Genomic DNA, 72,089 nt, shown 5'->3' with positions numbered 1-72,089 from the left:
TGGCGCGTCGGCGAGCGATGGCGCGTCGGCGAGCGATGGCGCGTCGGCGAGCGATGGCGCGTCGGCGAGCGATGGCGCGTCGGCGAGCGATGGCGCGTCGGCGAGCGATGGCGCGTCGGCGAGCGATGGCGCGTCGGCGAGCGATGGCGCGTCGGCGAGCGATGGCGCGTCGGCGAGCGATGGCGCGTCGGCGAGCGATGGCGCGTCGGCGAGCGATGGCGCGTTGGCGAACGATGGCGCGTAGTACGTGCAGGCGATCGACGCTCACACGCGCTAAATCGCCTGTGCGCGTCGGAGACCTGTGACGATCCGAGTCATGGGCGTGTTGGCGACTGCTTGCGCCCAGGCGAAGGATCGCGCGGGCGCTCAGGAGATCGCGGGCACTCAGGAGATAGTTGGCGCGCAGGAGGGTGTCGACGCGCAGTCAGCTGGGGCGCGGGATAAGGTGGCGAGGAAACGCGCAAGGCCGAACGCTCGCGGTCGGGCTCAGGAGATGAAGACTCGTGGGCGTGCGGGAATGCAGGAACTCTTGAAGTGCGCACCGGGGAGCGTGCGCGCTGTTGCGCAGGCAAAGATGGACGCACAGGAGCGCGAGGGCGAGGCGAAGGAGTAAAGTCCTTGCCTGCGTCCAGATCCGAAGATCTAGATTGCGTGGGCGAGCGTTGGCGCGCATCAGGAACAAGGTGCGCAGGTGCGCGCTGACGAGCAGGAGATCGTGTGCGCTCAGAAGACCGATGGCGCGCAGCAGGAACAGAAGGGCGCTGACGACTAACAGGGGAGCGCTGGCGAGCAGGAGAGAGCTGGCGAGCAGGCGAGCGTTGACGAGCAGGAGAGCGCTGGCGAGGCGAGTCTGATGGGTGCAACTCAGAAGAGCGCTTGTGCGCTACTGCGCGCAAACACGCAGCTGAGCACGCAGGGGAACCCTGACGCGCAAGGGAATTACCCACACCATGGGAGACATCCCTTTGCCCCGAAGGGACCGGTGCCCGTCGGGTGACGGGGTGAGGCGCCTGCTGCGCATCTGCAACCAGAGGTGAAGGTAGGCCAGAAGGACTGGAAGGTTTGGCAGGTGTAGGAGATCGCGAGCGATCTGCAGAGAGATCCAAGGACGTGGGTGCTATGGTCTGCTCCCGACGAGGAGAATCCTCTGCAGGGGAAGGCGGCCGAGACGACTCGAAGAGGCGCCTCTTAACTCCCTTATAGGGAGAAGGGAGGCCCCTACGGCAAAGAGGAGGACGAGCCTTACGGCGAAGGCGGCCTCGGGGAAGGTCATCCACACCGTCGGTCCTCCGAAGAGGAGTCTCTGTCAGTGCGCTCCCCCGGGGAGGAGACGCACCCGCAGAAGAGACCATGGGACTCCACTTCCCCTTCGAAGGATGTTCGGAAGGGGAGGCAGAGCCTTCAGCAACGTCCACAACAGCAGCAGCAGCAGAGGTTTGACAAGACCCGTCGGAAGCCTCTGCCACAACCACGTCGACAATAGACAGAGGGTCTACCTCTGCTATTACCGGCGACTGTTTGACAGCAGCCCCCAACTGGATAAGGTCAAACAGGGCTTCCTTGGAGGGCAAGCCCTTAAGCCCCAAGGAAGCCCAAAGCTGAAAGAGATCATTATTAGAAACAGCATGGTCATCATCATAATGAGAATCGAAATCCTCCCCCGGAGAAGGAGGGGGAGCCGCCCCACTATGGGAGGCAACGCCCTCTCCCGCACCCCGAGATCGGGAAACAGAACAATGGCCTACGCTACCACTCGCCGGTCTCTCACGAGAGACCGACCGAGTGGGAGCTTCGGAGGAGGTTTGGGTGGCGGAAGAAGAGTCCTTGGAGCCTTCCTTCTTCAAGGCAACCTTTGAAGGAGACAGGTCTCTCTTGGACTTCTTCTTACGCCGCCGGGCAAACCTCTCCCACTGAGAGGTAGACCACTCCCTGCACTCACTACACGTTAAGTCTCTAGCACACCGTTGACCTCGGCACTGCGGGCAAAGGGTGTGAGGATCCGTCTCGACCGCCGACATGAAGGCACCACAGGGGCGGCCAGAGAGTCCAGGGCATTTGCGCATAATTGCGATGAAGGTAGAGGCCAACTTCCAAACACACAAAGTCTGAGAAAAAGAAAAAACAGATTAAGGCTGTCAAAAGAGAGGACGAAAGACAGACACGTCTGCTCATCGTCCGAGCCAAAAGTGAAGTGACATTTCACCGGTGTATGGGGGGGGGAGTGGTAGCAAGCTACCCCTTCCCCTATCCCCTTGCTAACTAGCGGGGGGGTAGTTAACCCTCGTTAAAATTCTAATGGCTCGTCATTTTCAGGTACGCCTAAAGTAAACCCTATGTAAATAGCGTGGTTTGCATTTCAGTTACGGAACAAATGTAAGCTTAGGAAAATTCAAATTACTTTTAAAAATTTGTAATTTGTGCCTACATGAATACAAACCCTCGTCCTTTACTTAGGACTCATCCTTAGGCGGAAGGAAGTCCCATTGTAACTGACTGGAAACTTAAAATGGGAACTCAAAATTGGAGCATCTGGGATGCTGTAAGAGTAAGAGTTACTCACATCTTGGGAACCAAGAATTAAATACCAATGGGTTTCATGACCATGGCTTTAAAGGGCTGTTCTCGAGAAGGAATACTGTGTTGTAGACCTGGCAATAGAAATGGGTTTGCTGATGCTGTAACTTGTAGGACATTTTAAGATTAGGGATTTTCCTAGCTTCATAACACTCCCTCTCACAAGGAGTGCGGGGAAAAGACTCTTCCGTGCTTGAAGCACGGAACAGCTACACTCTAAGTGGGCTTACCTAACATTCAGAGTGAGCAAAAAAACTGTTTTCAGGGTAAGATCCCTGTCTCAGGCTTGCCTTCAAGGAATGGAAAACCTTAACAACGTTCCACAATGGTGGACTTGCCTAAACTGGAGGACAGGTCTACTCAAAATTTCGTATGAGCATTGAAATTTCACTCAAAGAAGAAGTGTCTACTTCCTTTAGTCTAAAATCTTGGCACAAGACAGCGACAGCCTTTTACCGCTGAAATAAAGCAGTCCCTCCTTATGGAAGGAGACCAAAAACTCTGCAATTAATGGAACAGAGGCTTTAAGAGGACAGACAACCCTCCCACAGCCCCAACCACAGAAGACAGCCCACTTGGTCTAGTAAACTTCTGCCGAGGACCTGGGGAGCCTTTTTCTGAGAAAAGATGCTGGATAACTTTCATGTATGAAGTTGAAGGGATCCCACTGAACTGTGAAAGATCCTGGCATATGGATGGCATAGCAGGACAGGAAGTGTAGGCAATTCTCTCGGAGTTTTTTTTTTTTCTGTTAGGAGGAGCAGAAGGTTCAAGTACCACTATATCTGCGGAAACTTTAGTGCAAAAGTCATCAGTGGGATTGGCATTGGTCTAACTTAATTTATGACTTTTCTTAATAGGCAAAATGGCGGAAAAGGATATGCGTTGAGGCTGTTCCATGGATGCTGGAATGCATCCTCGAACATTGCTTTTGGGTCTGGAACTGGAGAGCAATAAATCAGTACAGTAGCTTGTGATTCAAGAGGTCGTGAATAGATCCACTGTCAGAGAACCCAACAGAGTCAGGATCTCCATCGCTACCCAAGGACATAAAGACAGTTCTGACCCAACTATCCGAGTCCTCCTGCTCAACAAATCCGCTACTAAGTTCCTTTTGCCCAGGAGGATACAAGCCACCATAGTAACTGAGTTGAGCTCTGCCCACTCAGTCAATAGTCCTCACTGCTAGCTGACCAAGTTCAAGAGACATAGTACCTCCTTGCTTAAGTAGGACACTGCAGTGGTGTTGTTGCTTATCAACACAACAGTGTCCTGTCAGAAGAGGGCAAAATTGCTGGAGGGATAAAGCAGCAGCACTCATCTCTAGGATGTTAATGAACAGTACTTCTGGCAATGTTGATCAGTCCAGGTACTTGATGCCATGTGCTGACCGTGGTAAACTCCCCACCCTTCTCTGGATGCGTCCGTAAAGAGGAAGAATTCCAATATAGATATCAGAATTGGGCACCCTTTCAGGAGGTTTATTTCTTCCAGCCATCATTGATGATCTTTTCTGGACTTCTTCCCTATGCATACTGGATAGAGCAGAATATCCCAATGCTGTGACCAGGATCTTTTTAGTTCCCATTGCCAAGATCAATGACAAGATCTACCTCCAGGAACTAACCATTCTAACGATTTTAAGTGCTCAAGGAGTTTCTGCGACTGGCCTTCCGCAAGGGTCATTCCTGGCATTGACGCTATTTAACATTTATAAAATTGACCAGCCTCAGTACCAGACCATCCACAGGTACATCCGTATATACAGACGACCTGTGCATTTTAACATAATCAGACTCCTAAACCACAATCGAAGCAAAACTGTCAAGTGCCCTGAATACCCTCTCCACCTACTACAGAAAGTGACAACTTAATGCCAATCCAAACAAAACACAGGTGTGTGCCTTCCACTTGAATACTCATCAGGCAAACAGAAGGCCAAAGATCAAATAGGGCAATGAAGAAGTACAAAATCACCCTTACCCAGTCTACTTAGGTTGTCACCCTTAACAAAATGCTCTCCTTTAAAGAGCATACAAATAAATCCAAACATAAAGTAACAAACAGGAACAACCTCATCAGCAAACTTGCTAAGACCATAAGGGGAACAGACCCCAAGACTCTGAGACAAACAGCCCTGGCACTTTATTGCTCAACCATGGAGTGCTGTAAACCAAATTGGGCAAGATCATGACATGCACGTAAGGTAGACACCAAGCTAAATAAGTCATGTCTGATTATTATCTGGCACCATAGAATCAAAACCTCTTCCATCTTTATATAAAATAGCCAGTATCCCAATACCCTATATCTAATAAGAAACAATAGCAAAAATTGAAAATAATAAACAAATTAATACTCCCAGGCATCCACTCCCCAATCATCAGGAAGCAAGGTGAAGAGTGAAATCCTACAACAGCTTCGCAACACTCGATGGGCTATAACCAATCAGGTCACTTGCTCACAGACTAGAGAAGTAGTGAGAAAGTGACTAATGACCATCCAATGAGGAACTGCCCAGCCCAAATGAAGGCCTGGCAAAAGAAACAACCCTCATCAGGAAGGGCTGGGTAATCTCAAAAAGAGCAAGGATGAAAGTGGGGAAAACTGGAGCAAATTGCCACAAATTGGGATTAGCCACCAATTTTCTTATAATTTCAGCACTGGAGGTACTGTGACAAGTTCAATAGAGTCTCAACTTGTGGGTCTCCCTTAAACACACAGAGTCCAAGCCTTGCAAATTAAAACTGGGGAAAAACTATTTCTTTGGTAATCTATATCATACTGGATTCCTGGTTCTAGTCTATTACAGGAAAGTCCTTTCAGGCCACAGACACCTCCCAAAAAATAAGTTTTTCTTTATCAAAACCAAGTATTTACTGATACTGTATTCATGTTTTCTCTTCTGATATCATATTTTTTAGGATACGCTGTGGGATATTTTATAAATTAAATATATTATATATTTCATGAAATCGTTAAGTTTATATAATTCAAAATATAATTGTAAAAGATTAGTAATACTGATGTTTAAAATACAGTAGTGCTTTGACATTTAATCAATGAAAATTCTTTAATTATCTGTTGTCTTTATTCTTTTTACACATACTTCACGGTAACCTTAACAATATTAAAAATACAAATACAGGGTATCTCAATTTTAATCATACCATTGTAAGATAAAATAATCATTAAAGTACTAATTGATACATGACTGTGGAGGTCCTGTAGATAGTAGGGTTCCCCTGCTGTATAGGACCAGAAAAACAGCCCTTAAAATAAATAAAACTAAATAAAGTAACTCTATTTCAAAAATATTCCAGTAAAGTTGTGTATTCAACTGGTAAAAGACTAAATTAAAACTATATTATACATTTTTACTCTATCATAGGTCTAGAAATAACACTTGAAAGCTAAGCTACCTTTTAACCTTTTGCCGATTCCAATGACGCACTTTGCCGCCATCCGTTAATTTAACTGTAAGTGCTATATCAAATATTCATTCAGATTTATAATCCCACTTTTTATATCAAATTGTCAACATAAGTAAGTCTGACCCTTGCCAAAAGTCATGAATCTTACATTAATTTTGTCAAGGACTGGATCACCAGAGGGTTAAAGTACATTGAATAGTAAAAATAAAACTTGACTAAATTGATATATACAGTACTAACCTTGCATGCCATTATTTTTAGGGATAGTAAAATTCTGGTAAATATATGATAATTTAATTACAAGCAAAACTGGAATTCGCTATAAGAAATGGACGAGTGCTGGCTAGTTCGGTATTTTTCTCTATACATTTAATAGGGGCTAGGGCATAAATAACTCGCATATCAGTCGATTAAAATGTGAAGTATCTTTTTCGCTCCAAGTCCATTGTTTACATCTGAGAGACTGAAGGGGATCAGTTTGGGGAGCTTTCTGTGCATTTACAATGACATATCTGTCAGGTGATTTTTTTTAAACCAATTAACAGCCTACGAGTACTTCATCATAAGTTCCCGGATGTTGCTCTACAACTGCCATTTTCTCCACCTTCCCCTTCAGTTCTAACTTCACTGCCATCACATAAAGACATCAAAAAGGGGGGATCTCAAGGGAAGTACATCTATCTATTTTTAAATTGTGTAATTTCATTTACGTCCGCAATTGATTATGATGGAAATGCTCTCTGTTCAATCCAATCATGACCTGGGAAGGGGAATCCCCCCCTGCTAAGCGTTGTGACCTGGGAACTACTAGGTTAGGTTAGGTGAGTTTGTCAGATTCTGTACGCTTTTACAAATCTCAAATGTGTTAAATAATAATGTTTTGGCCTGTTTTCAGCCACTTACATGAACCATATATCCTTCCAACTGGTTATCTTGTGCTTATTTTGCATTTCTGACCATTATTATTGCTGCAAATCACTAGTTAATAACGTTTCCTGCCCCACCAAAAAAAGCAGTTTCCACTGGGGCCCCCAAAACTGTCTCTATATAAAGGGGTCCAAAAACTCATGAAAGGGTGGTTTGTCCCAATAATCAAGGTCAGAAATACATAAAACACAAGATAGCACGTTGGAAAAATATATGGTTCATGTAATTGGCTTGAAATTAAAGAATCATATATTTACCATTTATAAGATAGTAAAATTCCTTTGAACAAAACACGAATAAACCAACATACATTAGGTTAGGGTAAGAAAATTTCTAAATATTTACCTATGCGCCATTATCATTATACATCAAAATATTAAATTTTTCCCTAATCTAACATGGATACCGTATCTTTAATCTTGAAGGGGGGATGAGACTTTCCCTGACACCACAAATCTACTTTCTGTAATATGCCTTAAAATACCACGATCTTAAAAAAGCATACTAGTTTTTCTGATTGGGGCAAGGGTAAAGCTATACTAATAAAATAATGGCTTAAATTAAACCTAGTTTACCTTGTCTAGACAACAAGTACAGGAGACAGCATAGGGCCCTAGGTCTGGAATAGCTCAGGCTAAACGAGGCTTAGCACACATACAGAACAATGGAAAGTAGGACACAACTATCTCTGGTATGTGCCTTTAATATAAATACTAGAGTAATCACCATATAGTATAGGACGAGAATACTTTTAAAACCATTGATAGAAACTTAAAGTGGGAGGCTAAAGCACCTTTGGACAGGCCTAAGGTACACATGATTGAACTTACTATCCATTCCTGGAAAAGGAAGCATCTGAGCTCCTATCTGTTCTTCGAGCTGATTTTCAATATCAAAAGTAATATTATCCACATTAGCCACAAGTATCTCCATGATTAATTTGCTGGCTACCAAATGTTGTACAATGAAACAAAATAGTGCGTAACAACGATTACTATATGAAAATTGTATGAGTAAATGTTGAGAAGGTCTTGTTTATTTACTAACATTACTCACCTATGTTCAGGGAAGTCTACTAAGAACTACATCATGTGAGTATTATAGTTTTACAGCTTCCAAAACAACATAAAATTGTAACAAACACTAATAGAAAAATAAATAATACCCTTTCCAGTGCTTAATAAGTAATATTATATTATTTTATTATTTACTGTCAGATTCCAAAATATTATTGGAATTAGTTACTCTTCTTTGATTTCTTAAAAGTGAATCAAGGCAAGTAGGAAGGGAGAAGCGGTCGAAATGAACTGCACTGAAATGTTTTTTGTGTTGGGCTGTGGTAAATGATATGCCAATATTAATTATTGCGACGCTATGCAGTTAAAAAGTCATATTTTTATAAACAACTTAGAATTATATAATAACAGATATCGATAAAATCTTAAAAGCCGTCCCTTACTTTTCATGTTTGGCAATGCAGAGCTGGAAGTAGTGGATGATTATGTATATTTAGGTACAACTTTTAATTTTAATGGTTTATATTACAAGGGCACAAAGAAACAGGTTACACAGGCCCAGATAGCAATGTATAGTCTGCTGACAAAGGCCAGAAAACTGTCTATACCAGTGGATATACAATGTGAACTCTTTGACCATTTGGTCACCCCACTTTTTTTTATATGGAAATGAAATTTGGGGGTTCCAGCAGCTAGACCAGGTTGAGTTTTTCATAGAAAGTATCTAAAAAGTATACTTCAAATAAAGAAACAGTCGGCAAATTGTATGGCTTACGGAGAACTTGGTCAATTTGGGTTAACAAGCAACATTAAAAAGAGAATGGTAAACTTTTGTTTGGATAAGGATCCGTCAAGATAAACAACATAAATTATCCCACACCATGTATTTACTGCTAAGAAAATTATACGATAGCAATAAATTCAAGTCGAAATGGAGTGTAAAAATTGAAAATATTCTAGACAAGCGTTGTCTATCTAATATCTGGAACATCCCATGTCAATTTGATAATAATTGGTTTACGAAAGGTGTTGATCTCAGAATTTGTGATATAGATAAACAGAATTTATTATGTGAAATTAAGGAAAATGTGTTATGCTCTAACTATAAAGTATTTAAGACTGAATTAGGCTTAAGCAAATATTTAACCAAACTAGATTATAATGATTAAAAGTATCTTGGTAGATTTAGATGTGGTAACCATAGGCTTCCTGTTGCTGATAAGCGATACTCGGCTTCCCAAGAGCCAAAAACATGCCCAATGTGTAATACCCAAGAACAGGCTGATGGGTACTACTATACTCGGGTGTGTCCTTATTTTAGTTGCCGCAGAGAATTGTATATAAAAAGATATTATTACACTAGACCAAATAGTATAAAGTTTAGTCAGTTATTTAAAGTAGAAAATAAGAGGGATTTGGGCAATCTAGCAAAATTTGTAAAAATCATAATGGAACGGTTTTAGTTATATATCATTAGTTTTCATCTAGTCCATATGGGCTCATGATCCCATTATACATGGCATATATGGGTATACGGATATATGTACAGTATTGTATAGATATGTGAATAGAAGTAGTTTTGCTTCTTTTTACTGCCATCTTGCACTATTATCGTAAGTCAAATTATAATTTTGTATATTTTGTAATGTACTCTCATTCCCTGAAAGGGGTCGCTAGAGTTAAAGAACCCCTTAAATCGTCCTTAAATCCTTAAATATACACATATGAGGTTTGGTGTAGAAAACAAGCTCGTAGCATATGCAGATGATGCTGCACTCTTTGTATCAATTTCATCTCCTGAATGTAGGTCGGTGGGTTGCTGAATCATTTGATATAGATACAGCTAAATTGGTGCATGGTGCAAATTATAGAACATGAAGTTGAACCCTAACAAAACTTAAAGTATAATTGTAAGTAGATCAAGGACAGTGGTTCCCCAGCATCCAGATCGCTGCATTGAGGTTTTTTTTTTTTTTTTTTTTTTTTTTTTTTTTTTTGACTATACGATTTCTTTAAAAATTTTGGTATTATTTTTTATTACAAATCTATGGTCTATCTATGCAAGTCCACATTCACAAACTTTCTTTGCTCGTCGATTCATGGTCTTCTCTTCCTTCCCCTGCTTCTTTTGCAATTGCTAGGAGCCCATTTTGTTATTCTTAATGTCCATCTGTTGACTGTCATTCTCATTATATGTACTGACCATATCCATTTCTTTTTCTTATATGTTGTTAGAATATCTTCTACTTTAGTTTGTTCTCGTATCCATGTTGCTATTTTTCTATTTCTTTTTGTTATTCCCGTCATCATTCTTTCCATAGCTCTTTGAGTTGTAACTAGCTTATGTTTTAACACTTTAGTAAGGCTCCAAGTTTCTGATCTATAAGTTAAAACTGGTAGAATCATCTGATTAGATACTTTTTTTTCTAGAGAAAGTGGCATTTTAATTTTCATAATCCCATTTTGTTTATCGAAAGCACTCCATCCCATGCTTATCCTTCTTCTAAGTTTGGTCTCATGTCCTGGGGAAACACTGTCTGTCCTAAGTACGCATATTCATTAACAATCTCTGGAGGCTGGTCCATAACCCTTATTTGTTGTTTCTTTACATTTTAATTGAACATTATCTCTTTTTACTCATATTCATTTTCAGGCCTACATTTCTTCTTTATCTATTCAAATCTTCTATCATGTTTTGCAATTCCTCTGATGGTTCATTAAACAGAACTATGTCATCTGTGAATCTTAAGTTGTCAATTCCTACATTTTCCCAATATAAATTCTTAAAAACTTTTATGCACGCTGTGAATAATTTAGGAGAGATATGGGGTCTCTCTGACTTTCAGTTTGGTCGCTTCTGCTTACGCTGTTATTAATCGTTCTGTCCTTAATCTTGGATGGTGCCTAGAATTGAACAAGTGACAGTGGGGTCTATCTGGTGCATATTGTAAGTGTAGTGTTGTCTTCCTTTTGATACTGGGAAATTGACATTCATTGTAACCTTGTATCTCCTGATCTCTCTTTTCAAATTGAATACATTACTTATCAGACTGTAAGTACTAGTGATAATCTTTCATGACTCTTCTCTATTTCCTTGGCAAGTTAGTAGAGGGAGAACGTACAGACCAAATAAGAAAACACGTAGAGAAAAGAAGGAAAACAGAGGTTTATATAAAAGGGCTAAAGATGAGAGAACTAAAGAGAAAGTTGTTAATGTATATTATGAAATTATGAAAGCAACAAAATTCAAAATGGAGGTTGAATAAAGGCTCTCTTGGGGAGGAATTAAAGTGTATGAAATAAAGAAAATGGATGTAGGAAAAGAAAGAAGTGATAAATATATGAAAAAATTAAGGATTAACGACTGGGAAAATCCTATATTCGGTAATAGATTTCTCTGATATTAGAGGCAGGTCTGAAGAAGAGTATATGTATATCTTGGGTAGGGAGCCTCATTTCTACGGACCGACCAAGGGAAAGGCCCGTGCCAACATATAAGTGTTGGCTTTAATACACAACCAACCGGAGTCTCATTTCCACACTGGTGGTGGAAGGGACCAGATTAAAAAAAAAAAAAAAAAAAAAAAAAAAAAAAAAAAACCCGGGAAAAATGGGCAAGGATACGACAGAACCAAAGGCTATATAAAGAAATAAAAAGAAGTTAGGCAATAGAATTAAAGAACTTAGAAAGATCTTCGAGACACTCTTGATTAATAATCAGAAATATGAGCTAGATAATGGCGTTGAAAAACAAAATTATTTTCGAAAGTAAATAGATATTGATTTTTTTTTTTGACTGATATGCCCTTCTGGCATTCGAACTACTGGGGAAGGGACACTAAAAGAATAGACTGGCAGTACTAGGCCTTATCTTACAAAATACTTGTCAAGTGAAAAAAAAAAACGAAAAAGAACAGTTGAAAAATGGGATTCCAAACAATTGTGAAGATAATACATGACTATTACAATATTGTAAATGAATATTTAAAGGCCGTAAAAGAGGTTATCAATAACCGCAGTAAAGGTTACAAGTACGTCTCTCAGTGATAATATGGAAATTATAAATATGAATAAAGACGGAAACAAGATACAAGTGGAATTATAGATTCAGTCGCAAAAGTTTAAATGCAAAAAGGACAAAACTTGATTTTCAAAAGAAAAAAACTGGTAGTCACCAGAAAAACACAACAGAGATGTAAAGTATCTAAAAATAAATTATTTTATACAAATGTTTGGTTCCAACCAAAGTTATAACAAGAGCAGTGATAAATATAGGAATGAGTAATATACAATATTGATCGCAATATGCAAAAGAAAAAAGGCATATAGGAGAAAAATAAGAAATGGCTTTGAACGATTACTAAAGACAGTAAAAAAACTATTCATAACAAAAATAAAGAAACTAGACCTACAGAGAATATGGGGAAATAACGTATGACGTGTCAATATTACAGTACAAATTGCTGGAACACACTATCAATTGTAATAACAAAGTGGTAAGGAGTAGCGCCACAAACATTCATATCTATCAAAAGAAATGTTAGTTGACAATTACTGGGTTATTGAAATGGCTCTTAACGCCAATAAACTGAAGTGCCAGAGGCATAGATTTCAACATCCATAAATTTCTCTAAGAAAAGTCATCATAACAATAGCAGTCCATCTTGAAATGAGGAAAAATAAGAAGTATTTTAATAAGTTTCTCTATTGTATATTTTCTATATTTTACTTATTTTTGATATAAGTATTTTGACAAGTTTCCCTTCTGTATTTTTTTCTATATTTTATTTAGTTTTGACATAAGTATTTCAATTTGTTTCCCTTCTGTATTGTTTCTACATTTTACCTAGTTTTAATGTCAGTATTTTAACCAGTTTACATTTTGTATATTCCATATTTTACTTAGTTTTATGTTAGAGAACACAGTTGATCTTGAATTATAATTGCTTGAATCTCTTTTCCTGTTGAAAATTAATTGGTGAGATTGAATTTCTATTATATAATCCACGAGGCTGCGGTAGACAAAGCCAGCCAAGTGTGTAATTTGAGTTTTTCAATTCAAAAGCGCACAGAGAATAAACAAAATCACATTGATTATATTTAATTTAAAACGCGATTCATAGGGAAAACAGTCATTACTATATGGTATCTGCACGAATGATTTTCACAAGAAATAAAACTGAAACATTTGCTACCTTGCATGAATGATAATGTTTACTGTAGCCTACTCGTGGTTTTGGGTTGCGTATTGTTATAATTTTGCTTTATAGTTTCTTCATAAAATATGGCAAAAGAAGATTATGGACATTATAGTTTATGAAATATTGTAATAGTATTTTGTAGAAGCAATTCATTACTAAGTGAAAAATTTTTTTTGTAAAGTATATCATCCTAAAGGAATTTTGTATTTCTTTCTTATAAAGTTCATAATTACATGTTTTTTTTTTATAATGTACATTAACGTGAAAATAACATGAAGTCTCTCTTCACGATAATCAATTTCATTCACGAAACAAATTCTACTACTCACCAATCGCTTATTAAATTCACAAGGGATTTCATAGTTGACATGTGCTTTCGCTGTCATGTATATTGATGCCAAGGCCGAATATTTAACCCACACTGCTATATTGCCATTAGATCAAACCTTTAGGGTTTCTAGATCTTTCTCTATCTACAAATATGTTGTTTCTCGTTAATTATCATTTCATATCGTAGCCCGAATGTTTATTTTTAAAATACCAATTGTAAGGAAATTTTGTATTGAAATTCATCATGAAAATATTATCAGAAACACGTATTTGTTTACATTCTTACTGAAAATGCATTGAAGAAAATTCTTAGATCATCAGTTGATGCGGCTTTTCATGCAATTTACAAAAAGCTATATAGGATATTTTAATAAAATAAAGTAAATAGGTTGATTTAAGAAGACGTAATAAAATTGTACTAACGTCATCTAGTGTTTTATTTTATTAATGTAAACTGGGAACTTGAAGTAGGCGGAGTTTGGGCGTACGGCAAACAACGGCAAATGAAAATGTGCGTCCCCTGATGCGTGCAGTGTTGCCATAAATGGGAATTTATTCCTAGATTTGGGGATTTTTGGTGTCGGATGGGGATATTCTGTACAAATTTCTATGAAGAAGAAACAAAGGTGAGTAAACCTTTAGGCTTTAAAATAGTTGATTTAACTATAATAAAGAGAATTTAGAGTAAATTTTAATGGGAAAATAGTAAAAAAAAATTAAAATCATAATATAAAATCAACAATATAAATGTAAGGTTTTTTGCGTGTTGTTGCAATTAGTTTGCTTGCACTTACATGAATTATAGTGAGTAATTTCTTTGTCAGTAAAGACTACAGGATCAGAAGAAAGTATATTTGTGGAAATGGGTATTTTTGGGTTGTTTTGCGAATTTTGGGGATTTTTAGACTAACCCATCTGGCAACACTGGATGCGTGTTTCGTTGACGAGGTCGCCATGTTGGTGTCTGGCTGAAACGCCCTGTGACACAATATCCCGTTCATATTCGCTTTGGAATTTTAAGAGTGCGTTAGTGGTAATAAATACAAGTAAAAATGGGCGAGGACCGTGATAAGGAGAAGCCCGAAAAAGGTATGTGATCCAGAGTATAGTATAACAGTGTTAATTCTTAAATGATATTTTTGATTACCGGGTAGACGTAAGCATTCTGCCTCTACCGTTGCCGAATATTATAACATATTGGCATATTTTTTTTGTGTAGGTTTCCCTTGAATAAAAAGTCGTGCATCGTAGTTATCATGTTACTACCATAATCCAAGACAGAGGTAACGCTTATATTTTCATAAAGTTTACATGCGGTTATTTTCCCTATGAGATGAAATTAACTTGACGTGTTACCGCCATCTGCAGACAATGGTTATCCTGTCGTTACGGTACCTAGCGGTACTTACCCATAAGCATATCGCCATTATCTTGTACAAGTTCCATGGGAAAAATGTACATATAAGTAGAACATGAGTAACTTCCCAGCTGGACAATAGAATCACAAAGTTTAAGACCCTGCATAGGTTACCGGCGGACGTCATAAAAAGACATATCACTTATCATTTGCTAAGCTACAACACAGCTGGGAGAAGCAGGATGCTAGGAGCATTTGCTCCAATAGAGAAAGTAGCCCAGTGAGGAAATAAGTGACAACAGTAAGATAGAACTTGTAAACAATTAAAAGTGACTTCGGTTCTATTGTAGTTTATTACAGGGAGATGTAACCTAGCGGGAAAGTCCGTTCTCTTCGAAAATTACTCGTTTCTATCGCAAGTGAATAGTTTGATATTTATATATATCCATATCCACCGATAATGGGGGACCCCAGTGGGAACTCTGGGTTTTGGGTGGAGAAACGGGTAATTGTTTACAACACCACGCTCTCCATATACTCCAAAATAATCCAATCCTGCAGTTCTCATCTTCCTGCACAGTAATTAGGTGGTTATATAAATTCTGGGAAAGCAATAATTAGCAAGATATGTTGACGAAGGGGGAAGGGCTTATAAAAAGATAGCTCGGTTTCCTCACTAAACGACTTGGAACTGACATGTCAACCGAGTCAACCAAACAGAATTCTTGATGCCAGCGTACATAAACAGAAGTTCGTGATGCAAGCATACATGAACAGAAGTTCGTGATGCCAGCGTACATTTAATATACTTGATAAAAAATTGAGTGATTACTCAAAAGTGTCACTATTTGTAAATTGCATATTTTATGGACACTTTTGAATAATCACAATTTTTTATCAAGTATATTTTGAATATACAGTATATCAAATGTACGCTGACATCACGAATTCTGTATGGTTGAATATGTTGACATGTCAGTTCCAAGTCGTTTAGTGAGGAAACCGAGCAATTTTCTTTTTATAACCCCTTCCCCCTCCCTCAACATATCTCGCTAATTATTGCTTTCCCAGAGTTTAAATAACCACATAATTACTGTGAAGGAAGATGAGAACAGAGGATTGCATTATTTTGGAGTAAATGGAGAGCGTGGTGGTGTAAACAATTACAAGGAAATGGTATATAATGGTAAAACAAGCCTTTTCTTCTCTATACATTACCACCTTGGATGTATAATAAACCAATGAAAAAATACGCTAATTATCAATATCCTATACTAACGGTATATTTTTCATTTATTTGTGACATTCTACGGGTCGGCTATAGTCGGTCTCATTCTTTCGTTTGTACATAGCAGTTTTCGTTAGAACATAGTACCTTACCAGCTGGATAATAGAATCACAGTTTGTATAAGACCCTACATAGGTTATCGGTAGACAGCATAAAAAGACATATTATTATCATTTGCTAAGCTACAACCCAGCTTGGAGAAGCAGGATGCTAGGAGGCTTAGTGCTCCAATAGGGAAAGTAGCCCAGTGAGGAAATAACAGTAACAACATTTAAGATAGAACTCGTAAGCAATTAAAAGTGACTTCTGTTGGCTCTATCATAGTTCTGGACAGGACAACATTTTGTAATAAAAATCCTTTTGTCAGCTTGTTAAACATGAAAGCATTTGCAGTAAGTTTTATTGGTATTACACTGTATTATGGGGTAATGTAACTTTTCTCTAGAAAAAGATGCATTCTCTTAAAAAAATGACACTTGTTCCTGTTGCAAATGAATAGTTTCAGAAATACATATATTATATCCGCCAATAATGGGGGACCCCCAGTGGGAACTCGAGGTTTTGGTGGGGAAAACATCTATATAAATGTATATATATCTATATCTGCCAATAATGGGGGACCCCCAGTGGGAACTCGGGGTTTGGGGTAGCGAAACGGTATAGTGGTAAATCAAGCCTTTTGTTCTCTATACATTTATAATGATAAAACAAGCCTTTTCTTTATACATTTATAATCTTAAAACAAGCCTTTTCTTTATACATTTATAATGGTAAAGCAAGACTTTTCTTCTCTATACATTTATAATTGTAAAACGATGTTTCTTCTCTATACAGTTTTATCTACTAGTGAAAATTATTTAAGGTCATTTTACTAAGACAATCTTGATCTCGGCGAGGGTTTCTGGAGGGTGACTGAACAGTAAAAGGGGTGTATGTACGATACTGGCCACCTGTGTGTATGCTTACGGCTACCTTAGGATATGGCAGTGTAAGGGTGGTTGTAGGGGTGTTACCCCCCATTTTGTAAGTAGATAAGGATATGGCTTGTAGGCAAGGTTAGGGGGTAGAGTTCAGGTTAGTTGGTGTCCATTTTTAATCCACATGGGAGGAACTGGCCGCTGATATACAAAGCCTCCCAGTAAAATTTTAGTTATTGACGGAATATTTTGAACAGCAATAGTTTTTCCTGTAGTAAATAATGTGCTTTCACCGAATTTTACCATTATTTCAACAGCACCTCAACTGAAAATCCGATAGACCGTCTAAGAATGGAGGTATTTTATAGAAATCTATTTGTTTTTACTCCGCAACCATGTGTTGGCTTCACTCTCTCAGAAAAATTAAAACCAAGCTCCTATGTACTGGCAATTGGTACATGCTGATCTGCGCATGCTAACCCCATTGATTATTATTTCTTAGATAATTAGGTCAATTACGAAGAGAACGGACGTTTTTCTGTAGGAAACGCCTGTCTCGGTTGAAAAAATTTTCCGTCCATTACTACAGTATAATGAAAGTGTATTGGTAGTTGGGTCACCAAATTTTCATCCACCAAAGTACTCGCTTGTCTAATGTGCTTAGCATTACTTGTACTGCTAGCCAGAACAGAGAAGCAATGATGTAAGTGTTAAATTATGGGGGAAGCCAGCTACTGTAGTCCAGAGACTAGTACAGTAGATGAATAATTGTTAGTTTGTTGACCAACATACTTGTAGATGCACTTTATTAATGCAGGTAAAACGGACACATATAGAAAGGAATCAAATTTTCTGTGTGAGTGGCAGGCCTGGTGTTGCAATGAACTACTGCACACATGTACCCTAACTTTGGAACAAAATGCACAGGGAAACTGGCATGATGTGGGCTTTTGCAGAAATAGTTATGATGAAGTGATGATGATGACGATGACATCTAGACTTTGCCTTATATTTCCGTTGAAGTTAATACTGTATCGCCAGTGAGTGTAACAGCTCCATGTACAAAATAACATGTCATGACTTTGATACAGTAACTTATTACTACTGTTATAAATGATTGCATACCTAGTAATTTGTACTGGATGGTACAGTCTGGGAAGATCCTAATGCAAATGATGGTCAGTCTTATGAGAAAGTTTATGCAAGCATAAAGAACTAACTTTATGATGGTGCCAGGGATTAATATCAAGATAAGGAATGAGAAATTTAAAATGAACCTATTAATTGAGTTTACATCAATATACTGTATATGGAGTAAATTAATGACTACTACAAAAGTTCCTATACTTCAAGTTTTGATAATTGAATTCAGGTCTTGGGATGTCATAAAATAAAGTGAGTAAAGTAGGTCATGTTGAATTTAAGAATGCATTACTTCTAAATTTTAAACATATAACTTACCCGGTAGTTATATATATATAGCTTACGTCCCTGACGTCACGGCAGAAAATTCAAAACTCGCGCCGATCGCCGATTGGGTAGCCAGGTGTACCACCTGCACGCCCTCTAGTGAAGTACCTGGAACCATTCCATGATTCCTCAGATCTTTCCTGCTGCTGCTAGCGGCGACATCGTTGGATATTCTACTCGCTATTTACCTGATTTATTGCAGTTTACTTTGGTGATGTACAATAATTTGGTTTTGACTCGCTTGTTTGGATTTTCTTTTGGATATTCTTGAATTGCTTTTGGAATTTTATATTTTGATCCTTGCTTGTTGATTTCTCTTACAAATATTCAAAATGGTCACCCCCCCCTGTAACTTTTAGAATGTGAGTGAGTGGGAGTAAGACCCGGTTGGCTAAGGCCTCTCTTGATCCCCATTCGCTCTGCGTTAAATGCTGAGGTAAAGTGAGTGAGTTGGGTGATCGTTGTGACGAATGCATTCTTTTATCAGAGAGAGTGGCTAGAGTTTGACCGCTATAGGCGTAAACTAGAAAGAGATAGGTTGAGACGAAGTTCTTCTCGTTCTTCCAGAGACTTTTCCTCTTCCCATGTCACCGAACCTAATCCTTTCCCTGTAGTGGTAGTTTCTGATCCCACTATTGTTACTGCTAATGAGCCTACCCTTAGGGATATGATGGTGGCTATTCAAGCTCTGGGCGCAAAGGTTGAATTGCTCGCGGCGGACAGAACGCAATTAATGTCCGATGTGAAGCGGTTAAAATGTGCCATTGCTAGAAGTGCAGTGGAGGGTGCGCCTGCTCGGGCCTGTCGTTCTCCTAGTCTTAGACCTCTTCCAAGCTCCCCAACCCCTGGGAGAAGGAATGTCGAACGACGAAAGGAAACGAGAGGCAACGAGAGGCTTTAGCTCCCGAGCATACGTCCCCTCGAGCGTACCTTTTGACGTTTCACAGGACGTTCGCCCTCATCATAGGAAAGGTGAGGTTAAGGTGGCTTCATCATCCTCGGATGACGCAGTACCTAAAAGAGGCTGGCGTCAAGCTTCCAGACTACTTAAGAGGAAAATGGATAAAGTCAACCAGCGTCCTACCAATACACCGCAAGCTCCTTGTTGTAGCCATTGGAGCAGCCCGGAGCAGTTTCTTACTTCCGGTGAGAGCTCGCCTGCTAAGCGTCCTGCAAGGACGTCAGATTCTGTCAAGAATCTTTCAGTTGCTGGTCAGTTGTCTGGACCGGTCATGACCTCGGTTCATGCTCCCCCTCCGCCATCAGACTGGTTATCGCCCTCTGGACGCTCCGAGCGTTCTGTGAGCGGCGTGGAGAGCGATCTTGTGATGAACGTGACGTCCCGTATCACAACGAGTTGACCCGAACTTTAATATGCTACAAGAGATGCAACAGAGGCTCTCATCATTCATGCTGAGTTACCAAGCTGCAGACAATAAGAGTAGCAGGCCTGGATCCTGAACATCAGGAAACTTCTCTTCTGGACGCCAAACTGCGTAAGGCTGTTAGTCAAGAGGTTCTTGACGACGGACGTCTTTACATCTCCCCCGTTAAAGGTCGTGATACTGTTCCTCATAAGGAAAGTGGACATAATCTTGATCCCGAACGTCAGGCAACCAAACGTGACACCAGGCGTCAAGCAGCCAGACATGACATTGAGCGTCAAGCGACCAACGTGACGTCGAGCGTCCAACAGACGTCCAGTCCTGGACGTAAGTGCACTAAACACGTTTGTCCAGAAGACAAAGTTCTCTATGGAGACTTCAGTTCTTGCAGCAGTAAGAAAGGGCGACTGGGTGGTCTCAGACCTCCAGGATGCTTACTTTCACATCCCCATTCATCCGAGCTTCAAGCATTATCTGAGGTTCGTCTTCAAGGGGGAAGGGTTTCAATTTCGAGCTTTGTGTTTCGGCCTCAAATATTTATGAAACTAATGCTCAATGTAGCAAGAATACTCCACTCGAGAGGCATCAGAGCCTCCCTGTATCTCGACGATTGGGTTCTCAGAGCTCACGCATGCGATCACTGCCTGAAGGATCTCCAGACAACTTTGAGACTAACAGAAGAATTGGGTCTTCTTGTCAACAAGGACAAGTCTCTTCTGACACCATCACAAGAGATACGTACTTTATTTGGGGATGGTGATTCAGAGTCGGTTTTTTCGGGCTTTTCCGTCTCCCTTAAGGATGGAGCAAGCCATCTTGAGAACTGCAATCTTTTCTAGAGAAGAAGTGTTCTGCGAGGCAGTGGATGAGTCTGTTGGGAACCCTCTCCTCGGAACAGTTTGTCTCTGTAGGAAGGCTGAATCTTCGTCCTCTCCAATTCCATCTCAATCATCATTGGAACAAGGAGAAGGATCTAGAGACGATATGCATAACAATTACGGAATCCATAAGAAGTTGCCTTCAGTGGTAGAACGATCCGGACGGGTTCCAAGAAGGTTACCGCTTGGAACAGAAGAACCCAGAACTTGTGTTGTGTTCCGGCGCCTCGGACTCGGGGTGGAGAGCAACACTGGGCAAGTTGGAAGTTTCGGGATTGTGGACAGAGGTTCAGAAGAACGTCCACATCAACCAAAAGGAACTGTAAGCAGTCCTATTGGCCCTCAGAAGCTTCGAAGGGTCAGTTTTGAATAAAGTGGTGCAGGTCAATGCCGACAACACCACAGCATTGGCTTACATTGCCAAGCAAGGCGGAACCCACTCGATGTCCCTTTACGAAATTGCGAGGAATCTCCTCTTCTGGGCAAAGGAAAGGAATGTAGTCCTGATTACAAGGTTCATTCAAGGGGAGAAGAACGTGATGGCAGACAGCCTCAGCAGGAGAGGTCAAATTCTGTCCACAGAATGGACACTCCATTAAGAAATCTGCAAGAATATGTGGCGACTTTGGGGTCGCCCGTGCATAGACCTATTCGCGACCTCGAAGACAGAGGCTAGAGACTTATTGCTCCCCATTGCCAGATCTCGAAGCAGTCTACATAGATGCTTTCCTGTTAGATTGGACCAATCTGGACGTGTATGCTTTTCCACCGTTCAAAATCCTTTACAAAGTGTTACAAAAGATTGTGTCACAGGAAGGGACCAGAATGACTCTAGTGGCCCCCTTTTGGCCCTCAAGAGAATGGTTCACAGAGGTACTGGAATGGATGGTGGACACTCCAAGAAGCCTTCCATTAAGAGTAGATTTACTCAAACAACTCCACTTGGAAAGGTACTATCAAAGTCTCCAAAATCTTCAGCTAACTGCTTTCAGACTATTGAAAAACTCACAAGAGCTAGAGGTTTTTTGAAGGAGGCAGTTAGAGCTATTGCAAGAGCAAGAAGGACTTCGACCATCAGGGTTTATCAATCCAAGTGGGAGGTTTTTTAGAGAAAGGTGCAGAGTCAACTCTGTTTCCTCATCCAGTACCTCTGTAGCTCAGATTGCTGACTTCCTGTTATACCTTCGAAGGAAGCGCAATTTTTCATCTTCTACCATCAAGGGATACAGGAGTATGTTAACAACTGTATTCAGGCACAGGAACTTGGACGGACTTTTCGAATGATAAAGACCTACAGGAACTTCTAAAATCTTTTAATACATCAAAGCAACGCACCAGGATTCACCAGCTTGTAATCTGGATATAGTCCTGAAGTTCCTTATAAGTGACAGGTTTGAGCCCTTGCATTCAATTTCCTTTAAGGACCTCACGATGAAGACACTGTTTTTGGCTAGTCCCGCAACAGTCAAAAGAGTTAGTGAAATCCATGTGTTTCGTAAAAGCGTTGGTTTCGAGATAACAAGGCTATCTGCTCATTGCAGTTAGGCTTTCTCGCCAAGAATGAACGCCCTTCTCAACCTTGGCCCAAGGCTTTTGAGATTCTGAATCTTTTGGATGTGGTTGGTGAGGAGTTGGAGAGTCTTATGCCCAGTAAGAGCTCTGAAGTTCTACCTGGACAGAACGAAAGAGTTGTGATGCAAGTCGAAAGCTCTGTGGTGCTCGGTCAAGAAGCCCTCGTTACAGATGTCAAAGAATGCCCTTTCATTCTTCATCAGACTTTTAATAAGAGGCTCATGCACATTGCAGTGAGACAGACCTTAGCCTTTTAAAGGTCAAGACACATGAAGTTAGAGCTGTAGCAACGTCAGTGGCCTTCAAACAGAATAGATCGTTGCAGAGCATCATGGACACACTTTTTGGAGGAGTAAATCTGTTTTCGCTTCTCTATTTGAAGTGTCCAGACTCGTTACGAGGACTGCTACACTCTGGGACCATTCGTAGCAGCGAGTGCAGTAGTGGGGGAAGGATCCACCACTACATTCCCATAATCCTAATTCCCTTTTCTTCTCTTGGAACTTATGTTTTTTTATTGTTGTTTGTGGAGATTGCGACAGTTCCACAATCATTGACTTTAGTCAGGTGGTCAATTTTGTTCCTTGAGAGTGCCTGGAACTGGGTATTGGAGGAGGTTCTGTCACATAGAGGTATGTACACTGGTTTGACAGCTCCTAGAGGTCTTCAGCTCCCTGGGAGGATCGTTGGATCTCGTAAGGAAAGCGGACATAATGAGGCAGAGAATCATTGAAGTCCGCTTCCTTATCAGGTACGAACCCTTAAGCTTGTTTTATTAACTCTTCAGCAGAATTCCAACTATATTGGCTGTCTCTGACCCTCCACCAAAGGTGTCAATCAGTTATATATATAACTACCGGGTAAGTTATATGTTTAAAAATTATATTTTTAAATATTTAACTTAGCCGGTGAATATATAGCTGCAACTCTGTTGCTCGACAGACAAACTCTACGGAAAAAACTCGCCAGCGATCGCTACACAGGTTGCGGGTGTGCCCAACAGCGCCATCTGTCGACCAGATACCCAGCTCTTATGTAAACAAAGACTCAATTTTCTCTCTGTCGACGTGTCGACAAGACGTACTTTACTCGCTGTTGCTAAACTGGAGTTTTTCACATCATATTGGTGAAGTACTATACAGTATTCTGGTTTTGAGCTTTCGCAATGCAGGTGTTTTATCTTCATCTTAAATCTTGAACTCGTTTTGGATAGATTTAATTATGGTGACAAAGAGAGTATGGACTTTCTTTCACTTTTAAATGGCCGACCCTTCCCTTAGACGGAAGTGTGTTTAGGCTTTTAGTAATTATCTTATCACGTTATAAATTATTTATAGATTTTCCTCTTTATATTTTATATCTCTCCGCCTTTATTAGGCCTCTTCGATTAACTTTCCATTTATTATAAACATATAAAAATAAATTTTAATGTTTTGTTTATATGCGACCTTTCCTGAGAGTAGGCGGTCCTAACTTGGAAACCGAAGTTAATCAACGTTGAGCCCTTTATATCGTAAATAGCTTTTAAAGAGCTAAGGATTTAAAACTTTAAATGTAATATTTTATGAAAGAATTTCTTTGATAGTCTTCGTACTGTTTTCAAAGATGAACTAACGTTTAGTTTATTTATGCTACGCAGTTGTTGACGTTCAGGACGTTCAACATGCGCTCTATCGTTACGATAGAGAGAGAGTGTATCACGGTTTCACTTTGCAGTAAGAGTAAATCGATTCTGACGTTTTGTTCATTCTTTCTTAGCTTAAATGTTTTAAATTCTATTTTAAAGGAACTTTTTATTTGAAAAACCTTTCAGTTTTTTCCTTTAGTCAAATAACATGTTTTTTTGACGAGATATAATTGGGCTCTTCTCTTAGGTGCGAAATTAAGAGAGAGAGAGAGATAGAGACGGAGGGAGAGAGAGGAGAGAAAACGTTCCGTTCAAGCGGGTAACGTTGTTCTCGAGTTACTCTCGTCCCTAGTCTCTGTACGGGGAGGAAGGATAAAACGTTTTTAGTTTTTTATTCTCGTCCCCAGGCTATGTGCGGTGAGAGATTGAAAACGTAGTTTATATGAACTAGTGTTTAGTCTCTTTCCCAGCCACTGAATTTTTTATCTTAAAATATGTTTTCTGTTTTTTGCTGGTATTAACCCTTTTACCCCCAGGCTCTTTGGAAATTTCCAACCCTTAACCCCCAAGGGGTAATTTTTTCCCGAGCACATTTTGCAGTATATTTTCTTTAAATTGCTCTAACAGCCTTAATTTTTGTCATAGAGAGGTCGGGTTGGTCTCATTCTCTTGGAAAATGCCTGAATTTTCTCAAAAAATTATCAAAAATATGAAAAAAAAATTTTTTATAGCATTTTTTTGCAAGGACGTACCGGTACGTCCATGGGGGTAAAGGGATGAGTTTTGTGAAACGTACCAGTACGTCCTTTGGGGGTAAAAGGGTTAATGAGCTTGCATTATACGACTGATTTCGCAATTACTACCTTTTAATGAAGGGTAGAATTGCGTGTTTCAGGTAGAAATCAGTAAAAGTTTCGATTTCAGTGAAATAAGTGCAAAACAGAAAATCGAAGTGATAAAGTGATATGCGCAAAGTGTTACAGTGTTGCGTCCGAGGGTTCGTCTGTTCGTGCCTGTCGTTCACCTAGTCCGGGACCTCTTGCATGCTCCCAAGCCCAGGGGAGAAGTAATGTCGATCGACTTATGGGTTCGAGAGGCCTTGATCAACGAACAGACGTTTCCCTCTATGGTATCGGGTGTATCTTACCAAGATCTCCCCTACCATAAGACGAGAGATGTTTTTTCTCCTCGTCATCCGAAGGCTTTTCGCATAAGAAACCTGTCACAAGGTTTCGAAGCCCTTAAGCGAAAGTCAGTCCTTTCAGGACAGGTCCAGCGTCCTGGTTACAGCCATTAGGACAGCTCTGACCCTATGCAGTCATCGGATAACTGCTCGCCGCCTAACAAAAGCGTAACACAGACTCCGAGTCTTTTTTGTTGGCAAAGTGTTGCGGTCACAGACGTTACCCTCGTCTCTTACCACAACCATTTCCGTTGATCCTTAATGGGTTGTATGGCAAGACATGCAGAATATGCTTGCCTCCCTTATGGAAGACTATTCTGCCGATTAGTCCGTTGAGTCTAGCCGTTTATCTCATCGATATCCTGGCTTTCAGCCAACCTAACGTTCCTTTGTGCTTACTGTTGACGTTGGCGTAGCTAAGTCACGTCAGTCAGGTTGTTTAGAACCACACTCGATGCGGTCTCGTGTGGTTTTTCAGCCGCATTTGGACGTTAGGCCACTTGCTGATGCTCCTGTTGACGTTCAAGACGTTCACTAACAATCGGAGTTGACTTGTTTTGACGCTGTGCGTCAACCTCCGCATTCTAGAGTTGTTTTGACTGCTCAGTCTAGGCAGTCAAAGCAGTCTCGAGTGGACGCTGTGCATCCTCACGCACCTGTTGTGGTTGACAGTTCAGTTGTTGACAGTTCACAGACTGTCAAGCAGTTACATGACGTTGCGTTCTGGTCCGCTACTAATGCACCAGTGAGTGTGGACTCTGCTTGTAAAGCATTGCCACCACGGTAGGTCTCTCCCTTGCTTGAGACTCAGCTTTTTTCGGACAAGGTTCCTGTAGATGAGGAAGTTGCTGTTCCCCCTCCTACTGATATTCCCTTGAGGACTCTCAGATGGAGAGGAGCCTAAAGCTGCTCAGCCCTCTATGGACTTTAATTAAATCATGATGATTTTTTTTAAGGATCTTTGTCCGGATCTTTTTGTAACTGCTGCTCCTCGTTCGCCTAAACGTCAGAGCTTACACTAGGCCTAGCTACTTCGAAGCCGTTGTTTTTAAGCTAGTGCTCTCTCGCTCTCCTAGAGAGCTTTACGTTGGCTAGGCGACTGGTTTTTCACCAGGAGGAGTTTGGGGGATACAGCCTTTGCTTTCCCTTCTTTTAAACTGGCTTATAGAGCGAAGTCTGATATGACACGAGAGAAGTTCTCGGCTTGGGAGTTCATGCCTCTGCCCAGATAGACTTCTCAAATCTCGTAGACTCTCCCTGGCGCCTGGCCAGGAGACGCTCCAAGTTTTTTTACAGGTCAACTTCACAGCTGTTTTCGAGCCTTTGAAGTTTTGCTGTACAATTATGTCATGCATAAACAAGGCTTTCAGGGATGGAAAGCGGTACCGCCTCAGTCGCTAACCCCGTCTGTTGCCGCACCTGCTCCCGTAGACCCTAAATGGGCTTTGCTGCAAGACATGCAGTCCAAGCTTGCGTCCTTGATAGAGGACTTTAATGCGGAGAAGGTTGCTACCGAACCTTCTGGCCAACAGCCTTCCAACCGGTCGGTTGTGCGCCCTGTTGACGCTGAGGTAACCTACTCGCGTCTGCCAGTTGAGGTGGTTCCTCCACCGATGCGACCCAGTGTGGGTTGCCAGCCGCACGTTGACGTTAAGCGACGCTCGGAGGTGGTTGTTGACGTTCAGGACATTCAACAACCAGCAGAGGTGACTTGTTTTGACGCAGTGCGTCAACCTCAGCAACCCGGTAGGGTGTTGACTGCACAACCCAGACGGTCTAGACAGTCTCGGGTTGACGCTGTGCTTCCTCGCGCACCCATGGTTGTTGACAGTTCACAGACTGTGCAGCAGTTCCATGATGTTGCGTCCGGCTCCGTTACGCATGCACCAGTGCGACCGGACTCAGCGAGCCAGACGTTGCCCACTCCGTTGCCGTTTCCTCATCAGTTTTCGGATGAGGAACCCTCTGATGAGGACGTTGCTGAACAACAAGACGATCAGCCCCCAGAATAGATCAAGCCCTGCTATCCATCCAGAAGATGCTGAAGAAGGAACGCTGCTCAGTCAGGCTGTGGATGAGTCTGGTAGGGACGCTGTCATCCATGGAACAATTTGTGTCACTAGGAAGACTACACCTCCGTCCTCTTCAATACCATCTAGCTTTTCACTGGAAAAAGGACAAGACGCTAGAAGCGGTCTCGATCCCGGTTTCCGAAAAGATAAAGTCTTGTCTGACTTGGTGGAAGGACAATATCAACCTAAGAGAGGGTCTTCCCCTGGCTGTTCAGACTCCCAACCACGTTCTCTTCTCGGACGCATCGGACGTGGGCTGGGGCGCGACACTAGACGGTCGGGAATGCTCAGGACTGTGGAACTCGAGTCAGAGGAGCATGCATATCAACTGCAAGGAGCTGTTGGCAGTACATCTGGCCTTGAAAAGCTTCAAGTCTCTCCTTCGAGGCAAAGTGGTGGAAGTTAACTCGGACAACACCACGGCCTTGGCGTACATCTCCAAACAAGGAGGTACCCACTCACTGACGTTGTACGAGATCGCAAGGGACCTGCTCATCTGGTCAAAAGGTCAAGACATCTCCCTAGTAACGAGGTTCATCCAAGGCGACTTGAACGTCATAGCAGATTGTCTCAGTCGGAAAGGGCAAGTAATTCCAACCGAATGGACCCTCCACAAGGATGTGTGCAAGAGACTTGGGGCCACTTGGGGTAAACCATCCATAGATCTCTTTGCAACCTCGCTGACCAAGAGGCTTCCAATCTATTGCTCTCCAGTCCCGGACCCAGCAGCAATACATATAGATGCTTTCCTCCTAGATTGGTCACATCTGGATCTCTACGCATTCCCACCGTTCAAGATTGTCAACAAGGTACTGCAGAAGTTCGCCTCTCACGAAGGGACAAGGTTGACGTTAGTTGCTTCCCTCTGGCCCGCGAGAGAATGGTTCACCGAGATACTTCGATGGTTAGTAGACGTTCCCAGTAGTCTTCCTCTAAGGGTAGACCTTCTACGTCAGCCACACGTAAAGAAGGTACTCCAAAGCCTCCACGCTCTTCGTCTGACTGCCTTCAGACTATCGGAAGACTCTCGAGAGCTAGAGGCTTTTCGAAGGAAGCAGCCAGTGCGATTGCTAGAGCAAGGAGAGCGTCTTCCATTAGAGTCTACCAATCGAAGTGGGAAGTCTTCCGAGACTGGTGCAAGTCAGTTTCTGTATCCTCGACCAGTACCTCTGTAGCTCAAATAGCTGATTTTCTCTTATACTGTACCTGAGAAAAGGACGATCCCTTTCAGCTCCCACTATCAAGGGCTACAGAAGCATGTTGGCATCGGTCTTCCGGCATAGAGGCTTAGATCTTTCCAAACATAAAGATCTGCAAGACCTCCTTAAGTCTTTTGAGACCACCAAGGAGCGTCGTTTGGCTACCCCTGGTTGGAATTTAGACGTGGTACTAAGATTCTTCATGTCAGACAGGTTGGAGCCGTTACAATCAGCCTCCCTGAAAGATCTCACTCTTTAGACTCTTTTCCTGGTATGCTTAGCCTCGGCTAAAAGAGTCAGTGAGATTCATGCCTTCAGCAAGAACATCAGATTTTCGTCGGAAAAAGCCACTTGTTCGCTGCAACTTGGTTTTCTAGCCAAAAATGAGTTGCCTTCTCGGCCTTGGCCTAAATCTTTCGATATTCCCAGCTTATCGGAGATCGTAGGCAATGAACTAGAAAGAGTCTTATGCCCTGTTAGAGCTCTTAAGTTCTATTTAAAGCGTACTAAACCTTTACGAGGCCAATCTGAAGCTTTATGGTGTTCAGTTAAGAAACCATCCTTGCCTATGTCAAAGAATGCTTGGTCAGACTTTATCAGATTGTTAATACGAGAAGCTCATTCACATCTGAGTGAGGAAGACCGAACTTTGCTTAAGGTGAAGACGCACGAAGTTAGAGCTGTAACAACTTCCGTGGCCTTTAAGCAAACTATATCTCTGCAAAGTATAATGGACGCAACCTATTGGAGAAGCAAGTCAGTGTTAGCGTCATTTTACTTGAAAGATGTCCAGTCTCTTTACAAGAACTGCTACACACTGGGACCATTCGTAGCAGCGAGTGCAGTATTGGGTGAGGGCTCAACCACTACAATTCCCTAATTCCTTATCCTTTTAATCTGTCTCTTGAAATGTTGTTTTTTTATGGGTTGTCCGGAAGGCTAAGAAGCCTTTCGCATCCTGGTTGATTTGGCGGGTGGTCAAAGTCATTTCTTGAGAGCGCCTAGATTAGGGGTTTGATGAGGTCCTGTTGTATGGGTTGCAACCCTTGATACTTCAGCTCCTAGGGGTCGATCAGCATCCTAAGAGGATCGCGAGGCTCCGTAAGGAAGACGTACTTAAAAGGCAGAGTAATTGTTCAAGTCGACTTCCTTACCAGGTACCTATTTATTTTGTTTTTTTTATTTTGATAACTTCTAAAATGAAATAAAAAACTCTTAGCTCATAAAATGTAAACATATATTACTGGTCTCTACCCACCATCCTGGGTGTGAATCAGCTATATATTCACCGGCTAAGTTAAATATTTAAAAATGATATTTTAATTATAAAATAAATTTTTGAATATACTTACCCGGTGAATATATAAATTAAATGACCCTCCCTTCCTCCCCAATAGAGACGCAGTGGGACGAGGAGAAAATTGAGTCTTTGTTTACATAAGAGCTGGGTATCTGGTCGACAGATGGCGCTGTTGGGCACACCCGCAACCTGTGTAGCGATCGCTGGCGAGTTTTTTCCGTAGAGTTTGTCTGTCGAGCAACAGAGTTGCAGCTATATATTCACCGGGTAAGTATATTCAAAAATTTATTTTATAATTAAAATATCATTTTTATTATAAAATAAATTTTTGAACATACTTACCCGGTAGTTATATATAATTTAATTCCCACCCTCCTCCCCTCTAGAGACTAGAGGCCTGGAAGATCTGGAGAATTATAGAATGGTTTCAGTACCTCACTGGAGGGCGCGCAGGTGGTACACCTGGCTATCCAAACGGTGATTGGCGCAAGTTTTGAATTTTCTGCCGTGATGTCAGGGACGTAAGCTATATATATAATTACCGGGTAAGTATGTTAAAAAATTTATTTTATAATGAAAATATATTTTTGTCCCTCTCTTTGCAGAGGTTTTCAATTTAAATGATTAAAACCTTGATAAATTCTCCTACAGATCGTGAGGATAAGAAAGATCGAAATGATAAGGACAAAGAGCGCGATCGTGACAAGGATAGAGACAGAAAAAAGAGAAGCCGGTCCAGATCACGTGAACGGCGTAAACGCAGGTAAGATTACTTTCTGAGTTTATTTCTTATTTTCTTTTAAATAAAACAATCCTACAGATTTTAGGATAATTGTTTTGAAATTTTCATCTTTGAAGTAAGAGGTCACTCAGGTAGAGAATTAAAAAGAAAATTTCACAACCATGTTTTTTTTTTTTTTTTTTTACCTTTTGTAAAATTGGGTTAGTAATATTTGGCTGATACATACTAAACTGATCTTTTAAACACCTTGTTGATTCGTTATAAACAATAAATGACAGTGATGAGTAGTTTCTATTAATAATTTTGTTAAACCTTGCCCTTATTTTAAAATAATTATTGGCAGTGATGTGTAAATAAAAGTAGAAGCGGGAGCGTAAAGTTAGAAAAATTTTAAAGAATTATAAAAGGCAAAAGTAGTTTTTGGGTCAGTGCTTGAAATCTGTCCTTACTCTCTTCCTAAGACTCATAAAAGTTTCAACATCAACGCTTAAAACATAGCCTACTTGCATTGACAGCTGTTGTTAACGATGTCGGATTTTAATTTTATTTTTGTTTCCTAACTACCAAGAGTTTTTGGTCCAATGCAATTGGAAGTTGGGTTTTTAGTTCCTCATCTTACAACTGTTAGTAATTGCTTCTAATGCCGTGCAACTTAGCATTTTTTAAAAAAATAATTTATTTTGCAGGACCAGATCAAGATCCAGAGGCCGTTCTAGATCACGTTCTCGATCCCGAGAGAGTAGGCGAAAATCCCGCAGAAAGAAGCCTTCCCTTTACTGGGACAAACCACCACCGGGCTTTGAACACATAACACCAATTCAGTACAAAGCCATGCAAGGTAGGTTTGTGGGATAGCTTTTTTTTTACACAGCATTAGATTATGCCCATCTTAGTATTGTTTTCTTTGAAACTATAAAATGTGACCCAGGTGTGTCTTACTGAATTAGAGAAGTCATATATATGCCCCCTGTGGCCGCGGGGGCATATATAAAAATTAGAATAGCGCCAACGTTATCCCTGCGTGTCGTAAGAGGCGACTAAAAGGGACGGGACGAGGGGGCTGGGAACCCTCTCTCCTGTAAAAGTATCCTGTGAGACAGCAACAAAGAGATGGAGCTGGGGGGAGAGTGACTGCTCCCCGCACTCTAGTTTTGGGGTGTTTGAATGTGCGTGGATGTAGTACGATAGAGAGTAAAAGATGTGAGATTGGAAGTATGTTTAGAAGTAGAAGGATGGATGTATTGGCCTTGTGTGAGACAAAGATGAAAGGAAAGGGTGAAGTGATGTTTGGTGAAATGTCTGGTAGAGTGTCTGAGATTGAAAGGGGAAGAGCGAGAGAGGGTGTGGCTTTATTGTTGAGTGAATGGATGACAGGTAAAGTAGTGGAATGGAAGGAGATATCATCTAGGTTAATGTGGGTAAGGGTTAGGTTGGGTAGGGAATGTTGGGCGTTTGTCAGTGCGTATGGGCCAGGTAGTGAGAAAAGTGAAGAAGAGCGGAATGAGTTCTGGAGTGAATTAACTAGGTGTGTAGAAGGACTGGGTAGAAGGAATTATGTGGTTGTTATGGGTGACTTAAATGCTAGAGTGGGTGCTGGAGAGGTAGAAGGTGTCATTGGGAAATATGGCGTACCAGGTGAAAATGAGAGTGGTGAGAGACTGGTAGATATGTGTGTTGAACAAGAGATGGTAATAAGTGCTAGCTTTTTTAAAAAGAAAGATAAGAATAAGTATACATGGGTAAGAGTGGCAAATGGAAGAGTAGTAGAAAGGGCATTAATGGATTATGTGTTGATAACAAAAAGAATGTTTGGAAGATTGAAAGACGTGCACGTGTTTAGGGGTATGGCTAACGGTATGTCTGATCATTTTTTGGTGGAAGGAAAATTGGTTGTAGCAAAAGAGTGGGGGAATAGAGTAGGTGGATGTAAAAGGGAGCTAGTGAGGGTTGAAGAGCTAATAAAACCGGGGGTAAAAAGTAAATATCAGGAAAGGTTGAAAATGGCATATGACGAGGTGAGAGTAAGAGAAACTGGTAATTTAGAGGAGGAGTGGAAGTTAGCAAAAGAAAATTTTGTTGGGATTGCAAGTGATGTATGTGGCAAGAAGGTTGTTGGAGGCAGCATGAGGAAGGGCAGTGAATGGTGGAATGAAGGAGTGAAGGTAAAAGTGGAAGAGAAAAAGAGGGCTTTTGAAGAATGGCTGCAGAGTAATAGTATAGAGAAGTATGAAAAATATAGAGAGAAAAAGGTGGAAGTAAAGCGCAAGGTACGTGAGGCAAAGAGGGCAGCTGACCTGAGGTGGGGTCAGGGACTGGGTCAGTCATATGAAGAGAATAAGAAGTTGTTTTGGAAAGAAGTGAAGAGAGTAAGGAAGGCCGGCGGAAGAATTGAAGAGACAGTGAAAGATGGAAATGGAAGGTTGTTAAAAGGAGAGGAGGTAAGGAAAAGGTGGGCGGAATATTTTGAAAGTTTGCTGAATGTTGAGGATGATAGGGAGGCAGATATAATTGCGGTTCCAGGTGTTGAGGTGCCAGTGATGGGAGATGAGAATGAGAGAGAGATTACAATAGAGGAAGTGAGGAGAGCACTAGATGAAACGAGAGTAGGAAAAGCATCGGGTATGGATGGTGTGAAAGCTGAGATGTTGAAGGAAGGGGGTGTGACTGTACTTGAATGGTTGGTGAGATTGTTTAATGTGTGTTTTGTGTTGTCAATGGTACCAGTAGATTGGGTCTGTGCATGTATTGTACCACTATATAAGGGTAAGGGAGATGTGCATGAGTGTTGTAATTCAAGAGGTATTAGTTTGTTGAGTGTAGTTGGAAAAGTGTATGGTAGAATACTGATTAATAGGATTAAGGATAAAACAGAGAATGCAATCTTGGAAGTACAGGGTGGTTTTAGAAGAGGTAGGGGTTGTATGAATCAGATTTTTACAGTTAGGCAGATATGCGAGAAATATTTAGCAAAAGGTAAGGAGGTGTATGTTGCGTTTATGGATCTGGAGAAAGCATGTGATAGAGTTGATAGGGAAGCAATGTGGAATGTGATGAGGTTATATGGAGTTGGTGGAAGGTTGTTGCAAGCAGTGAAAAGTTTCTACACAGGTAGTAAAGCATGTGTTAGAATAGGAAATGAGGTGAGCGATTGGTTTCCGGTGAGAGTGGGGCTGAGACAGGGATGTGTGATGTCGCCGTGGTTGTTTAACTTGTATGTTGATGGAGTGGTGAGAGAGGTGAATGCTAGAGTGCTTGGACGAGGATTAAAACTGGTAGGCGAGAATGATCATGAATGGGAGGTAAATCAGTTGTTGTTTGCGGATGATACTGTACTGGTAGCAGACACAGAAGAGAAGCTTGACCGACTAGTGACAGAATTTGGAAGGGTGTGTGAGAGAAGGAAGTTGAGAGTTAATGTGGGTAAGAGTAAGGTTATGAGATGTACGAGAAGGGAAGGTGGTGCAAGGTTGAATGTCATGTTGAATGGAGAGTTACTTGAGGAGGTGGATCAGTTTAAGTACTTGGGGTCTGTTGTTGCAGCAAATGGTGGAGTGGAAGCAGATGTACGTCAGAGAGTGAATGAAGGTTGCAAAGTGTTGGGGGCAGTTAAGGGAGTAGTAAAAAATAGAGGATTGGGCATGAATGTAAAGAGAGTTCTATATGAGAAAGTGATTGTACCAACTGTGATGTATGGATCGGAGTTGTGGGGAATGAAAGTGATGGAGAGACAGAAATTGAATGTGTTTGAGATGAAGTGTCTGAGGAGTATGGCTGGTGTATCTCGAGTAGATAGGGTTAGGAACGAAGTGGTGAGGGTGAGAACGGGTGTAAGAAATGAGTTAGCGGCTAGAGTGGATATGAATGTGTTGAGGTGGTTTGGCCATGTTGAGAGAATGGAAAATAGCTGTCTGCTAAAGAAGGTGATGAATGCAAGAGTTGATGGGAGAAGTACAAGAGGAAGGCCAAGGTTTGGGTGGATGGATGGTGTGAAGAAAGCTCTGGGTGATAGGAGGATAGATGTGAGAGAGGCAAGAGAGCGTGCTAGAAATAGGAATGAATGGCGAGCGATTGTGACGCAGTTCCGGTAGGCCCTGCTGCTTCCTCCGGTGCCTTAGATGACCGCGGAGGTAGCAGCAGTAGGGGACTCAGCAGTATGAAGCTTCATCTGTGGTGGAAATGTGGGAGGTTGGGCTGTGGCACCCTAGCAGTACCAGCTGAACTCGGCTGAGTCCCTGGTTAGGCTGGAGGAACGTAGAGAGTAGAGGTCCCCTTTTTGTTTTGTTTCTTGTTGTTGTCGGCTACCCCCCAAAATTGGGGGAAGTGCCTTTGGTATATGTATGTATGTATGTATATATAGGTATAAAATGTGACCAAGGTGTGTCCTATTGAATTAGATAAGTCATATATAGGTAGTTATTCCTTTGTTTGTTCTAACACGGAGTACTTACCTCTAACTACTTTCTTAGGAGGATCTGGGATCTCCTTAATCACCAATCAAGAATTTTGCGTTGTTTCCCCTCTCTCCGCTACCTTGTAGGGGCACTCCCGGGGCGGAAGGATACTCGCCCTGGGGCGACCCCGGGTCAGCGCGCGAGGCTGCGCTTGTTAGCTCGTCAGTAAGCGCCTGGTCGCGGCGTAGATTACATCTCGCCGCTCTCTCTCATCCCGTCTGATCACCTTGTGTACCACGTGTTCCTTTGTGTTCGCCATCCCTTGTCCCACGTGTTCCCTTGTGTTCCACGTGTTCCCATTGTGTTCCTCACCTTTTCCTTGTATTCTTGGGTTGTTTGCGTGTTTCGCTTTCACCATGGAATCACAGCGTCGCTGTCCCGGGCCCCAAGCTGGTAAGTCTTGCGGAGCATGGCTCTCGAGGCCCGAGGTCGACCCGCACTCCTTGTGCTCCTCGCGTCGGGGGAATAGGTGTTCCCCGACCTCCACGTGTCCTGAGGGCGAGTCTTGGCCGTAGCTACAATGGACCTTGTTCGCTAGGAAGAAAAAGAAGGCAACCCAGAGATCTCCGAAGAAGTCGGGCACTGTTTCGCCACTTACGTCGCCCTCAGCCCAATCTGAGAGGGGTTCTCCTTCGCCTACCCTGAGTAGGGGACGAGGTAAGTCCGTTTCAGGGAAACGGCCCATTGCCGTTCCCCATGAGTGATGTCGGGGAATCTGAGGATAAGGGGCCTTCTAGTTGGCGGAAGTGTGTTTAGTAGATGACGACCTGGTGCCCGCAGGACCCGTCTTAGATGTGGGGGAAGCCTGAATCAACACCTACCCCTACGTCGAACAGTGTTTTTCAGGTTCAGCAGGTTCCGGGGGTGGTCGGAACAAAGAAAGACGACCCATGTGCTTGTAGAACTCCGACTCCATCGAGTGGACAGCGCCTAGGACTCCCTTCAGGTCCCCCATGAGGATGGAGGGGGAATTCGACAGGTGGTTCGCCTCTCAACCCGCCATCCGCTCACCCCCAGCGACGCTTCCGCCGGACTTCATGGAGCCCTCGTCCCTGATTTCCAGACCAAGGACCCCAAGTAAGTTTGTCATCGAAACGGACGACTCAGCAACTTCGTATTCCTCTGACGACTACTCTCCTTACAGCTCCTGCTCGTCAGACAGTGCCAGTGAATGGGACTCCAGGAGGAAGAGGAAACGTTCTAGGAGGAGATCAAGCTCCCACGTCAGCCCGACCAGGAAGAGGTCGAGGTCCTCGAGTAGGAGGTACAGGAAGAAGTCTTGATCGAGAAAGAGGTATACAGTATCACCGTAGTCCGACACCATTGGGAGTCGAGCAAGAAGGTTGCCGCTCGAGTGCCTGCCTCGGTGGCTGCTGGAGCCGCTTCCGTACCCTTACACAGTGTTTCTTCGGCTCCGCCTGCTAGACGGGTGCAGCCATTGGCACACTCAGCTGCCCCGTCTTAGTAAGTCGGCAGCTCCAGCTGTGTGTCGGGAACTGCCACTGGTTAGATCTAGCGGCCCTGGCCAAGTTTCAGGATGCACTGCTGCCGCGACCATCGACCAGCTCGGTCCGGATAGCCCCGGGAGGGGGTAGACCCATGACGGTTACCTCTGCTCCAGCGGCTCTACCCGTGACGGGGACAGCCGCTCCACCACCCATCCAGGAGGGGAGGGATGCCTCCGCGCCCGCGGATCCCTCCGTGTCCGATGAACCCTCTGACACGGAGGAGCAGATCGTGGACGAGCTTGTGGGCTGAGGCGAGTGCTCTCTGGACGAGGTCGTGTCTTAATGTAAGGTGTTAGCGCTCATCCGACGGCACCATAGGTTAGACGAGCCTCAGCCAGCAGTGGAACAAGCTTGGCTCTCTGGTCTGGGCAGGATGGTTGACAATCCTGTCCAGCGGAAACTGTCCCAGACCCTACGGTTAGCACCCGATGTTGCCCTGGGAATGGAGCATGTGAACCGTTTTGTCGGGCCCTAAGAATTCGTTGAGGGCACAGGGTTCCTTCAAGCTCCTTCTGGGTCTTGTATTTACAAACCTTTCTTCCTTGGAAATGGAGATATGTTTTTAATTGTGCTGGAACGGCTGTTAAAGCAATAACACAGTATGTTGTTACTGACAGTTAGGCCTGCCCACTCACCTGCAAATTAAAGCTGTTTGTTCCTACACAAATACAATCGTTGGGTATTTAATAGGAGTAGATTTTAAAACTTGTTGAAATTTATAACAAGCAACAAGGCTGGAAGAAGTTGTAAACTGGTCTCCTCTTCCACTGATCAAATACCGCTAAGGGCCCATCCTTCCTAGGATAACTATTCCAAGATCTACATCGCACTCTTAACAAATGCTGAGAAAGAATTTGACAATCTACATGTCCTGTCTGCTACTCCAGGCTCTTCATCTCTGGGAAAAGCTTAGACTGCTCTGTCTGTTTACCTGCAACCTCTCCCTCCAGGTAGAGGGATAGGATGAAAGGCAGAAAGAATTCACTGAATGCAGTGACTTCCTGAAGTTTTGTGTTCGGATAACAAGAATATGGGGCTCTCTGTTTACCCTAGTAGTTGCACGAAGAACCTTTCGTGAGTACTCCTTACCTGAGAATCTACCATTCGTGGTTGTAGCATAGAACAGAAGAATTTCCTCCCTTCTAGAGGATTTGATCGGCAGAGGGATTGCAGTGCTTCTACTTCTGCAAGTTTTTTAAAATTTTTGATAAAGTACTCGGTAGCTATGAGGGCTGATAATCTTTCCATTCATGCCCAAATTTACAAATGGTCCCTGCTCACAAACCCTTCTCAAGCAGGTGTGCTCTTGTGAGCTAAGGACACACTGGACCTGCACAGGGTTCTTTCGGGCAAGAGCACTATGAGCAAACAATCAACAGTTAGTGTGTAGTTTCATGCTATCTTTACGTCATTGTGCAACGGAAAGGCTTCGTTGCTCATCATTATGACCTGTTTACCATGCATTAGGATAAGAGTCATTTGGGATTATCCCAGAAGACACTGCCATCACTGAACCTGAAGTTCTCGTTTGAAAAAGAACGGCGCGTGATTGTCTAATGGTAAAACACTTTCTGCTGTCGTATCTTTCACCATGCCTTGGTACTTCATCACTACTTTTTCCCAGTTTACCACAGTCTCCATAATGTGACATAAGAGGAGTAGTCTATTTCTATGCTAAAGTAACTAGCTATTAATTTTAAGTAAAAGAGGCCAAGACCAGCCAGTTGTTAGGATACCTCCTGAGGTGTATACCATTTGAGTGGTCCTAAACTGAGCAGAGTAAAAAAAAAAAAACATCAACATTTGAAAAAAGGAGGCCAGTCTGAAGCACAGGATTTTGAACTGTAACTCTACTTTAACTACTGTGCTTCTGTAGGACTCAGGGGTTAGGTATTTGGAAATACTTGTCCTTCTGTTCCATCAAAACAGTACTTGTCGTCTCCGTGCTATACAGATTTTGAGGAACAAACTTATGTGGCGAAAGGTTGATGACTGGTTTCCAGGCCCTGGTCGACTTCACCACCAGGAAAAACCGACAGTGGAACCCAGGAGAACTGTCTTGAATGACTTAAAGCACATTTTTCTCCATAGCCAAAGCCAGCACTTTCAGCCGTTTTGAAGCGTAACTGGAACGCCATCGGAGACTAGCTGGTATCCGTCCTTAAGGTTTTTACAATTCATTGCTCTTCATATCACTGCCACATTACCCAATGGCACGACAGGCATCCCCCACTCACTACCGCCCCTTCTGAACTGGCCAGGATGACCACGAAAGGGTTGTGCACGGTCAGAGACTTTCCTAGAGAATGAAGCAAGTGGAGGTCCCCGTCGGGCTTTGGAGAAGGCTGAAGCTTTGAAACCAATGCTGATGGTGTGGCAGTCCAAAGAACTCGCTGCAGCCACCTTAGAAATGCCTTGACCTTTGGTTTAATAGCATGATGAAAAAAGGAGTCATTACTAGCCTCTACGTCCTGAGGAAAGAGAAATGTAATTTAGTTCCTCAATGCCGACGTCGCTTTCTGTCCACCTTAATCTGGAGAATTTGGAATCAATCACATCCTTCATCCTCAGAACCCGGTTGGTTCATTATTTAGCTAAGTTTTGTTTCCCCTCCCTAAAATATGAACAGGCCTGGAATGTAAAATTGGATGTAAACTATTTTGTTCTACATCTGGAAAACAGTCCCTGATGCCAGAGATCCAACTGTGGCACAGTGTACTTACCTTCTGGTGAATTGGTATGGTCAGCCTGGATCAGGGCTTGTAAGCCCACAGAGAGCACCAGTCACTGCATGGCTCTGCAGTCCACAGAGTAAGAATGGTACCGAGCAGTGGTTTCTCTTTTGAAAGAGGTACAATCTGGCCCTCTGAGGTTCGAACCATAGCCACTCCGCTGACCAGTGGCTGTGCCTGAGCGGTCAATGATGTCCTAGAGAGGTGCCAGCGTTTTCATGCAAGATACCAAGTAGAATAAGGTGAAAGAAGGCACCATAGCCCCTCCATCGCTTGGTCAAAGGAAACCGTGTACATGGGCCATGCATCTCTAGCCAGCCAAGCTACCCTGGCTGCGGCATAGGTCCACGTATCACCGACCAGCCAATCTATTAGCTTTCCAGGCCCCACATTAGGGTTATACAATCCAGCCACTCGGGCCCAGAGTCTGGGATACGGTACTTGGTCCTGAGCATATACAGCCAGAAAACTGGGACCCACTTCGCGCTGTAGCATCATAATCAGAAGTTGAAGAAATGGAGGATTCCTTCAAATAACAGCATATCCCTTTCAACAAAGAGTCTGTTGTTCGGTTCAGAAGAACCGAACCGATCCTTAATATACTGGTAAGTGTATAAACTTTGTAGCTCACTGGCCCTGTACGTACCAGTTGGGGCATGAACTGCGTTGGTTATGCTAACATCATGAAGAGTAGCTAAATGATACCCATATTATGAAGGATACCCCTATCAGCCTACCTATGGTTCTGAATGTCAATCCTTTCAAGACCGTTTATCTGTAATTGATGAAGAAGTTATACAGGAGGTAGTGAACGCTTACTTAGAGATCTTTCTCTTCAAATGACTAAATATCTTTCCGCAACTTTCATGTTTTTTTTTTTTTTTTTCAACATAATCCTCATTATGTTCCATCAAGGAATTCATATTTTCACTAAAACTATTAATTACGATACCTTATGTCTTGGTAAAATTTATTGTTGCAATAGTGTACCTATAATCATATATATAGAACTTGTTGGGATTTGTATTAAGGTAGAAAGGTCAAAACACAAAATTAGAGAAAAGTAGTGTAACTTTGTAAAGAGAAAGTTTATCTAAAGTATTATTTGTAAAGAAGCATATTCACAGGAAGCTTCAGTTACAAAGACATTATCAGTAAAAAAATAAAGTTGTGACTGTCACAAACCAGTTAAGGTCATATTTACATCTAACAGAAATATTAAGAAAAATTATTTTCCTTGACAGGTATTTACTTAAGCTAGTCTATATTTATACAGAAAAGGCTTTTGTATTGGGTAAGGTTATGTGGAGGGCCACAGCAATTCTTATTTATTGTAGAGTATTTTAAAGAATATTGCTCCCCATTGTAAATGAATTCTATTGAAAATTAACCTTTATTTCAGCTGCTGGGCAAATTCCTTCGAATGTTACTGTTCCACTGATTGCCCCTCCCACTGCGGGGCAAATGGCAGCTGTACCAACCGCAGCAGTGCCATCTTTGCCAGAAGTAGCTCAGGTTGCACCAGTTCCTGTTGTGGGGTCAACTATTACGAGACAGGCTAGACGTCTGTATGTTGGTAACATACCGTTTGGTGTGACTGAAGAGGAAATGATGGAATTTTTCAATCAACAGATGCATTTAGCTGGTCTTGCACAAGCTGCTGGAAATCCTGTGTTGGCTTGCCAGGTAATTTTGTATTTTTTATTGCTTTACATTAGCTATATATTTTCAGTAGTCTTTTAATATAAGTGATGGATTATCTAATGCAAGGTTCTATTCTTGCAATTGTGTTATGATTGATATGTTTCTTTTATAGTAGCCTACTTGTCCCCCACTTAATCTGATGAGTCATTTTAAGAGCCAAATTTAATTGTCTTACTAAGGAATGGTTTACACCTTGGATTTTTTTTTTTTGAAATATTAAAATCAATAACTTTGAAAAACCTTGAATACTGTATATAAAGTGGTAAGTCACTGTCTATACCAGTTTGCTGGACCAGGGTTCGACTCCTGGCCGGTCACAAGCTCTTGTCTTTGTGTGATTTCGCCTGGGGCTCTGATCCCGAGGTCATTAAGAGAATTCAGACATTAATGTATCAAAAATACAGTATATAGCTTATTTAAATATGAAAAAATGTGTAAATGTGCAAAATTTCTCGTGTATAGCGTTTTTTTTTTTTACACATTATATATATATATATATATTTTATATTTTATTGGATATATGGACTTAAATCTCATATTTCCCTTTGCAGGTGAATCTGGACAAGAATTTCGCTTTCTTAGAGTTTCGGTCCATTGATGAAACGACTCAAGCTATAGCATTCGATGGTATAAATTTTAAAGGTATGTGAAGTAATTATTACCTATATGTCTTAATTTAGTTTTCAGTCTTGACCTTTTGTTTGCCATTTCCCTGTCTGTTTAATTTTGCCATGAATTTGTAGGCTGATTGTACTAGTAGAATTTTTCTGGTTAAGTAGTTTCATTGTAATTTTTGAAGTCATTAGGCCTTCAACAAAATACTTTGACCCTCAAATCCCACCTCCCCCTTTTATGTAGCGTTTACTTGACTCGTAATAACACCAAAACTATACAAGATTAGACTTTCCAACAGTTGTTATTTTGTAGCTGATTGAAATTAACTTTGCAATGATATAGTGTTACATATTTTTGTAAAGTTTTCTTATGCATAAGTAATGAAAGAAAGAAAAGCTGGTAATTACTGAATGTAAATTGTTATATGTCATCAAAGGAACTAGTTTTCACCCAGCGTAATTTGTGTTGTGGCGCTTACAGGGTTAATTATTTACTGTAAGAATTAATGGAAATTCTACTTAAATATGATATTCATGGTTTGTCTAAACAGTTCTTGCATACTGTATAGGTGTGTGTGTTAATCTTTTGTAATAAAATGCTAGGAATCAGGAATGTTTGGTAACTAATCTTTCAATTGAGTTGGAATTTATGTAGGAGGGAAATTTTGAAATAAAACTTATTTTGATACCTGTGACTCACTTGAATTTAAGTGGTTTATTGGAGTAGAGTTGTATGTCGGAGCTGGCGTAGGAAGTCGCAATGATGGAACAAGGCTTTAACCCAGAATTCTGATACATGATTCAATGCTAGATGGTCTCCAAAAGTGGAGGGAGATATGGATTGAGAGAGTTTATTCATGATAAAGTATCTTGTGCATTGTGAATTTTATGCTTGTGACTCACAGGTATCGAATTAAACTATTTGCATATGTTTTCTGTGTCCAATTTCTTATTACTACACTGAGGGTCCACAATCAATAATTCTTTGTACTGTATACTTAACCATAATTTCCCTACAAACTCCTATTGTTAGCAACCAGTACACTGAAATCGTATCTTGGACTTAAAAGACTCAAAATTAAATGCAATGGGTCAAATCTTATACAGAAAACTAATAAACAAATTGCAATGCAAGCAACACGACTGTGCACAGTTATCCTTGCCATCTATAACTTGCCCTACCCCTTCATGTTTAATTTGTTTATCAAACATTTATTTTTACTGTAGGTTTACATTATACAGAGGTTACTGTTCTTGAGTAATTTAGTTTTTAAATTGTAGCTGTAGGTTTACTCCAAATTAATTGAGGTTGAAAAATATTTTATTTTAGAATTTTTAGCAGACGTATCTTTTATCATGGATAGACTTGTGGTATTAGGATTTTTAATCAGATATCATCATCTCCTACACCTATTGACACAAAAGGCCTTAATCAGATATAGTTTAATCCTATAGCTCACCTTTTTTTCTCCATTTTACTCTATATATCGTTATACAAGCACGCAGTCAGATGGAGTTAAAGTGGAGATTGTGCTGGAGAAGTAAAGATGTGTGAAATAATCATAAATTATAAAGTAGAATAACAAAATGATAAAAACCACCAAAATAAAACATTTGAAAAGACTACATTTAATAAACTCAAATAAACACGAGCAAGAAAGAAGAAACCTGTACATGTTCCTATGCGAATACACACCCTCGTCATTTGAATAAATTTACTCCATTACTGTTTTGGATCAACCAGAATTAGGGAAATCATGGTATTCTGGTAACGTTGTGTGGTTGTTAGGTATCCCACCCATGTTGGATAGGAGCAGCTGAGTCAGCTAGACTTCCCTCACTTTACTCATAGTCATCATTCCAGTCGGATGTCTGTCTACGTCTGCTGTCCATGCTATGCTTTGTGCTTTTCCTTTTAGTGTGCCTTAGTGAAAATCTGCCCAGGCCTTCAAAGTCACCCTTCATGAGCCAAGTGAAGGGTCAACCCCATCCTGTGTGTTATGAGCAGCAATGCTCCATTTCTTTTACTTGATTTTTGAAGGGAATGGCCCTCCTCTCAATGGGATAGTGATTTTTGAAGGGAAAGGCCCTTCTCTTAATGGGATAAATATGTCATCAGAAGGAGAAGGCTAAAAGGTATCATTCTGCTTTTTCCTTTGCTGAGAGCAAGAAACATTCTTCCTTCTATTTCAAACCATGATCTTTGCCTTTCAAACCCTTTGATATTGGAGTGTCCATGTGAGACTCGTATCTAAGGGTGATGGTCATATTTTTTATCATGACGATTTTGTAAGTGTTTTTGCTCATTTTGCTTAGTAACACTGAAATCATATATAGTGGCATGGATTGTTTGGCTTCAGCTCTTATCTAGCCAGAGGAAGATATTTTACAATCACCGTTAGTTTCATCCAGTTTTATTAATCTTAACCTGTGTCCACCTCCCTCATGAGTGTGCTTAACTCGGGAGATAATCTCTGTTTCAGATGTAGAAGACCAGGGAGTTCTGTTCTCCACAATGTAGGGGCACTCTCTAGTGAGAATAATAAATGCGTGGAGTAGACTGCCTTGGACTCTATGCCAATTGTTGACAGATCAACCTATAGAAACAACGGCTTCCCCCCATGGAGGACCACATCTTCAGCCAACTCGGTTAGACCCCAATAGGGTTTATAGATTTGGTCATGTTGTCCAAGTACAAGTGTGAATTTGGCGCTGTACCTGCAGACCCACGCTCACTTCTCCAAACAGGTACTGAAGTGCATTTTTTAATGGCGACTCAGACCAGGAATGCACAAACGGGGCCTTTTAGGAATTGAAATAGCAAATTATCTACCACAATGCTTTTACGTGGGTCAATGAAGGTAGCTTCAAGAGTCTGGACCAAAGTTGAAATAGGTATAGAACTATGAGACGAAAAGGGCTGCTGAACTGTACCTGCCTTTCCCTTGTATCACACTAACTACAGAGTATCGGGACCAACCTTCTTATACGAGACAAAGGTTGGACTCCCCACAATATTATTCCACACCCAGATGTAAACGCTCTTAGTGGGATACACCAGACAAATTCTATTCTTCACAGGTTTGAAGTTCAGAGAAGGAGACAAAAACCTATTTCCCTTCCTTTTATGATCATGAGTCTCGGACTCTCGTTAATAACGAGAACGCCTTCCGTTGAAGTTCCATAATCTCGTCTTATATTTCGGGATCTAGACGAGAGAGGAAGGACATTTCATGAGGGGGAAGAGCTTGAGGAACTTCCCAAAATAGGAACCAAGAGTGAAACAAGCACCAGAGCACCCGATCTGGCACCTTATTACGATCGAATACTCTTGAATAGGTAGTAGAGGCGACGGTAGAAAACTTCGGAGTTTCCCCCTTAGAGGTGACAACAACAGGCCCACGGGAAGCTTCCCATTTTCTGAAATAAATGAAATTTAATAGGCACATACAGTATTAGGGCTAGCTTGGTAATCCTCCTGGTACCTAAGTGACAAGAGACGCTGCCTATTTGTCATGCTTTTCCTGAAGCCTCAGAAGATTTGACCTGCCGATTTTCAATTCAGGGTAGGAACACTAGTTTTGCTGAACAAGCAAGTACTGTTTTAACTAGGAAATTATTCAACTTGTGCTAGTTACTATTGGATGATTGAGAATTCTGGGCAGATGAAGGAGCACCTGCCAATGATTTATCTTGTGTAGAGAGCTCACATCTGCCATTGGATGAATCTGATTTATAATCTCGCTCTCTTTACTAAGCTGTTAAATCCCATGGGGAAGTGTATTGTTGTTTGTGTGTTTCTTTGTGCTTGTCAAATTCGTGCATATCAAAGTTTCGAGTGTTCAGCTACGTACAAGCCTCCTGCTCTGTTCATGTTTGGTCACTGATGGTCTGCACTCTGTTCGTTGTGGCAAGGCCATTCTTATTTATAATAACCCTTATATGATGTTGCTCTGGTTTTGAAGGGGCAGCTCAGAAAAGCATGCTGCCTTCCCAGTTGATTGGGGTTGTGGTTACCCTGTTCCTTTTCCGTTTTATTCTGTCTGTTCACTCATTCCATTCTTATATTACTTGAGGACTTTTGCCACCACACCATTTGCTTACTTGGTTACTGATGATTATTTATTTCTGTACTGTGTTTATACAGCATGTATGGCATTGTTAAGGTGCAAACACTTGGAAAGTTAGCCTTAAATCTAGGGGAATATTTTTTTAATCAAGCCACCTGTTAGATACTACCACTAGAGTGGTTGGGGTCTTTTGACTGGCCAGACAGTACTACATTGGATCCTTCTCTCTGGTTACGGTTCATTTTCCCTTTGCCTACACACTCGCACACCGAATAGTCTGCCCTATTCTTTACATATTCTCCTCTGTCCTCATACACCTGACAACACTAAGATTACCAAACAATTCTTCTTACTGCACTGTAATTATTCAGTGGCCACTTTACTCTTTGTTAGGGTAGAAGAGACTCTTTAGCTATGGTAAGCAGCTCTCCTAGGAGAAGGACACTCCAAAATCAAACCATTGTTCTCTAATCTTGGGTAGTGTCATAGCCTCTGTACCATGGTCTTCCACTTTCTTGGGTTAGAGTTCTCCTGCTTGGGGATACACTCAGGCACACTGTGCTATCTTATATCTCATTTCTCTTCCTCTTGTTTTGTTAAAGTTTTTATAGTTTATTAAGTGATATTTATTTTAATATTGCTCTTGAGATATTTTATTTTTCCTTGTTTCCTTTCCTCACTGAGGTATTTTCCTTGTTGGAGCCCCTGGGCTTATAGCATCTTGCTTTTCCAACTTGGGTTTTAGCTTAGCAAGTAATAATAATAATGATGATAATAATAATGATAATAATGATCATAATAATAATGATAATAATAATAATGATAATAATAATAGTAATAATAATAATAATAATAATAATAGTAATATTACTTGAAAGCAAATACAGTATGTGGCAAATGAATACTAGGTAAGTGTTGAAATAATAAGTTATGATTGGTTGCTTGAACCAACCTGATACTGGAACTGATTGAGATTCTTCACAGATTAAGTGTAATAATTTGATTGTAGTTTTATTTATTGCTTTCATTTGTAACCAAATACACACTTGAAATTTTTTAGAAAAACTATAAATGTTCGTTATCTGAAAATATCTTACTAATAAAGTGTCAACTTTTACCCTAAAGGTCAGTCTCTTAAAATTCGACGACCACATGATTATCAGCCTATGCCCGGCATGTCTGAGCATCCAACGTTAACCATGCCAGGCACAACATCGCAGATCCCAGGTATGTAACAAAACGGAGGAATCCACAGGATGTATACTGTAAATTATCTATTTACGTACAACAAACTCAACAGCATGAGAATATTTGAATAAGCTGTTACCATAAGAGCAATAGAACTTGATGGATGAAGGATTATTTAAAGTAAAGATTGTTAGCTGTGTGGTTTAGTTGTACAGTATTGAGAAAATCTGCAGAATATTTCTTGTGTTCCATGTTTTTTTTTTATTGTTATCAATATTTATTTTTGAAATTGACAAATTTTTTAAAGACCAAAGATTATATACACATTTTCTTTTATAGATATTTTAGATTTTCATAAAGGTTATTAAGCAATCCAAAAAGTTTGGTGGAGGAAATGTAACTCTAGATTTTAGTAGATGGGTGAATTGTCTAACCATTAATTTTAGCCCTCAAAGGAATGATTGCTTATAATGGGATGGTTTTAGAACATTTTTTTTTATTTTATATTTGATAAATGGAACCAGGGAAATGTCAGTCTGTATGGTATAAATCTGCACAGAATTTCCCTACATTTTAGAATGATTGTTTGATTTCAATATCTGCATTGACTTTATTTTATAAGACGTAACAATTTGTTTGTGGTTTGGGAATTTAGGCATATTTACACTATAAATTTAAACAAATGGGCTGTGATTAATATGGTTAAAGTTACTTGTAATATGGCCTTAACAAATTGGGCAGTTAATTTAGGATTATGGAAAAATAGGAAAATTTATTAGTTTTGCGCTGCTGGAGTTGTTTTTAATAGGTTTATTAGAGCTTAGATTGTATTTCTTTCACACTTACAAAGGATAAATTTATGGAAAATTAGTTGTTTGTGTGTAAGCTCTGTTTTGTGTATCCTTCAACGGCTGTTTGAGGTAGATCTGCTCTTTCACAGTCATTGCAGGTGTGGTGTCAACAGTAGTGCCCGATTCTCCCCACAAGATCTTTATTGGAGGCCTTCCAAATTATCTCAACGAGGACCAGGTATGTTGTTCGTCTTGCGTTTGCCAGTACAATTCCTCCTCTCTTTTTAAAGAGGAAAGAAGGAAGCTCTCTTTAAGGGCCAGTCTGCAGCTCAGACATCAGAAATGGTATTTTAGTTATTTTAGTAATTTATCTGTAGGTGTTTTATTTATAGACTGTATACTTATTTTTATAATTTTTGTACTGTTATGAAATTATTGTATTTTGTATTTTAGAATATTTTACTGGAGATGACTACTTCATTGCCATTTCTTTTTTAAGATGTGGTAGAAAGGAGGACTTTGATTGGTTGTTATTTATTTCATGAGGAGTGACCAATGAGATGAATATCCTTTTGGTTTTTGACTATGACAAGTTGTGAACTTGAAATTGTGACATTTAGTAACGTTCAGTAGATCTGATTTTTCATAAATCAACAAAAATGGTCGTTTGTACAAATGAATTACAGGTGATGAGTGGAAGGTAAGTTTATACTTTGATGATGAAGAAAGAATTTTGGAAACACGTGACTTAGGGAATAAAATAAATTCCTAATTCTTCGTGTCTCGGAAATTTTTTCTTCTTATCAGTATCTGTTTTGATTTTCAGCTGAAGGTGAACCAGGCAGCTTCAAATTATAGAATAAAACAATATGCATCTTTGCATTACTCTTTTGAACTTGCACCCACCTGGTCATTAGTTGTGCCCATTTTATTTATTTTTACTTGAGTTTGTTCAGCTGTGGGAGCCAGGTCTAAACTTCTTAGATGCAGACAGGAATGGTGCAGGTGAAAGTGGGTAAGAAAAGATGTCTGGTTTTTTGGTTTGCTCAAGTATTTTTTTTTTGTTTTGTTTCTGTAGACATCGATATGTATAAAAGATAAGAAAGTAACACCAGAAATATGTCGACTAGGCCCATACTGGTAGGGAAAAGAAAACAGTTTTGAAGAACGAAAGGTTTATAGTTTAATCTTGCCGCTGCATATAAAGGATGACTGAATCCTTTTTTCAACTTGTGGCCATTGTATTTTTGTAATTGGTTGGTATTGGCTATCACAAGTATGTCATTGATTTAGAATTGTTAATCATCTTTAGGGTAGATAAGATTGAGAAGGCTCTGGCTTTTATTGGCATCATCTCCTAAAGCTTTAACGATTCTATCTTTCATTCCTTGCCTGAATTGATGTTAGTATTTTCTTAACCTCGACTTTCAAAACATTCCTGAACTAATGTTTTGGAATTGCAATGTATCATACAGCGTGTTTCAGAAAAATATATCCATGTAAAGATATTCCGCTTAGAAGATAAATTTAGAATATATTGCGGTGTTTTGTGATGTTCGTAGAAATGTTGAGAAATTTTTATTTGGCAACATGAATTTCTGCTACTGTTGCGTTATGGAGTAAGTATTTGATATCCCCAACTGCTAAATACTATTTTTGGTCAGTTCTCTAGGCCTGTACTTGGTATTATTTGGTATTTGACAGCCATTTCTTGCAGGATTTAGATTTGTTTCTGGTTGTTATTTAGTTGGTTTCTTATCTTTTGTATAGATTCTTTGGTTTAAAACTGGCAGGTCAGGTTGGTTCAGTACAAGTGAGGATGGCCCGACATCGGCACATCTTTTGCAGGCACTCACACACAGGTCAGCCAGCACTGTTTAGATGCGGTCGACTACTACCAACTTCCACCAAATCACCATGTGCGGAAAGCAGATGCAACTCAGCTATGACATAATCACCACTGCCCACATTTCTTTTTCACATAGCTATAGAATTATAAAAATCACAAGGCTAAATTTTAGGGCTCTCAAGATCATTTTTTAACCCTCTGGCAACCCTGTAACAAATTACAGGAAGCGTAAAATAAGTTTATCTTGAAAGATGAAAGTAACGTTAAGGGGGTTGATTGATTGGTAACAGTTTTTCATTGATCAATAGAAATCATAGTCAAGATTTCAATTTGTTGCAAATACCTGCTAAATGTTCTTCAAAGAAACTTACTAGCCAAATTTAAGAAGCCTTGGTATGATAGAGAAAAAGATGAATTTAGGACATTATATCCAGCTGTGTTATGCCCTTTTTCCAGAGTTCTCTTGCAGAGTTCTTTTTCAGAGCTGCATTCTTTCAGGGTTTTCTTTCAGGGTTCTCTTTCAGACTTTACAGGGGGTTACTCATGGGCCTTAGTTTCAACATACGAATGCCAATATTCTTGAATTTTATTAAGTGATTAAGTGTGCAACCACCAATCATTGAAAAGCCAAATATACTGATCATGTCTTTTTGCTTTCTTCCCCCGTTTGTTTCCCCTAGCGAAGGGTTCGTGGTTGAATGCCCTAAGAGGCCCATTTGTACTGCCCATGATAAAGCCTGCCTCACTATCCATATCATAATGAACCGTCCTGACCAAGGCAAGTTCCAGTCTTTTGGTCGTAAATTGGCGCAACAAATTTTTTAGGGTCGAGGTTCCGGGTGAGAGATAGATAGGTAAGTTCTGCCTAACTTGTCTTTGGTCAATTGTTGCCGAACTGCCGAGATTGTCCAAGGAACTTTTATTTCTAGTCAAATTTAGCCAGTCTATTGTCGGATGGAATAAAATTTAGGTCCCTAAAGGTAGGTTTCATGTGAATTTTATGGTTCAACTTACAAGCCAGTATTTACTCTTGAAAATTATTTCCCACAATTTTATTTAGTTTAGTTTAATTTTAGGATTACTGCATGTTAATGTAGCAATGTGTGTATGCTTTTAACTAATGGCTGTTGAGGTGTAAGCTGCTCTAAGAACAAAGCCGTAGGTCTTGAAAGAATACAGCATACATTTCAGTTAGATTTTTATAGGTTTAAATCCGTAATTTTCCTTTGTAAGCAAACTATACAGTGTACTTACAACAAAAGTTATTCGAGAAAAAAAGGGTAATTAATTACACTTAGATGTCCTGTAATACAGTCCTAGAGGAAAAGATTTATTGTGGTATACACACACACACAAACACTCATGGCTCTTCGGCTTCATGGTTACCCATAGCTACTCACATCCTACCTGCAAGACCTGTTACAAGTATGTTAGTATTGATTTTTGTCGGGAGGTTGCTTGTCCAGTACCCATAGCTCATCACAATGTTTAGTATATAACGATTGTGTTCTTGAGGATATAGGAAAGTAAAGGGTTCTTGTTGTAAGGATGAAAGCTGAAGATATTGTTTTGGATAATTGAAGATTTGATACCTGAAGTGTTGAATTTTAGGAGCCAGTAGTAAAGACTGTAGGGGAGCTAAAAAATAAATGATTAAATATAGTATTTACAATTACACTTGCAAATCATTGTTCCTAATATTGATCATGGTGTGAATATGTAATTTAACATGAAATTTTGCTTAATCTTATTTAGTTTGAAAGGCTAATAAGTTTTACTTATTTTTGATTGAAGTTGGGTTAACAAAATTTAGCAGTTTTACTGGTCAATGAAATGCAATTTTGTAGTCGAGAGCAGTTTTTTTTTTTTCCCTCTCCTAATTAAGGTCTTTGTTCATTCTGTGTTAATGTGGGGCAGTTACTTTTATAAAGAAAAAGTTTTGCTCAATGTTTCTTGGAAGTTGTTAATTTTTCCATTGACATCTTTGTTTCCTTAAAATATTGCTTGACTGACGTCTATTTAGAGTATATTGTTTCTTTTAGTACAATGTTACTTTGTTACTCAGCAGCATATGTAACAGGTTTTAGTAGCTAAACACAGTAAGGTTCCCAGTGTCATGGTCATATAGCTTTTGGAGAATAATTGGTTTAAGATCTAGTGTGAGTGAGATGCAGACAAGAGAGAGTAGAATTCGAGTTTCACTTTTATGGCAGTCCATCTTGGCCACTCAAAGAATTATTTGTATTCTTAAAGATAACACCATCAAAATATTTACCTTTATGAAGTACCATTACTGTTTTGGTGCTTTGCTTTGTTCTTGAAGTAAATGAAAATGAATTGGAATATACAGCAAAAATGGAAAAAAAAATTTGTTTTTGTATTCCATGCCATTTTACTTTTTGCTTAATTGAATGCATTTACCTTGCAATGGGAAAATTCTCTCTAGTTCAAAACCTGTTGGTCTTCACGCAGAATTATCTTTTTGGCTAAAGTGAAATATGCTTGAAGTGAAAAAATCAAGCAACGAGGCACCATAACTGAGTGATCTTGTCCTAACATCATGTAAAATGGGGATGTAAATTTTTTTTTTCCTTTTTTTTTTAAAAAGCTTGTTAGGTTCGAGCATATGGTTCTCAAAGTACTTTGATTTTTGATAGGTGTTTACAGACATTGCAATGTGGTGGTAATTATTATTAACAAGAATAATTTAGTAGCTTTTTTTTTTCCTATTTTTAAATCTGGCAGTGTAAGGTGTGCTAAATTGTTGCTTGGCTTTTCTTGAGTCCTACACCCATAATTTGCCTGTTTTAAGTATATTCTTCTCCTAAATTCTAACACTGCAACTGATAGGGCTTTGGTTATTTATTTAATCTTTAGCTTATGGGTACAGTACTGTACTAAACTTAGTTTGAGTCAAGTTTTGTCCACACAGACGTGTCTCATCAGCCTGTATCCTCTGTTACTCATGTAACTCCATATTTCAAATGATTGCTGACGTGTCAAACACCAAAAAGTATACTATGTATGAATAAAACTATGGTGGTATTGTTATGAGGGCTTTTCCAGACTGACATGTGTTTCTCTGAATGATTATTTAGAATTGAAAATTCCATTGACCAAGATGATCATTACACCATACCTTCGTTTATTTCCCTGTAGAACAGTTGTTTAATCTTAAATTTTCAGTAATGTTGGTTTCTGTTTGAAAATGGGTCCTTTTACTAAGAGGATTTTAGTTCTCAAAATAATGTCACTCCTAACAGATATATAGTGTAATTTAATTAGTTAATCATGTGTGTGAGAGAGTAATGTAGTGTTTGATGAAGAAAAATTAATCAAAGTGATGGTGCAATTGTATGAAAATTTTAGATTGACAGGACAGATATACAGTAGTCTATATATCCATTATTTTTATCCTAAAAAAAAATTTTCAGCATATAATGGAAGTTCTACCAACTTTGTATAATTTTTATATCAATTTTTAAAATTTCCCAGAAATGACGAATTAAATTTGAATTTTTACTCAATTAGATAATTTTAGTTTGCTTTGTTGATTGCGACCCCTCCCCTCTTGTGATAATGGATAAATCGGCGAGAACACTCGATAAAATTGACCAAGTTAACCATCTTATGTCAGGGTCATACCTATTATCTTGCTATGAAATGGTTCTTATGGTGAATGTCTCATGAGATGCGGCTTATTGTGTGGATGAGATACAGGTTTTACTGATGCCATACTCTTTATGACAAGCCCTCTTATTAGATCCAGAGAGTATTGCTTATTTTAAGATGACGTTCGAATATTACCTTTAAGAAAGAAAGTCTTAGATCTTTTCATGTATTTTAAAACGTGCAGAATTAGGTGGTATGATTAAGCATGATATTCCAACTGCATGTACTTTTAGTTTGTTAATTGTGTTTTTTAGAACTTTGATATTTTATCAATATGAACTCTATGATACTTTGATTTTTATGCTTCAGTTTGCAAGAATTCAACCCTAGAAGAAAACATTTGTGCTTCAGTTAGCAAGTAAGAATTCAACCTTGGAGAAAACAAGGACAAAATCATTGTTTAATGCTTTTTACTGTTAGTACTGTAGATTATACCCTGTCAATACACGATATTTTAAAAAAACAATTTTAGTATTTATATTATTTTCACATTATGAATTTCCTTGTTTTGATACACAATCGTTTGTAAGGAAGTGTCCAGGTATTAGTATTTGCAGTCTTATAGAATTCGGGTCGATTGTTGTCTAGCGAGGTATTCATTTAAAGTGCCATGAAATGTTAATATAAAAGGCTCTTTGCAGCATCCTTCTGGTCACGGCTGCAGTGATTTTAGCAGTGTACCAATCTGTTCCATTTGATTTCTTCCTACTCTCAAACTTTATATCATTTCATTTTTATCTTAAGATATAAAAAAAAAATTCCTTGTAGTTATGTCCTGTAACAGATCTTGTTCCTTCCTCTTGAATAGTGGTTCCATCACAAATCCATGGTTCTAATGTAGCCTATTCGGGTTTCTTAGGAATTTTGGATAATTGTAGTTGAAAGGTCTCAGAAGAACCCTGTTGATCTCTAGGTTTATGCACGAGTATATTATTCCCCTATTCTCTTGTGGGTAACTGACTTATGTGTTGACTTTTTACAGTTTTCTTTTCAGTAGTCCTGAATTCATGTGGATTCCTTTTATCCTCAGTTTTCTTATCAGTTTTCTTTAACTTGGTCTTTTGGGTTGGCTTTCAAAATTCTTGAATAGTCATCAATGTGAAAGCTACTATAGCCCATCTAACCTTCATGGCAGATTTTATTTCGACTTTTGCACTCATAAGGCAAGTTAGAAAACTCTGCTCTGTACAGTAAAAGTAATCTACTGAGAACTGAAATTCCCTAAGTCCACCCTTTGCTCCTAGCTTAGTAGACAAATCTCTTAATCTCAATGCATTGTTTATTAAGATGAATCGACCCAGAACGGAAATTCCATATGGTTATCTTTGATCTTGAGTCCAAGGATCTTTCTATGGTCCCTTAGCAATTTCTTCATTTCAGGGCACAGAATAATTAAAATCTTTAATTCCATTGCTATCATAGGAGATTGCGCTTGAAAATTTTTATTTTTACTAAATCTAAGGCGAGGTAGTCATGGTAAGGCCAGGTTTACCTAATTTGTTGAGGTGTTTGGTTAGCGTAGTAACTCTTGGAATTTCTCTTGTATTTCATCCTGAATTTTGCTTTTAGATTTTGAGGGTGACTGCAGCACAATATCCCAGTCCAATTTTTGAGTCCCTGTTCCTACTTGGAGTAGTAGTTAGTTCACCTCTCCATCCAAGGTTTATACTGGTCTTCACTTATTCATGAAGACTATTAGCCCTACTCAGATTTTTCACCATTTTTTAAATCAGGTCATGTAATGTCCAGGGATATATGAGGGATGTAACTTGGATATGAATAAATTCATACACATCTATTCAACTTAGATTACCAACCTCTAACTTGAGTTACAGCAAATCCATTCAATTTTAGTTACCAACCTCTTTCAAAGTTCAGTTGCTGCTGTTCAAATTGCATGAGTTATGCAACAGAAAGCCACTGTAGACATGGCCAAGGCACCAGCCACCCATTGAGATACAGTACTACCACTAGAGAGTTATTGGGTCCTTTGACTGGCCAGACAGTACTACATTGGATCCCTCTGTCTGGTTAGGGCTTATTTCTCCATTGTCTACACATACACAATATTCTGGCATATTCTTTACATATCTTATTTCTGTTTTCTCTCATACATACACTTGACAGCACTGAAATTTACCAAACAATGCTTCTTCTCAAGAGGTTAACTACTGCGCTGTAATTGTTCAGTGGTTACTGCTGTGGTAAGCTGCTCTTCTAGTTGGACACTCCAAAATCAAACCTTTGTTCTCCAGTCTAGGGTGGCCATGGTCTTCCACTGCCTTGGGTTAGAGTTCTCTTGCTTGAAGGTACACTCGGTCACACTATTCTATCTTATTTCTCTTCTTGTTATTTTGAAGTTTTTAAAGTTTATATATGTAAGATTTATTTTAATGTTATTGTTCTCAAGCTTTTCTTGTAGTTGATTTCCTTTCCTCACTGGGCTATTTTCCCTGTTGAAGCCCTTGGGCTTATAGCATCCTACTTTTCCAACTAGGGTTGTAGCTTAGCAAGTAATAATAATACTATTGCAAATAACTGCTTGTTTTCTTTCTGCTGGGTTTGTCAGTGTATGGAAATCCAAGTTAGGTGTTATGAATAGGTTATGCCAAATGAAATGGGATGTTTTAGAAAACTAAATTTTGTAGGGATGAATAGTAAATTTCCACGAGAGAAGGGTGTTCTAGATACTCAGGAAATTTATGTAAAAGAAAAGTTAAAGGAAGAATGAATTAAAGAATAGAATGATACAAAGTAATTCAAAGAAAATTTATAGAATAATAATCATAGCAAGCTCAAGAAATTGCTATATGTGTAAACCTTTTGTTAATATTTACTAACATACAAAGATCATAACATACTTGAGGAAATGGGAGTTGATCTTGTGTGTGTGCTTTTACAAGGAAAAAAATAGAAATTGATATGCAGATAGAAAAACTGGATGCTAGTGAAATTAAGTGCATTTTGAGGAAACTGGTGCATACATCGTGATTTATGACCCAAGGACGTTAGATGATATTTTAAGCTATTTGAAAATAATGAAATGTTATGCAGGTCCTAAAAAAAAAAATTACCGTTAAACAGTAAATATGGATATGATACAAAGTTTTATACATACTATTTTTATATTTTCAAAAGCACAAACTTCCCAGTCACAGATCCTTCATACAAGTATTCAAGGATGAAGTTTACAGTCTTGAAATATTAAATTTAGCTGTTTTTGAGAAATATTAGTGGTGGCTCTTTACAACATTGGTTCAACCCCTCTAATATACCTCTTTTCATGCTTCCTTTCTTCCATACATTTGCCTAACTTTTCAACTGATACCTTGTATTGCCATTGCAGTGATGCTCTCATTTGTATCCAGGTGATGACTGTCCTCCCAAGCCTTCGTTTTTGGCCTCATGGACCAGATTCATAAATCCAATCCTTCAAGCCCTAGTTGTACTCACTTTTTAGCCATGTACTTTTCCTCTTGCCCCTTCCTTTCTTCCATCTTGCTATCCAGTCTATTATAACTTAAATTTCTTTGTAGTTCAGTTGTGGGTTTCCTCTCTCTCTGGGGAGCACTTTCAGTACAAGGTGAATTCATTAGAGTTCCATCTGGAAGAGGTAGATTGCAAACTTCTTGGTCTACTTGCTTGTATGCCTCAGTTGCATTTGGCACTGGGTGACCTTCTCTGCCCCAACCCTTTGGCCATATGGCCTAAATCTTATCCAAAAAGGTTATGTTACATTGCTTTGCGAGTGGATTTCCAAATTTTTAAAGTATCAAACTTGATTTCCTTTTTCTCTTTCTTTCTGTGGGAAGTCATATGATGATTGCATTTGTTCTGAAGTTATTGAAATGGTAACATAATAAAATTGGTAGTGCTTGCTAGTGTTGATTATTTTTATTCCAAATTTTTATACAGTAGAATGTTTTGTTGAGATTTAGCTAGAATTATTTTTATTGTAATTGATAGTAGAATGTGGCTTTAACTGAAGCCTCTTATCAACGTTTACCTTGCGTAAGGTAAGTTTTAAGCAGCTGCTACCTTGCCGATGAAAATCAATGCCTCGAAAGTTGTGGTAATGCTGAATACAAACTTTCCTCTGTCCCCTTATTTAGATTTTTTTTTTATATACATTTATACTTCAAGCATCACACACTTTATATTTTTATTTTTCTTTTGTTTGGAATTAAATTTGGAAGCAGAAATTATTTTTAATTATTCAAGATCTATTAATTGTTTGTATGTGGGTGTGATTATTTCAGGTGAAGGAGCTGCTGATGTCCTTTGGTCAACTTCGAGCATTCAATTTAGTGAAGGACTCTGCCACTGGTTTATCAAAGGGCTACGCGTTTTGTGAATATGTCGATGTCAGTCTTACTGATCAGGTTAGTAAAACTTTATATTTTTTTTCTTTGACAATTAGATTCCATTTTTCTTGCTAGAGTTAAATATTTCAATGGAACTCTGTGATTCATATGTTATTTCTTCTAAGAAAAATAATTGTTATTTCTTCTGAGAAAAATAATTTGGCTACACCATTATCCCATAGGGTTAATGGTAGATACGGTTAGGAACAAAGTAGTGAGGGTGAGAAAGGGTGTAAGAAATGAGTTAGCAGCTAGAGTGGATATGAATGTGTTGTGGTTTGGCCATGTTGAAAGAATGGAAAATGGCTGTCTGCTAAAGAAGTTGATGAATGCAAGAGTTGATGGGAGAAGTGCAAGAGGAAGGCCAAGGTTTGGGTAGATAGATGGAGTGAAGGAAGCTCTGGGTAATAAGAGGATTAATGTGATAGAGTGCTAGAAATAGGAATAAATGGCGAGCACAAATGTTGGCACTCAGATCTGTTGTATCAAAGAAAGCCAGTACATATATGGTGATTGAGGTTGTGTTGAACCAATGATTCAACGTGTTAGCTTCCAAAATTAAACTTAATTTTGAATTTTATTTTTTATTATATGCAGAATATCAAAATTTTGTCTAACTCACAGCAAACTTGTAGTAATGAGACTAATAGTATTGTGTTTTTTGAATATTTAAATTTTAAGGGGTAATCTAAGTACAGTATTACAATTAAGGAAATTGAGAGTTGTTTTATTTATAAGGGTTTTTTTTTATTCTTTCTCAGGCCATTCATGGTTTAAATGGAATGCAGCTTGGTGATAAGAAATTAGTTGTACAACGAGCTAGTGTAGGTGCTAAGAATGCAAATGCCATGGCACAAGCTCCTGTGCAGATTCAAGTACCAGGTTTACAACTCCAGAGTGGTACAGGTCCTGCTACTGAGGTGTTATGCCTTATGAACATGGTAAGTGTATCTCTCTCTCTCTCTCTCTCTCTCTCACTCTCTCTCTCTCTCTCTCTCTCTCTCTCTCTCTCTCTCTCTCTCTCTCTCTCTCTCTCTCTCTCTCATGACAATTCTTAGAGAAAATTATGCTATTATGTTATATTAAAATTTAAAGTGGGAGAATGAATGTACACAGTTGAAAATTAAACTATGATTAAAAATGTGCGCAAGCTGAAGTGTTAACCTTCATTTTAGGTACTACCAGAAGAACTTAAAGATGATGAAGAGTATGAAGACATTCAGGAGGATATCCGAGAAGAGTGTAGTCGTTACGGCATTGTGCGTTCTGTGGAGATTCCCCGGCCTGTAGAGGGTGTTGAGGTGCCTGGTGTGGGAAAGGTCTTCGTAGAGTTCAACTCTGTTTTAGATTGTCAAAAGGCACAGCAGAATCTTACTGGGCGCAAGTTTGCTAACCGAGTGGTAGTGACATCCTACTTTGATCCAGATAGGTACCATCGACGTGACTTTTGAATTAGATTTTAATTTTATTTTTGTGACCATTATAATGTATCCAATTAAATTGGAATGACTGAAGTATCATCAACAGAAGATTTGACTTGGTAGAGATACATACTTTTAGTGATGAAAATGCAGTTAGTTAAATCATAACTTTGGTTTAGTGGCAAAACACAATTAAAGTTGAATAATGAGTTTTGAAATTTGTAATTGACCATTTTCATATTAAAGTTAACCCATGAAACAATTATTGTAATCCTAATTTCTTTAGGAAATAAAGAAAAGAATAATGTATTTTTTCATTTAATCCATCTTTTAATATACAAAATTGCTTGGTATTTTGTCCAGTACCAAGACATCCCATTCAGTTGGGTCTAATAGATCAGAGCTGAAAAAATTGAATGCAAGTTTATACAAGAGATCTTGAAGGTAAAGGAAATGATATTGGTGATAGAAAGCATAAATAATGATGCTAATTGGCTATGAAGTGGAAAAATAGAATTTTAATAATATTTCTTATTTCTATACTCTCCTGATGTTTTTTTGCTGCTTCTCCAGAAGCCTGGTTAACTCGACACTTGTCCATAAAATTTTAGAATTTTCATATTTTCTTTTGTTTCAATAGTTACATGCCTTTAACCCTCTCACACTTAGAGGGTCCACTACGCTACGAGGTAGAAAAGTGACACTCTTGGAAAAGTTTTGTTCCTACACACATATAAACCTTTCATTCTTTACAATAGGAGGAGAACAGCGAAGGCTGGAAGACCTGCGGCACATTTATGAGTTGTCTAGAGGTTGAACCTCATAGACTATTGTTCTTGCTGAGGACACACATGTTCGGAAGCCTTGACATGTCTAAGGAGTGGCCACATCCTCCCAGTGGGTGTTATTCGGTAGGAGAAAGAAGTCCCAAAGGGACTCTTGAGTCATCTCTTTCTTGCCCTGGAATTTAGATGTCAGGATGCCTGAAAACCTTAAATCAATCAATCAATCTTCCCCTGGAAGGACATTGTGGTAAGAGTGGTGGTCAGTTAATGCCTGGTCATCCCCAGGATTGGGTAGACTGTCATTTCCCCCTAGTGGTGCAGCAGTGTCTTCCTCTCGGGGTAACTTCACTTTTGCTTTTCAGAGGTCCTAAGCCCTTCGTTTCTTGTGGCTGCCTTGGGATTTCCTGGTTCCCTGTCGGAGGACAGACGTCAGCCGTTCGTGGCGTAGAAACATCATATTTAGTCTACCGCCCCTGCGACATTTGAACAAGTCTCTGCTGCAACTGCTAGAGAGAGGACCCTAGTCATCTTGTTGGCCCCGCCATTGCTGCTGCTCCTGAACCTGTAGTATCCGTAGAGGGAGAAAGTCCACTGGTTCCTACCAGACCTAGGCCATTGACATGGATCTTCAGTTTGCACTCTTCAGAGTCAAATTAGGTCATCTAAGAGTCGAGTTTCATGCTCCGACTTTGCCAGCGCATCATGCTCTTGACTTGCGCTATACAGTAGATGCTCTTCGTCTCTTGCAGGACGTTCCAGGAGAGCTTCTCTGTCATGTTCTCACCGATCTTCGCCTTCTCAAAGGAATCACGATCATCCAGGACGGTTTTGCCCTCGCGCTTCCCCTGGAGGCCAAGGAGCTTCTCACCTGGACGTTTCAGTCGCCTTTTGTCACTGGCCACTCGTGTGAACTCCAATTTTTCTACAAAGTGGTCCAGAGATTCATGAGACTTTGTGTGTAGTGGTTCACCAGCCCAAAGTTCTGCAGGTTATAGGGGATGATTACCTTTCCAGCAAATTGAAAGAACCTGACCTTAGGAGCCACAGCCCAATGACAATAGTCGGAGTTTGTGGATGCTTCCATGTCTAGAAAAGACTCTGTACTTAGTAGGATATCAGATCCATTCTTCCTTCTCTCTCTCTGTAACTTGAACTGCAGTCACGAAGGAATCACGTCGTGGGTTAGGGTCCATATTACACCACCAAGAAGAGTTGTAAAAACAAGGACACTCAAGAGGTTCTGTTTTTCCCTGGAAAATTTACTATTGAGAAAACTAGAGGTTAATTCCTATTATGTTCATGGACGAACATTCCCAATATGTCCCTAAGCATCTAAGGCTTCAAAAGTTCAGGATCCTAGACTTATAGTTTCAGGCCCTACATCTCCCTTTTTAGCAGGAGCTTTGCAGGAGGAGGCCAAGGACTCAATGACTTCAAAGAAGACTGCCCCATGCGATGAAAGACAAACCCATTGTATACGAGATCACTGGAATTGCAGAATTGGGAGATATTTCCACCTCATCGTAGATAGCACCCCAGTGTCTGGCCAGTCATGAGACGGAACTCCAAGAGGAAGTGGTGGAAGTCCATATCCCTTCAAAGGAAGGTTTGGCAGAATATCCTTTAGAACTTCTCCTCCCTGGAGGAACAAAGACTCCTCTAGAAGACAAAGGAGATACGGAGTTCGACACACCATATGATAGGTAAATGGCATCAGGAAGACTTGTCTCCTCGCTGAGAGGTAGCCGGGAGGGGATCAACCTCCTCTGCTGCTCTCCTCCTAGCGCCAAACCAAGACTCAAACTTCCTTGGTCTGTTATGGCCAAGGATGTTATTCGGGAAGTTGAAGACCAAGCAGCCGGCGAGAAAGAACCCCTGAGAACATTGATGTCCTTGTGACTAATGCCTAATACCTCTTCCTAAACAGATGTATTACAGAGGCAAAGTTTACTTTAGGCTATTCTGCAGACATACTCGCTTCAATCCCTGTTACCTTTTCACTGACAAAGGCTGCCAACATGGATTGCAGCATTGAGTGCTTTGCAAGCATCATCCTAGCTCGATAACTGAACTGGGACAGTTGGTTATTTTGCCAACACGGAAGATATCTCTAATTCTAAGAAGAGGAAGGCCCAGAAAAGAGATTGTGGTGTATAGCACAAAAGTATTGGGAGTATCTGATGTTCCAAGTCGCCAGTCCCCGAGCCAGCTGGGTTTTCAAACAAAAGAAGGTAGTCACAGCCCGCTTCCATTAGTAAACAGGAGTGGCTGGAACTTGAAGACGCTCCCCTGGGGATCAATTCCCTTTTCACTCCAGAGGTTATCGCCTCCACTACAGAAGATTGGGGGAAAGAAACTGACTCTTGCAGAGGGCTGTCTTTTAGGCAGCAACCATTAACCTCAAACCAGGTGGCAACTCATCGAGGTCATTTCAGCCCAAGAAAGCAATCGTTAAACGAACAACCCATCCAGGTTCCATTCCAAAGAGAGACTGTATCTCCTTTCAACTCATCAAAGAGTCCAGGCCACACAAGAGGACAGGGAAGAGGGAGAGGTAGGAGTCCCCAACTATGTCATCTTCGTATCGAAAATGGTCACTGAAACTTCTATTACAGGAGGAACAGGTGCTCAAGAAGAAAGCTTTTCTGTAGGTAGACAACAGATCACCCATCTACATTCAACTATTTCTTATCAAAAAAGCGTCTGGAGGTTGAAGACCCGTCATCGACCTCTTGGCACTAAAATAAAGACTGCAGCAATTGTTATCCAAGCTGTCAGGCCAGGAGATTACATGTTAATGCTGAACCTGATGGATGCGTACTTTCAGGTTCCAATCCATCCTAACAAAATATTTGCGAGTGGTGGTAGGCTGCTTGATATACCAGTTCAAGGTCTTCTGCTTAGGCCTTTTAACAGCTCCCCATGTCTTCACGAGAATCTTCTAACTGGTATCAGCTTGGGCCCATGCCAACAGGATCTTGTTATAGAGATATTTAGGTGACTGGCTCATCTTTTACAGAATCTCAGGAGGTCATCCTAGCTCATCAAGAGAATCTTCTCTGCTTTGGTCAGGATCTGAGGATTCTGATGAACCTGGAAGTCTCCTCTATCCAAATCTCAATGCCTGTTCTATCTGGGAATGAAAATCTACATTCTCCAAAGGAAAGCGTTCCCTTTGGAAGACAGGATTTGTCCTTTTCAGTAAGTTGCTCTTCCCTTGTTTCAGTGCTCCCTCTGTCCTGCTCTCGAGTGGCAGAGGCTACTTGGTCATCTGTCATCCAGAACAACTTGTACCTGGGGGAAAGTTCTGCATGTGGAACATACAATGGGACCTGAAGTCCTCCTGGTCTCAGCATGGAGACAGCTCACATTCCAAGATCCTTATGGAAGAGAACTCCAAGGACTTTTGTTGGTGGTTAGGTCATGGAAACCACAGGAAAGGTTGTTCAAGTTCAGATGTTTCATCTCTAGGAATCTATTGCACATATTACTACTATTATTATTATTATTTTTATTACTACTACTACTACTGTACTAGCTAAGCTATACATCATCTTGGAAATGCAGGGTGCTACAAGCCCAGTGTTCCAGTAGGGAAAAATAGCCCAGTAAAGAATGAAAATTAATAAACTGTGAGAAGCATTATCTTCACTTAATTTTTATTCATATTCATATTATTATTATTATTACAAGCTAAGCTATAACCCTAGTTGGAAAAGCAAGATGCTATAATCCCAAGGGTTCCAACAGGGAAAAATAGACCAGGGAGGAAGGGAAACAAGGAAATAAACAAACTACAAGAGAAGTAATAAACAATAAAAAAAAAATATATTTCATGAGCATTAGCATAAAATTAGATCTTTAATATATAAACTATAAAAACTTGTAAAAACCAAGAGGAAGAGAAATAATATGGAACAGCATGCCTAAGTGTATTCTCAACCAAGAGAACTCTAAATCCAGGACAGTGGAAGGTCATGGTACAGAGGCTATGGCACTTCCAAAGACTAGAGAACTATGGTTTGATTTTAGTGTCCTTTTCCAAAAAGAACTGCTTAACAAAGCTGAAAAGACACTTCTATCTTTACCAAGAGGTAATATCCACTGAATCATTACATTGCAGTAATTAGCCTCTTATGCAAAGAATTTTGTGATAATCTTACCATTGTCAGGTGTATGAGAACAGAGGAGAATGTATAAAGAATAGGCCAGACTATTCGGTGTATATGTCGGCAAAGACTAAATAACTCAAGCATAGGGTCTCAATGGCCGTAGCCAACCTAGTACCATCTTATTTTTATTTAGTTCCTGCATGATGTAGTTAGGGCACCCTTCTCTAGTTGACTCTTGCACGATTTATTTGCTTAGTTACCCTCCATTTTCTATCCCATCAATTAAGATTTTGTTTGTGGCTACGACAGGTAGAATTCTCCGGTAGTGTGTACTATAGTCCATTTCTTTTAGTGATGCATATTTGCACCGACTCGCGGCGGTGTCCTTTTAGCTCGGAAAAGTTTCCGGATCGCTGATTGGTTGGACAAGATCATTTTAACCAATCAGCGATCAGGAAACTTTTCTGAGCTAAAAGGGCACCGCCGCGAGTCGGTGCAAATATGCATCACTTGAAGAAATGGACTATATATGCATGAACTGTTTCTTACTGTATTTCCTTAAGGAAAGGACTGCACCTGCTACTATAACTTACCTTTATTATTTTAATTTAACTTACCCTCGTCACTAATACTTCTGGTATTATCAGTATATTTAAATTAACTTCCAGGGAACTATCTCAAATCAGTAATCAACTCTTCAAGTATTCAATGTGTTAATCATTGAAAGGAACAAAAGGACATGAGTTGGGCTAAATCTACCCAATACCTTTACAGTACATATTCCGTAAAAGTTAACAATGATGAACTGGACATATTAACAATATCAAAGGCAATGCAAATGAAAAGATCGATTCAAATCATAATACACACAAATCAGTGATAGTAAATGCAAATATAATTATATAGAAATAAGAAGTTGGGGAAAAAGGACCCTGAAAAAAGAAATCAAGAGAAGAATTGTGAAAAAAATAAGAAACTATTGAAGGAAAAAAGAAAGTAATGCAAAAATTAAGATTTATTAAAGGAAATTCCCACAGCCTTATATCAGAGAAATGAATCTGGATAAGGCATCCCTTGTAATGAAGGCAAGATTAAATATGCTCAATTTAAAAGCGAATTTCAGGGGAAAATATCAAGATAATTTTTGTGAGACCTGTGCAAAGATGAAGATACTACCGAACATTTATTTTTATGCTCAAAATTAGGACAGCTAATGAATGTAGACATGAGTTTAGGTACGTTGAAAAATCTTAACAGGGATCTGGCTGCATATATAGGTAGGACAATGCGTATATATATATATATATATATATATATATATATATATATATATATATATATATATATATATATATATATATATATATATATATATATATATATATATATATATATATATATATATATATAAGAATTTAAGAAGTCCAAACAGACCACAATAGGTTGCCAAAACTGATGATAGCAAGGTGTTATCCTATTTAATTTCAAGGTAGAATGGAATAAAAGTAAAGATTGAGAATCTCATTACGGTATTAATTCATTTAAGGCACAAGTAATAGAAGCTTAATAACAATAATAAGAATAAGCTTAGAAGTTTTGCACTTATCTATAAAGTGATAGAGTGGCCGCAAACGTATTTTGGGGAGTGAGCAATAAGGAACCAGGAGCCAGTTAATTACCATTATTTAGATTATAATCGAACCCAGAGTAAGAAAGTTATTTTGAAATACACAGCTTCAAAGGAATAGCCCCCCAAAAGCAACGTATGCTAAGCATACTTTGTAAAGGGAATTTCGGTGGATAGAAAATGGAGAAGGGTAACTCAAATAATCCGCACGTCAGTCATGTTCTGGAATGTTAAGGACAACTAAACTATGTTATGCTAAAGAGAAATTGGAGAATATAAAGTAGAAAGAGTGAAGACAACTCTCCAAAATGGAGTAAAATAATGAAGGTTAGTAGATAAACTCACAAAATCACGAAAAGTTTGCGAAGAAATTAGCACAATTCACCCAAACCAGCTGATGATGCAACAATTCATAATAATAATAGAAAAAAAGGGCAAAGCACTACAGAATATAACAGATTTACGTTAGCATATCTGATAATTACACTCATATTTAGATAAGCGCGCTTCGTAAAAAGAAAATCCTTGATAAGTCGATTAACAAACAGCTTCAACTCCACTACATGCTGTGCAGTTAGGGTTTCAGTTTCATATGTTCCTTGTTTTATTGTCTGTAGAATACCACATTATATATATATATATATATATATATATATATATATATATATATATATATATATATATATATATATATATATAATGAGAACAGAAGAGTTTTATTAATACTATTTTCGCCTCATCATAATAAATGTATAAAAGCTTTACATGTATTTATTTTGATACCATGAAATGTTGTTGATTGTAGAGCATGATGTGGTGATAAAAGATACGAAAATTTTTCACATACATACGATATATTTTACGATAATTTTGGTGGAAAAACGATAATTTTGAATCGTCTGTACGATAAGTTGGTAAGGAAAATCTGGATTATCTGGCAGCCCTGCCAGCAGCAGACAGAAATCGAAATTACGAAAACCAAAACAAACTTACAAAAAGAATACAGATTACAGTAAGTCATTCAGTTAACGTTTGTTTGTTTGTTCTACACCGCTTTTCAAAGTTGACACGTCTGCATAGAATTTAAGGACTTGAAATGAATTGGAAGGTATCAAACTATTAACCATTTAGGTAGGGATTTGGCAGGCTATGATTGTAAGAGAATAAAGTATGGTAGGGTAACCAAAGCTACAATATACTTTATAATAAGACCAAATAATGTTATAATATGATACTCAGTGGAAGCTCATGTAGGACTAAACAACCAAAGGTAGTTCAAATGATGTTTTAGATCGAATAATACCCGTTTTGCATGATTGTAGGAACAACTCAAACTTTAAAGCCAAATATTACCGGTAATTGTTTACCGTAGCACATTATTCTTAATGAGCACATTATTCGTATTGAGGAAAATAGGAAGTGTTCTTGTGTATTCATAGGTATTTTGAGCTGTTCCAATGCAAATAATTTGGAGAAACGTTTCAAATTACAGATTTAAAATAAGTTTTGACTGAAATTTTTTTTTAAAAGGAAACCAAAAAAACACTACCTAACCTAAGTGTCTCCAGGTTGTATGTAGTTGGGTGGGATGTCAGTAAACCTCCTTATAAAAATGGGGTCTATACCAATCTATAGTAGTGTCAAACATCTCTACTTCCTAGTTGGATTCACCGTAAATCGGTATTGCGTAGGATATGGGGAAACGCATATGAGTGGCTTGTATGAATGGTAATGGTTAAGATAACCACTTGGAAGAATATACAGCTAATGCAGTTTGCGAGAAATTTAAGTACAGGTATTATACAATTACTATTAGGTAAGAAATTCAAGTACTGTTCAGTATATACTTTTATGTTATTTATCAAATCGATTTTTATTATGGGGAATATGTTGTTTATCTTTGGTAATATTACGGTAGAGTCCCACCTGGTGTCATTACTGCTTGCCAGTATATAGGAGCTTGATGTTTTTCTTTTCGCGCTCCTCGCTCTCGCACGGCAGAGCAAAATCCATTAGATTTTGGTAATATTTTGATAAAATCTAATGGTTTTTGCTCGGCAGTGTGCTCGCTTTGCTCACGAAAAAAGAAAAACATCCTCTGTACTGGCAAGCGGTAATGGCGCTGGTTGGGACTTTACCATAATATTACCTTATCTTAGTCTAAATTACGTTATTGTGAAGGTTGTTTAACAATTTACATTGGTAAATTTACAGTTTCATCCATTATGTAGAAACTGGAATAAAAATATATTTGTTGCATCAGAAATAGTGTAGTTTCAACGAATTTAACGTTTATTTTGACTGCTAACCATCCGATTTAGAGATTTACTATGGAGTTAAAACAACAAGTTTTTCCAGAAAAATCAGTTTTTGTAACCATGTTTTTATTGTTTTTGTTGCATATTATGTTGTAATGCAGAAATACCCTTCTTTATCCCAACAATTATGGGGGGGAACCGGGGTTTTGGGTGGGGGAGGGGGCGTCCAATGATATTTGCAATAAGTAATGTTCCACCACCCCTCCCTCTATACCCCTACCTAGCCCTACCGGGGGGGGGGGGGCCTCCGCCCCCCCTGCGACCCCCCCCTTAAGTCCACAGTGATTTTCAGGGCACTACCGAACCTAATAAACCCACCTAACCTAGCCTAGGGGCCCTGTAATCCTACCGGGGGGGGGGGGGGCCTCTGCCCCCCCTGCGACCCCCCCTTAAGGCCACAGTGATTTTCAGGGCACTACCGAACCTAATAAACCCACCTAACCTAGCCTAGGGGCCCTGTAACCCTGCCGGGGGGGAGCCCCCCCTGCGACCCCCCCTTAAGGTCACAGTGATTTTCAGGGCACTACCGAACCTAATAAACCCACCTAACCTAGCCTAGGGGCCCTGTACCCCTACCCGGGGGGGGCTCCGCCCCCTCTGCGACCCCCCCTTAAGGTCACAGTGATTTTCAGGGCACTACCGACCCTAATAAACCCACCTAACCTAGCCTAGGGGCCCTGTACGCCTACCGAGGGGGGCTCCGCCCCCTTTGCGACCCCCCCTTTACCCCGGGCTAAATTTAAATATATATTTTGTTAAGTCACTTCTTACCTTAAATGGAACCCGACGATGATGATTTGGAAGGCTGTGGTTGACCCTCTTCTGAATCTTCAATAGCTACTGGAACCCGTTGTGCCTCAGATTGTGGAGGATACAGTTTGCTGGCCGTAATAAAAAAAATGATGGAGTAGCTCCTCCTCAGGGTATTTGTGTATAAAAATAAAACGTGACAAATACTGCCTGAAGTATTCACAACGGTTACCAAGACGTTGTATCCATTCCTTCAGCTCACGCCAAAGACGTTCAATGTTTTGGGTATGGGTGTCGGGGTTTGAAGGATCCACAAAATTTTCTGAATGGTTTACAGTACGGTGATCGTATCCAAGAGACTGCAGAGAATTATAAGCCCGCCACTTATCACTAACAACAATGCTGCCCCGTTTAATGTACTTCTCAATTAAAGGGATGAGGGTAGTTGCATCACGCTTCCGTGGTAATGGGTCAATTAAAAGGCACAATAAATGTTTTTTTGGACTGCCTCTCAATACCCCCGAACACCCATATGTCACTCAGAGGCCTTCCACGGTCATACTTCCGTTTTCCAAGATGAGATTCGTCAATCTCAACGATTACACCTTCACCACCAATAGCCTCTTGGTTTTCAAAACTAAATTCAGTCAATTCTGAACAAAAGCTTCTCCAGTCTACACCAGTAGAAGGAGATATACTGAGGCCCTTAATAACAAAATGGTGGTCCCAACACTTATGCAACCAGTGATTGACAAATAGAATTAATTTCCACGGGGGAAGGTGGGACCCGTGAAGAAAAGTTCCCTTATAGTCACTAACACTATTATTGCACAAACGCCTTTTCTACGTTTTAGGTATTTTCACTGATTTTGTACAATACCACACATGTCTATCTTCACGGAAAAGTAAAGGCGAATCACATTTAGCACACGAAACACTTATAGGTAATACTAAATGCTCTCGAAGAAACCGATTCACAATGTCTGGGGTACCATTATAATTACCATGAAATCGGCCGATCACCTCAAAATAAGAATAACGACATATATCGCACACCTGCACCGGAGGATCCATGACAGTTAAGTAACGAGAATACTTAACCGGCAGGTTTCCAACCCAAAAACAAACGATAATCAGGAGTTTTTCCCATAATGAAATAGGAAAAAAACAAAATACTATCGGTTACAATGTTATATTGCACGAAAAACAGATCCTTGAAACAAGAATAAGAGACAAAATGAATCGTCCAATAATAACCCTTGAAAAGATCCCAGTAGTATTTTGATTGGAGGAGCGACATTAGTGGGAGGAGCAAATGCGCATTCAAGCAAATATTGTCACATTACGCAATGGGGAGGAGCCAAGTAGGATGAAAACAGATATACAAACTAACAAGAGGTACCTTGCGTGCCCATGGAAAGATATACACTAAACTTGGAAAAAGTCAAGACCTTCAATACCTTAAATAGTTTTTTCTCTGTAAGTATGCATTAGCGACAATAATGTATTGAGAGGAAGTATTTAGTTATCACGTGCTTTACTAGGGAAACATATTATAATAATACATTTCCTATAATGGATGAAACTGTAATAATACCTTTACATTATATCAGTGGTTCTCAAACTATGGGTCGTGACCCAAAGTTGGGTCGCGAGATCAATTTTGATGGGTCGCAGGGACACAGGAACATTATCATGCTTTCAGTGTTTCAGTGTATTTCAGTTGCTTAATTGAATTATTCTTCTTTAACCACAAATTACTTTTGTTATGTATGTTCATCTTCCCCCCACCTCCCTCCTCCTGGGCCCCATGTAATGGTGTCTCTGACAGGAAAGACTCCTGTATCAAACGCGTATGTTGGACTGGCAATGGGCCCGTGTATGCTCGCGCACCATGGATCCCATTAATTTAGTTTTGTGGATAAAAAACAGTGCCATGAATTCTATTAATTTAGCTTTGTGAATTAAAAGCAGTGCCATAGATTCTATTAATTTAGTTTTGTGAATTAAAAGCAGTGCCATAGATTCTATTAATTTAGTTTTGTGAATTAAAAGCAGTGCCATGGATTCTATTAATATAGTTTTGGGAACGAAAAACAGGGCCATGAATCCTGTTCGTTTAGTTTTGTGAAAAGGAAAAGCAGTGCCATAAATCCCACTAGTTTAGTTTTGTGAATGAAAAGCTGTACACATTATTTTTTTTTCCAAAATAAAGTGTATATATCATTGCATGTTTTCTTTCTCTTCACTTTACTCTGGGTCGCGAAGGAATGAAATGTTTCAAATAGGGTCGCTCATGAAAAAGTTTGAGAACCACTGCATTATATGATTTAATGTTACCATGTGAGGAGTAAAGCTGTTTGGGAAGCAAACGCAGGGTTGAGACTTAATGGATACTGTGGTCAAAGGGAGTGGGTAGCTCACCAGCAAGTAGGTAAGAATATGGCTCCTAGGTTAGGTTAGGTCGGGAACCAGATCTTTTGTAGTTGGTTGGGACAGATTGGGTCAGTAATAAAAATGTAAGTTTCACTCCTGACAAGGTAACACCAAGTCATATTTTGTAAATCAAGACAAAGAGAAATGGCGTATCAGTTACCATTTACTGCCTGACTGTTATTAATTTACTGAGGCCATGTGTTTATTGAAGAAATAGAAAATGGGAAAAGTTTCTTGTTCTGGCGCTATATACAAACCCAATCACTCTTTACAGTGGAGATTATTTCCGCGACAGCTGAAACTAGCCAAAAGACTTCTTAGGAAGGTGTATCTACCCACCACTCTGCTCACACCTGCGCTGTTAACATAATGTCACTTTTTATTTTGGCTCAGTAGTGAACGGACGTTCTGTCATTCTCTCCCGTCAACCCATTTACTTGTTCTAACGAATAAACTTGCCTAAACTTTAAAAACTTTTCTGTTCCTTTTTCTTTCAGAGTGATTGTGTATGAGGCGACACCATGTGGGTTTCTCCTGGCATAGAAGGATGCCGGCGCAGCACCTTTATGTCAGCTGTAGAGACAAATCCTCACAGCCTTTGTCCTGCATGCAGGGGTCACTTCTGTATACAGATGTCTACATTTTTATGAATAGTACTTACCTGGCAGTTATATATATATAGCTGATATCTCTAAATCGGCAGAATTTTTCAAAACGAGGCAACCGCCTTGTGGTGGTTGGGAGGTAGGTGGTAACACCCGTCACAGGGTGGTCCGAGGAATCATTCCCGTGTCCAAGACTTCAGTTCATCTCTGCCGGCTGGATCGAAAACATCGTCAGTCCACCATTGAGAGTTTTTCGAATCATTTTCCCTTCTTCGCTTTTTTGGACTTCGTTTGGTGAAGTACATTGATTTAGGGATTTGGCAATCGTGTTTTATTATTATTATTTACTTTGTTTATCATGAGTGATAACTTAATTTTCGTGTTTGTGCGAGTGATGTATGCAAGGTGAGGTTACCGAAAGTGTCGGTTGATCCTCACAGTTTGTATGCAGAGGTTTTGTTTGTGCACTATATTTTAGGTGCAAAGTTTTTAATCCTGATCACGGAAATACGTTCCGGCAACTCTATGACGTCACAGTCGTGTGACGTAATCTTCATGTATGTCTTGCAAATTCTCTTTATTTGTTTTATATAAAGATTGGGAGGAATTCCACTTATATA

General features: G+C 39.9%; 3 protein-coding genes across 4 annotated transcripts in view; 2 read left to right on the top strand and 1 right to left on the bottom strand.

Moving 5' to 3' along the window:
- Positions 1-7,983, bottom strand: part of LOC137645925 (cleavage and polyadenylation specificity factor subunit 4-like) — a 74,669-nt gene extending 66,686 nt beyond the window's left edge. Inside the window, exon 1 of the mRNA XM_068378978.1 lies at positions 7,766-7,983. Coding sequence (XP_068235079.1) covers positions 7,766-7,868 — 103 coding nt within the window. The 5' untranslated portion in view covers positions 7,869-7,983. The remainder of the gene's footprint in view (positions 1-7,765) is intronic.
- Positions 7,984-14,426: 6,443 nt separating this feature from the next.
- LOC137645924 (splicing factor U2AF 50 kDa subunit-like) lies at positions 14,427-59,141 on the top strand. Of its 2 annotated transcripts, none has more exons than XM_068378977.1 (10): positions 14,427-14,571; positions 30,382-30,493; positions 31,159-31,310; positions 40,566-40,849; positions 41,419-41,509; positions 46,677-46,778; positions 47,689-47,768; positions 57,311-57,433; positions 58,177-58,356; positions 58,591-59,141. In XM_068378977.1, exons 1-10 carry the CDS (start codon positions 14,535-14,537, stop codon positions 58,864-58,866), a joined length of 1,437 nt encoding a protein of 478 aa, XP_068235078.1. In that variant the 5' UTR covers positions 14,427-14,534; the 3' UTR covers positions 58,867-59,141. The 2 variants fall into 2 exon arrangements, with proteins under 2 accessions (XP_068235078.1, XP_068235077.1); XM_068378976.1 differs by having other exon boundaries at positions 47,680-47,768.
- A 7,250-nt stretch (positions 59,142-66,391) lies between these two features.
- Positions 66,392-72,089, top strand: part of LOC137645443 (piggyBac transposable element-derived protein 4-like) — a 15,948-nt gene continuing 10,250 nt past the window's right edge. Inside the window, exon 1 of the mRNA XM_068378249.1 lies at positions 66,392-66,468. The gene's annotated coding sequence lies outside the window, so the exon portion shown is untranslated. The remainder of the gene's footprint in view (positions 66,469-72,089) is intronic.

Source organism: Palaemon carinicauda, chromosome 8, assembly GCF_036898095.1.
Source record: "Palaemon carinicauda isolate YSFRI2023 chromosome 8, ASM3689809v2, whole genome shotgun sequence".
Lineage (NCBI taxonomy): Eukaryota > Metazoa > Arthropoda > Malacostraca > Decapoda > Palaemonidae > Palaemon > Palaemon carinicauda.
Note: the sequence above shows the minus strand (reverse complement) of the source record. Positions and strands in the feature narration are given on the sequence as shown.

Coding starts and splice junctions, on each gene's coding strand:
- LOC137645924 (XM_068378976.1), top strand. CDS start 14,535: ATGGGCGAGGACCGTGATAAGGAGAAGCCCGAAAAAG. Junction 14,572..30,381: donor TAAGGAGAAGCCCGAAAAAG/GTATGTGATCCA, acceptor ATTCTCCTACAG/ATCGTGAGGATAAGAAAGAT. Junction 47,769..57,310: donor ATTATCTCAACGAGGACCAG/GTATGTTGTTCG, acceptor TGATTATTTCAG/GTGAAGGAGCTGCTGATGTC.